This window comes from Quercus suber, unplaced genomic scaffold (assembly GCF_002906115.3).
Source record: "Quercus suber isolate HL8 unplaced genomic scaffold, Cork oak 2.0 scaffold_58, whole genome shotgun sequence".
NCBI classification, from domain to species: Eukaryota; Viridiplantae; Streptophyta; class Magnoliopsida; order Fagales; family Fagaceae; genus Quercus; species Quercus suber.
In genome coordinates this window covers 710,454-781,996 of record NW_027069523.1, presented here as the reverse complement: position 1 = coordinate 781,996, position 71,543 = coordinate 710,454, and the positions used below count along the sequence as shown (strand labels likewise).

Here is a 71,543-nt window from a genome sequence, read left to right as displayed (position 1 = left end):
TTGTACATGTCTAATAGAAGAAATACATAACTTCTATATACTCATTAAAATTTAGAAGATGATAAATTCTCTTAGTAAATTAATTTATATATATATATGTGTGTGTGTGTAAAGATTTGTCTTAACTAATACATTAACATCACAATTTGGCCCCCCCAAACCAAAATTTCTGGCTCCACCCCTGGTAGAGTTCATAGTCCAAACATCAGGTTCACAGTTCTTCTCATGGAGCATTTCCACAAGGGTCGATTCCATCTCTGAAAACCTTTTAGGAAGTAGAAAGAATAAATTACTGCTCTGAGAGTGAAGCATAATATCAAGCTCCATCTGGTTGCAAAGAATATAAGACGGAAACAAAGTGAACTGAAACGAAGCCAACATCTATTCTCAAATTTGGTTTATTGGGCAATTTATAGGAATAGTGGAAGCGATGGCTGCTATCCATCCACCTTTTCTCTGCCCATTTAAAGAAATAAAAAAAACTGAAAAGTGAAGCCTGGAAGAGGTGATTTGTTAGTCAGCCTTATGCCCTTTTTTCTTCTCTTTTTGGGAGAGGCGATTCCCAGACGGGAACCTGTGACATAGGAAGTTATCCTATCCATGCTGTATTCATNGATTGGGCCTGTACCACAGCTGCTCACGTAGTAGTTCAAACACCTGAAGATAAGAAAAGAAACCATAATCATGAGAGGAAACCCTGGTAAGACTATTAGACTACTTGTCTTCTAATTTGTAGAATTCAGATTGTTGTGCAAAAAGTGGCTTTGAACATGTATGAATACAGCATGGATAGGATAACTTCCTATGTCACAGGTTCCCGTCTGGGAATCCGCCTCTCCCAAAAAGAGAAGAAAAAAGGGCATAAGGCTGACTAACAAATCACCTCTTCCAGGCCCTGCAAAAGGGAGAGTTTTGTGCACAACCCTTTTAGATTGTTGTGCAAAATACCATCCAAAATAAGAAACCACTCAACACATGGCAAACCTGAAAATAGTTTCTTCTAGCTTTTTAAGCTTATTTTAATGGGTCCCCTTATTTGTAAAGTAATTTCAGCAATATTAAAATGCATCCAAACATACTTAGAATTCAAATATTTTCTACAGGCGCACTTGTATTTTTCATTTTCCAGTAACATTCATTCTTCAATTTCCCCTATTCTGTTAATGGAAAATATTGTAAACAAAAACAGAACCGAGTTACCGAAATCCAAAGTGGAGACGTACTTAGAATTCATTTTCTTAGCAAACAAACAGAACCCAGTTGCCCAAATCGAAAAAAAAAAAGTTAGCTAAATATTTTGAATAGAATCAAATCAAATTGAACTCCAAAGTCCAAAAGTAAAGAAACCTATTTTCCAACATATATATATAGAGTTTGAAAGTGAAATAGAGGACCTTGAGAGCAGAGTCAGGACGCAAAGCCTTGATTCGCTCGTGAAGGGCTTCAAGAACAGTCCTGGGAAGAAGCTTTTTAGAATTGGTGGGACCCCTCTTCTTCTCAATGAGTGCTTTGGTAGCCTCTCTCCTGAGTATAATTGAGATTGCTTTCCTCGAAGCTATCTTACTGTTCACTTCCTCTTTTCTCTCCTTGGCTTCTCGCTTCTTTAGCTTCTCAATGTCTATCATCACTTTTCTTTGGGTTTGGCTTCTCTCTGGGACTGTTAAAGCATTTGGCTTATCATCTGGGATAGCAGCAGCATTAGAAGAAGAGGGTGGTGGTTTTGTGGTGAGTCGGCGACTGAAAGAAGGTGGGAATGGGTGGGTGGGGGTGGAGGACAGAGAGAGTGAGAGTGAGAGTGAGGCCATGGTCGTCTCGTTTGTAGCCTTGCACTACAATCACAGTTAAATGGAGAGAGACAACATATGTAGGGAACGGCTCTGGAGACAGTGGTGAGGAGAAGTAGAGAGCTGAGAAAATAAGAGAAATTTTTGGCTTTTTTTCTAACCGTTGGATAACATTCAGGGTTAATTGTACAAATCCGCCAAAGCTATTGGGGTGCATCCACTTTGTAACCAAGCTATAATAATTTGCAATTAACACCCAAATTTGCAGGTAAACTGTGATTAAACTTGTAAAATAATTTTCATTAACCATAAAATCATTTATAAAAAGTTGTGATGATGTGCTGAAATCATCAGTGAGTTGTAGGCTCCAAAGTGCTCCAATGGATACCTGTGGAATAGGAACAAATGAACCAAACAGAAGGTACTGGCCAAAAACGATCCGAATGTCAAGTTAGTGAATGAGAAATCTCCAAAAACTTTATAGTGAGAGAGCTAGGGAGTTCTTGTGCACCTGAGAAAAGTAGAGGTCGGGTGCTTATATAGCAGTTGGTGGTGAATCAAGATCCCTTGAGAGTGTGGATTTTTTCCTTATGGGGAAAATATGGTATTAGGGTTTTTGAGATTGTAGAGTGTTTTTCCATAGGAAGGAGATATGATTCCGCAGCAGGTTCACCTTGCATGGTTCGCAAGATGTTTCTTTATATAGATTTTTGTGAGGACCAAGTAAAGCCACGCTGGACTCGTCGGCTTTCTATTCACCCTATCGGTCTTCCATATGCCCATCAGATACTTTTACCCGTCGAGTTTAAGTGCATCCCCATTGCTTCTTATACCGGTGTCCTAGACCACCCATCTACTCCTGGGGGACTAATGAGCTCGTAGGCGTCATTAGTTTAGTTTGTAAGACATGCCTAAGCTTTTATAATTAAAAAAAAAAAAAAAACTATCAAGTTGTAAAAAGTTTTATTTTTAAAATTTTGGTAAAACATTTTACAAAACACACATCATGGTTTCCCTCACCCCATGTGGTGGCTAGGCCATAAGTCCAGTGGGCTAGGTAGTCGAAGCCTCCATTTCGACGATTGATGTTAGAGGTTTAGTGCAATTTGTTCAGGGGGCAAAGTAGCCGCTTTGAGGACCAGTGTAGGCAGTCCAATCACCAAAGACATTGTTCTAATGACCAAAGCTGCTGTTTCGGCCACCAATGCTAGTAGTCTGGTCATTGAAGACACCACTTCGATGGCGGCAACTGGTAGTCTAGTCGCCAAAGCCACCATTCCAACATTCTGGTCATCGGATCTTCATCACTAGGGGTTTTAAATTTTAATGGCTGAGCCTCCGATTTTAGTGATTTACTTGAAAATTTTTACTTGATCCCAAACACCTAATAATATTTTAGATTTGAAAATATTTTACTTCAAAACAAACGAAGCCAAAATCAAACGAAGCCAAAATTAGCACTTTACACCCCATTCTTAAATTAGGTGTTAACTTTGACACGTGTATAGCACGTGACGTTTAGAGAAGATTAGTATGAAACTATCCTTCATAAGTTTCATTCTTTAAATTGAAAACATGGGTTAAATTGACCCGAACCTCAAATTCAAATTGAAAACACAGGTTAAATTGTCCAAATTCAAAAGTTTTAAGACTTTGACACGGGTTAAGAGATGTTTTAATGTTTGTGGGTGGAGTTTGGACTATTTCCATATAGTGTGCATTGGATGTTGAAGGTTCTTTTCATTGGGTTTTTGAAAATCTAGTAAAATATTTTTAGACAAGTGATGGTAATGACTTCGAGAGAAGGAGTGCTTCTATTTGATGGATAAGAGGCTTCTATTTGATGGATAAGAGGTTGGTAAAATTTGTAGTAAAAGGACATAAATTGTAATGTTGTGGTTTCATTTATTATTTATTTGTAACGTAGTTATTTGGGTGAAGACCGTATGGGAAATTTTGTAGAAGGCATGCAAATATGAAATATTATATGGAAGGGTGATGATCTGATGAACTTAAATGTGGATACAAATACAATGTATTGTCATTCAAAATGGAAGGAAGTGGGAGTGGTGGAATTGACAAAAGGAGGAAACTTATGTGTTGTTGTGTTCGCAAAATGGAATGGATAATGGGCAAACCCCTTTAGTGACCAAACAAAAATGTTTTAATGAATGCAGAATGTTCTATTTATGTTTGTAAACACCAATTTTGCAATCGGGTACTCACTTAGGGGTAAACATAAACATCTTCTTTTCCTCTTCCGACTTTGGGTCCGACTTTGGGATTGTTCAGTAGACAACAACAAGTGAGTTGCGAATGGTGATTGTAATTTCAAGTTCTATAGGAGAAAGAACATCATTTGGACCATTTAATAAACACAAACTTAATTTCAATATACAATTAAATTCATAAAGATTAAAACAACATGTCAAGTGCTACATTGAACCATCTAATCAAAAGATCAAGCTGTTGACATGCATTCTTACACATAATGGCATGCATCAACTATGTGATTATGATTAATTATACCTGATTAGTTCTTAATTGGATTAATTATAATAAATTGCATGTCAAAATCTCATTAGTTTAATTTTAAGAAATACACCAAGTACAGAAACATGATTCCCTCTCCTCGCATCCCTCCTTCAAGACCCCTACAACCTTCCACCCCCTCTTCTTGTCTCTACTAATATGAGTTGTCCTATGATAACATAAAGATTTCCAAGATGGCCTTCCGCAATTCATGTTGCAATTTGTAAATCTTGCGTTAAAGCTCCTCTCAGTTTAGCCCAATGATTCCTACTTTGACTCTCTTAATGACTCAATGTCTCTTCCTGATTTAATTTTGCGTTTCGGGCCCGAAAAGAGCTCCACTCAATTTAGCCTTGTGACTCTTACTTTACTCTTCTAAGCATTTGCATCCGCACTGGCATATGGTATATTTTACAGTCAAACCCCAAAATGCCCCCATTACCCGGACTTGTAAACCCAAAAAAATTTACAATTGTGCTACAGTACCATCCCAAATATATGATGGTACTGTAGCACCATCCCAAATCATATATAATATTTGTTATTCCAAAATATATGATCTTTTCTCTCTCTTAGTGTCTCACACAGTCACTCTCATCTCCTCTCCCTCTCTCTAGAGAGAAAGTATCCTATGGGACACTCTCTCCATGTCAGCAACTTGTTTGGTGAGACTACCTAAAAATTGGAAATGTGTAGCAAAATAAAAATACCATAATATCCTTAAAATTTTCAATAACCCGCCCATTTTTCCCACTTTCTTGTCATTGAAACAGACCAAATGCTTTTATTTTTTTCAATATTCAGAAACACAACTCTCTCAAAAACAAGAAATACACTCTTTATCACTTCTAGCCGACGGAAAATCACATCTGCCGTTGCCGGCAATCTCGCTCCACCCAGAAAAGTTTTGACAACTGCTCTAGCCTGACAGCAACACTGCGAAACACCGGAGTGGAGGTTTTTACGATTGAACGGCAGTGGACCGACTGTTTCAACCACCCACCTCACCTCTATTTCAAAATCCACCAAAAAAAAAATGTGATTAGATATGGTGAGGATATTTTGAAGTCACATTTTTTGGTTTTTTTGTTATTGCATTGTATCATTTTTTTTTTTGCCAAAGTTCATCCATTTCTTTTGTTCGTAGCACTATTTTTTTTTTTTTTTGTTTTTTTTTTTGTTTTCAGTTTGTCAAATGACCTCCTAAAAGGAACCCAATTCCTTCATTTCTATTTAGGGCCTTATTGAACCAATAGTAAGTTTGTTAAGTGGCTATTCCACTTTATATTCATTTGGAAAATTTCATTGGTTGTTTTTTAATTTTTATATTGTTGCTATGAAGGACCTTTGTTTTTAATTGGAGGATTTGATTCTTGATCAACATGTATGAATTACTAATTTTTAACAATTCATTCTCATTTGTAATATAAGTTTTGATGAAATATTACATATATAAATTTAAAAAAAAAGGTATTTGGGGAAATACAATAAATACTCTGTTGGTATTTGATTTAGGTGGAAATTATAATATTTTGATTATGGGTATGGTGCCCAGTTGAGTGTGTTGTGTGTTTATGGCTGAGATACAAGAGCATTACACCCTCTTTTTGAGTGTATCCTTTTGCCACTAATCGAGCTTATACCTTTCTATTGACCTATTTGCCTTGCGTTTGATTTTAAGAACCCATTTATTCCCAATTGCTTTGCACTGACGGTAGGTCTACAAGATCCCAGACTTGATTAGTCCTCATAGACTCCATTTCATCATTCATTGCTTTCATCCACTCATCACTAACAGAAGATAAGAGAGCCTTTTGCACAATTTTTGGCTCATCATCATCCTGTGAATCAATTATGAAAGTTTCCCCCTTAATCTCAAAAAGACGACAAGGAACATTACCATAGTTGCTTCTACGTGGCTAAGGTTGTTGTGGATCAACTTCTAGTGGTGTGCTCCCACTAGGTTGTGAGTCGCTCCCATTGTCTCTAGGAGTTACAAGAATTTCTGCCTTATCCTCTACTAGTCTACTTGGGGCGCCTACCTCTTGATCCATCATTTCATAAAGAGTTGGTTTAGGGTTTAGGGTTTCAAGAAGTTCTTTTCAACCTCACCTATGTTAGGGAATTCATTTTCAATGAAATCAACATCACGTGACTATGGCTATGTTTGGTTCCTGTAAAATATTTTTCGGAAAATAAATATTTCGCGGAAATGCTATTTTCCAGAAAAGGAAAATATTTTCAAGTGTTTGGTTGCATTATGAAAATTGTTGTAGAAAATATTTTCATGTATTTGGTTCTATTCTGAAAATGCTATTTTCCTACAAAATTTTCACATTTTCTTAGCTATTTTCTTAGCATCCAAACAAATTTTATTATAGAAAATTTCAAAATCATAGCCAAATCCCAACACCACACACCACCGAAACTCCAATTCAACCCACGCCAGCAAACTCCGGCAATCAAAAGCCACAACCACCAAAACAACACCACCACAACACCAACACAACAACAACAAAAATCAAAATCACAGAGAGAGAGAGAGAGATCGGTTTGTGGGTTTCCGGCGAAGTTGAAGGCTCTGGGTTGCCGGCGAAGTCGAAGGCTCGTGGGTCGAAGGCTCTGGGTCGAAGATCGGTGGGTCGAAGGCTCTAGGTTGAAGGCGAGATCGCGCGGCGGAGGCGAGATTGAAGGTGAGATCAAGTGGCGAGATTAAAGGTGAGATCGAAGGCGAGATCGAGCGACGCGATGCGATCGGCGTGGTGCTGCGATCAATGAGACTGGTGCGATCTGGTGCGTGCGATAGTCAGACTAGAGCTCGGGGTTCGTCGGCGACGTCGAAGGTGTGATCTGGGCTCCCTATTCTTCCTCTCTCTCTCTCTCTCTCTTTTTCTAGAAATCATTTGAAGTGAAAATAGGAACGGAAATGAATTTTAGTGGTTAAAGCTTCTTTTTTACGGTCAAATGAAAATGAATTTCGAAAAATTCTATTTTCAAAACCAACTAAATAGCCTATTTTACGGAAAATGATTTCCTGAAACCATTTACACCCAAAACAAACGGACCCTACAATCCAGTCACACTTCCATCAGGTTGTTCACCTATCAACACATAGCCTTTGGAATGCTCAGAATATCTTATAAAGATACACTTCTTTCCTTTAGGCCCTAACTTCTCATATATATGAGAAGAATTGTGAACATAACCTATTGAACCCTGTGACCACAAGTTATTCAAGTCAGGTTTCTTACTAGTCCATAGTTCATAAGGTGTGGAAGATACTGATTTAGAGGGTACTCGGTTAAGTATATCCTGAAACCATTTACACCCAAAACAAACGGACCCTACAATCCAGTCACACTTCCATCAGGTTGTTCACCTATCAACACATAGCCTTTGGAATGCTCAGAATATCTTATAAAGATACACTTCTTTCCTTTAGGCCCTAACTTCTCATATATATGAGAAGAATTGTGAACATAACCTATTGAACCCTGTGACCACAAGTTATTCAAGTCAGGTTTCTTACTAGTCCATAGTTCATAAGGTGTGGAAGATACTGATTTAGAGGGTACTCGGTTAAGTATATAGGCTACAGTCAAAAGTGCATCCCCCCAATATGAAATCGGTAAGTTTGCTTGCGCCATCATTAACCTAATCATCTCTAGCAGTGTTCGATTTCACCTTTCCGCCACACCATTTTGTAGCGGTGTATATGACATCGTTAACTGCCTTGCAATTCCCTTTTCATCACAGAGCTCCTTAAATTGCTTAGATAGATACTCCCGCCCATGATTAGTTCTGAGAGCCTTAATGCTCGTCTAATTGATTCTCAACCAATCTCATGTATCGTCTAAAACAATCTAAAGCCTTAGACTTATCAGAAATCAAATAGATATGACCGTAACATGTATAGTCATCTATAAATGTGATGAAGTAGAAACCTCCATGCTTTGTCCTCACATTCATTGGACCACATATACCAGAGTGGATTAGTTGTAATGGAAAAGATGCCCTTATGGCTTTTCCAAACGGTTTTCTTTTTTACTTTCCCACAAGACAATGTTCACATGTGGACAAAGTGATCTTAGCGAGATTGCCCATAAGGCCTTCTTTAGCTAACCTAGTCATCCTTTCTTGCCCTATATGGCCAAGTCTAGCATGCCATATAATTGAATTATCAGAAGCAATATCAGATGAAGTCAAAAAAACTGAACTATCATTATTATAAAATTCAATATCCAAAATTAAAAAACCATTTTAAATAAAACCACGGCCATAATAAATTGTTCCCAAATGCAATAAAACATAATTATTTTAAAAAATAAATCGGAAACCAAGTCTTAACAAAGAAACTACGGAAAGTAAGTTCCTCCGGATCTCCGGAGCATACAATACGTCATGGAGTAACAGAGTGCGACCACCTTGCAACTCTATCTTGTAGGTACCAATTTCAGGTACCTCCACGCTAGCTCTATTTCTCGCCTTGATGTCTCTACTCCTAACAGAAATCCGGCTGTACTCCACAAATCCCACTCTATCTCTCGCTACATGTTCTGTTGCTGCCAAGTCTATAGTCCACATAGGAGTAGAATTAGCAACAAGGACATGACTAGTTACAAAAACATGGTGAGATGTAGGATTAGGTGTTACCTTTTTTGGCTCAGTGCAATCATGAGCAAAATGTCATTTCTTTCCGCAATTATAACAAGTCAACTTAAACTTGTCCTTCTTTGCGCGCTTTCCTCTAGTATTGTGCTCGACAAACTTAGCCTTCTTAGGCAGTAGTCCATTAGGTCTCTCTTGTCCAAGAGCATAATCAGGTTGCTTGCATTTAGGCCTAGATGCCTTACGTGAGCTGGTCTCAACCATGTGTAAAGAACTAATCGGCTTGGTTGCTTCAAGGCGCTCAGCTTCAAGTTCCAAGTGACGAGCCATATCATCAAATGTTTTGATGTTCTCATTATGTGTCAAGTTTTGACACATCGTCTCCCATGAACTTGGTAGTGAACGAATCACTACGTGGATTTGTTGTTTGTCAGTAAGATTGTTTCTAGTTGATTTGCACTCTTAAATCATGGAGGACATCGCCCTAAGATGCTACTTTATCGTATGTTCAGAGCTCATCTTATATGAATCAAATTTCATTAATAAGCCATGCAATCTAGTGGCTAATGTCCCTCTGTATCTTAGCTTAGAGCTCTCCACGTCTTGCGCAGTTGTATTATGCTCAAATTCACCAATCAAGTCATTATGCATGCTGCTTAACATTGTAAAGCACACACACAAATCTTTTTGCGCCAACTTTCATAGGTAGCAAGATCACGTTGGTGTTGCTCAGTGCTTCCCTCATCAGGTTTACTTAACGAATAAGTCAAAGTCTCTAGGACTTCTTGCTCATTTAGCACATATTGGATTTTGCGGTGCCAAATATTGTAATTTTCACAGTCCAGTTTCTCTCCTTTATTGAGATCAGCAACTATACCTTTGGAAGCCATTTCACTACAAAATTTCACAAATGGGACATTACACACACATTTCAAAAATTTTGACGTTTAATCTAAAATAAACTTAAATAATCAACACACATCGCAAGATCGAAAATTCGCTAAGCTTTTTAATCATCTCTTGCGCCACTAGTGTTTATCACTAAGCTTAATTTTAATCTATTCAAGCAAAATTATGTATGGGAGATAATTCAACTCAACCATACTCCCACTATTCCATATTTCAATTCTAAACATTTACAAAATATATGTATTGAAAATAATTCATCAATATTATCAATTAACTATTAAGCAAAACATGCTATCACAATGTAAACTCATGAGAACAATTCATATAGGCATCTCATTATTTCACTAAGAAATAATTATTGCTTTGTCACGTTAAATATTTATCTTTTATACCATATTTCACTAAGAAATAATAATGGAATTTAAACAATTTACAAAATTAAATCAATTCCATATCATTGAAGCATATACCTTTTACGTTTCATGAGAAATAAATGCTAGGCTTGTATATTATACATTTCAATGAAATAATTGGATGGATTTAATAGAGTTTTAATCCAGATAAATTATCGCAAATATATCATTGACCATTATATAGAGTTGGTCATATATATATATGGGTCCGTTTGGATAGCACTTATTGTTGCTGAAAGTTGATAAAAACTGATTGTTGCTGAAAACACTGTAGCAAAATAATTTTTAAATGTGTGAATAGTATTGTGGGACCCACTTTTAATATTAAATATTGCGTGAACAGTGCGTGAACAGTACGTGAACAGTACATGAACAGTACCCGCACAGTAAATTTTGTCCCCAAAGTTGCGGTAAAAAAAAAAAAAGAGAAAACGTGAAGTCAGAAACGCACCGCAGCTTAACGCGGTATCCAAACCCAGGCTATATGTGTGTGTGTAAGTATTTAAAAAAAATGTGAAATAGTTACAACAGGCTTAATATACCAAAAAAAAAAAAACTCTCAAAGATCAAAGACCCCAAACGGAGCACATGTGCACATTGAATAGTGTACACTAATAGAGCAAAAAAGAAAAAAAAAAAAATACAAATAGGTGTTTAAGAAGTAAGCAATTGTGGGACCTCCTTTTTGTATTTCATTAGCTGTCACTCTAGCCTAGGCTTGTCCAAACCCATCCGAGACCCGATCCACCCGGAGGACTCGACCGGAACTGATCCGAAACTGGCCGACTCGACTATTTCGGCGGTCGACGGTGGGTCTTCTCCCCTCAGAAACCGACTCCGGCGGGTCGGTTTTGGTTTCTATCCCCCAAAACCCGAAAAACCCAAACCGACCTAAGAAAAACCCAGATTCCAACGAGAAACCCAGATCTCGGCGAGAAAAATTCCAGAATCCGGTGAAAAAAAACCCAAATCTTGGCCAAAAAACCTAGAGATTCCGATGAGATTTTTGTCGGATCTCGAGTTTTCTCACCCGTTTTCTCGAGTTTTCTTAGAACCCAGACGCCGACCGACCCGCCCACCACCCGTAGAAGTCTAATCCGTTTGACCCGTTTACTCCGGCGGTCGGCAATGGGTGAGGTTTTTCATAACCCGATTTCGTCGGGTCGGTTCAGGTTAGGCACAAACCCGACCCGTGGACAGCCCTACTCTAGCCCTTTTGGCGAGTGGTGGACACGTGATATGCTAAACGCCTAAAACAGGTTGTCTTCTACCTTCATCTTCCCAATTTCTTTCAGCCAAAAAAAGAAAAAAAAAAAAGAAGAGTTTTAGACATGAACTTCAAAGTTTTATATCTTCTTCATTTCAAGTCCATTTTTAACGTACCATATACCGATTTAAAGCTTATAAAATATAGATTCATAATATGAAATCATATTTTGCAAATAGTAATCATATAAGAGCAGTTTTGTCCTTAAAGTTTCGGTGTTCTAAGTTTTGTTAAACTATATCTCATGGCACACTTAGAGATTCGCTACGAAACTTAAGGAAGATATTAATACATGTAATATAAATAACATATATTAATTTTAAGGCATGGAATGCTTAGAATCAAAACTTGTCATTGAAGGCCACGTGAGGTGCATAGAAATTCATAACATATCTCAAAAGCATAAAACGCATTTAGAACTAATCATATATGCCTATGACATCGAGAACAACCTATAAAAACTCTGATACCAATCTAAGAAATAGAGACTTGCAATGGAATATAAACAATTGGTTTTTCGCTATACCTCTCTTGGCCTAAACTGACGATCACACAAGAGCTTTGAGATTGTTTTACGTTGTATGCCTATGACATCGAGAACAACCTATAAAAACTCTGATACCAATCTAAGAAATAGAGACTTGCAATGGAATATAAACAATTGGTTTTTCGCTATACCTCTCTTGGCCTAAACTGACGATCACACAAGAGCTTTGAGATTGTTTTACGTTGTCTAGAGCCAGCATCCACACAGACCAGCTATTCAAACATGTTCTGAATTCTAGTTTGTATAACTCACAATCAAAAAACATTTCTCGACAGTGTTACACACTACTAGAGTGATGTAAACATAACCCACAACCTAAGAGCCTTACAACACTCTGCAAACACTACGAGAAATGCATAATTTGTTCACTGTTCAATGGATACCACTCTTGGTGTTTATATACACACTACTCCATTAATATAGAGTGGGATAGTGGACTTAGTGGGGTAGAGTAACAGTCCAAACCATTACTCCATAACTCTTGGATGTTACAATTATCCTGAAGTATACAAAAGGACATGCCCACTTTGAGTGTCCATCCATATTCTTTTCAGTTTCTAATAGGTATAAAAGTAACAAAATCATACTCCTTTTTAGCAAAGGAAGTTGGTGGTGCAAATAATCTTGGATTCTTAAGGTGAGATTGTCATAATTTATTGCGGACTATAAAAAAACAAATTATTGAAGCTGGAGATGGGAAAAATATCATTAATCATTTCAAAAAAAGGCAAAGTGAAGATCCACTGTTCTTCTATTCAATGCAAGTAGATCAAGATAATAGAATGACAAATTTCTTTTGGAGAGATGGTAGGTCAAAATTAGATTATGACTTTTGGAGATGTTATTTTTATACTATTTATCGAACCAATAAGTACAACTTAATTTGTGCACCATTTGTGGAGATTAACCATCATTAGAACAATATTTTATTTGGTTGTGCATTTCTAGTAAATGAGACTATTGAGTAATTTATTTGGTTGTTTAAGAATTTTTTGATTGCAATGGGAGGTAAACAATCAATATCCATTTTTTAAAATCAAGACCAAGCAATGGCAAACGTAATTAAGGAGGTTTTCTCTAAGTCCTGACATTGACTTTGTCTGTGGCATATTAGTCAAAGTGCAAAAAAAAAAAAAAAAATTGTTGGACTTTAAAGCAATCATAATTTCCAAGAAAGTTTCAATAAATGCTTATATGGAAATATGAATGTAACGGAGCTTGAAGCTACTTGGAGTGAGATGATTGGGAAGCATAAGCAACAAAATAATGATTGGCTTAATAGGTTATACCATGTTTGAGAAAAGTGGTGTCCATGTTTTAATGTAGACTTCTTTTCAGCAAAGATAAAGTCCACCCAACAAAATGAGAGCACAAATAGTTTTTTCCCATAAAATCATGAAAACTTTCTTGCCATTTATTCAAGTTATTAAATTTTATGAGGAAAAAGTGGCACAAATGCATCAAGAAGAAACAAATGAAGATTTCCGTTGCAAGAATGGTATACCTGCAAAAGTTAATAGGTATGGAGGTGGGTTGAAGCATGCTGCTAATGTTTATACTCTTGTTTTTTTTAAAATGTTTGAAGATGAGTTCTCTTTGGGTATAGAATTGAGTTGTGTTGAAACTAAACATCATGATGATGAATTTACTTTTTCACTAGTTGGTGGTGATGGTAATAGGATGCATATTGTGCATTTTAATTGATTTAATTTGACTATTTGTTGTGATTGCAAGTTATTTGAGACTTTGGGCTTGTTATGTTGCCAAGTTTTAAGGGTGTTTCTTGTGAATAATGTGAACATGATACTGGAAAAATATATATCAAGTAGATGGAGAAGAGATGCAAAGAAGAGGTTGATTTATGCTAATTCATGTCAATTAAATGAGAAATCTACTCATGCATTGCGAATGAGCGAGTTAAGTCATATGGGGTATAGTCTTTTTGATAAAGTTGCTTCCTATAATGAGGTGACCAAATTTGTCAAAAAGAAGTTGAGTGAAGTGACATGGGAGGCTTAGCAAATGATTATGACCATGAATAAGGTAAAAAATGTTGGTAAAGAAAGTCATCAAGAAGATCTTACAAATGATGATAATTTACAAATTTGCTTAGTTGGTGATAAACCAATTCTTGATCCACAACATGTGAGAACGAAGGGGGTTAACTAACAAAAGAATAAAAGGTCTGTTGGAAAAGGGAAAGAATAAAAATGTTAAAAGTGCAACAATTTCTCAAGTTCTACAAGCTGGTTCTATGATGCATGGTAATTTCAGTTTTATTAATTCAAATATTGTTTTCCTTAGTTTTATCAATTAATTTTAATTTTGTTTCTATTCTTCTTAGTCTAGAAGAATCTGTAGCCTTATTTTTTCCACCTGAGATGTATTGTGATTATCCTATGGTCAGCTCTACAAGAATGTTTCAAGAAAGCTTCTTTTTGCTACAATTGAATCAAGTAGTTTTTATAACTGAAGTTCATCGTATTTTTTTATTTATTATTTTTTTAATTATGATGTTTTTTATGTAGAGCACTAACACATCAAAGGATGAAACAAGACTTTGAAGAATCTTGGATAGCTTTTATGACAACTTTTTGGACAGTTTTTTGTGAAGCATGTTGGATAGTTTTTTTAAGACAAACAACTTTTTGGATGGCTTTGTGTACAGCTTGTAGCCGCTTTTTGGATAGCTTTATACACAGTTTCTAGCTGCTTTATTTATATAGCATTATGCACAATTTGTAATAGCTTTTTGGACAATATTTGTAGCTGACTTATGAAACTATTCCAACTTATAGTTGCTAACTATACACTTATCATATATGTAAGAATGAATATTTCTTTCACTACAGTCTTTATGGTTTTATTTGCCACTTTCTTTTCTTTCATGTGTAATTTGATTGTAACAGTTTTTCAAATAGTATTTGACTATTTGTAACGAACTTGTGAACTATTCAAACAGCTTTAAAGGTTTAGCAATCAAAGTTCTCAAGTTCTGGTTATAACAAATCATTCTCAAAAATTTATTTAACATTCCCTTGAATACTAATACTTATTGGTTGCCAAAACAGGATATATGAACAAAATTTTTTTAGTTATAACTACATTCTAGCTTTAATATCATTTTTCAATTCATGTTTTTATTTTCACTGTTTTTCAACGTTTTAATATGGTCAAATTTACATCCTTACACAAATATATTAGTGTCAATTGTATTCATATGCATCTTTAAAATATAAAGCGGTTAAAATTGCTATAGATAAAGGCCACAATTCATTGGACATTATAGAAATCTAGTATAAGAAATTAGAACATTTGAAATATAGACATCTCAAGTGATATTGCCCAAAAGCTGTTAAATTTATTCATTACAAAATCCGTTCGGCAGAGTGTATTACATATGAGAAGCCATTTCACAAGTCTATACATGAATAACCATTCTCCTCTCCAGAACGTTCCAAGCCCCTCTCTTTCACATCCCTTTCTAGCTTCTCAGCAATGCACAATATTGGATCCTATCACCACCACTCCCACATGGCAACCTTAAAAATGCTTTGAGCGAGTTCACGTACCGGATCTCTGGCTTCTGCGATGGTACCATTGCGCTTGTTCACTCATTTATGGAGAAGCTTGAGGGGAGGATTGTTGAACTGCTTTATATGCAGTGGGGTTTAATAATTCTATAAGGGAGGATCTGACCCAGTTTTGTTCACTTATCTGGATTACTGAAGGTGTACCCGGTAATAAACTGGTGTTATTGGGTGGGTTTTACCAGTATATTGTGGGGCTATAGCATCAAATCAAGTACTGGATTTGCTGGGTATTTTAATGGGTTTGCTAGTGAATTTAATGGGTTTGTTGGGTATGTTTAATGGATTTGCTGATTTTTTTTTTTTTTTTTTTTTGGGTTTTTGGTTTCGGTGGGATTTTGGTAGGCAGTGGTGGTGTGGTGGGCATGGTGGCGGTGATTGGGTTGTGTGGTTGTTGAGAGAGTGACAAAGAGGCAGGACAAAAATGTGAGAGAGGGAGAGAGAGAGAGAGGAGATATAGATAATTTTTTTTATTATTTTATTGTATAATTTATATTATTTTAATGTGTTATATTGTAAAATAAAAGTTGGGATGTTAGGTGTGTTGTAAAATTGTATAGTATAATAGATAAAGTAACTTTTTTGATGGTAAAATAGAATAATTTGAAGATATGAGATGTGAATGCTCTAACAACACAACGTTTCCTTATACTTCAATTATGAGTATCATACCTCAAATCTCAAGTCATAGCTACAAAGTGGAAAAGTGTTAAGCATCCACTTTACCTAGTAAAATCAGTTTTTCAGACTATGGTGACCAATTACACATCTCATAAACCATGTCATAAAGCATAAATAAAACATACAATTATATTGCATCACATTATAATTGACAATTGAATTGAATTTGAACATGGAAATTCGAAATGGAAAGTATACTTTGAGTTTTGCATCATATATTGTCCTTGACTTAATTTACAACTGATGATACACAGTAAAATCAGTAGACTGAATGCTTCGGATTTTTGTAGCGAGAGAATCACTTGGGAAACCTGAAAGGATGGGTGACTGGGGAGGACTGGCCAAGAACCCTCCGATGATAAAGTCATTTATCTCTCTCAAATTCTAGAATTCCAATCTCTTTGGAAGTGTTTGCAAAACTTACTTTATTTTGACGTAGAGGAGTACTTATATAGTACACAAGGCGGTTACTTGTCTAATAACTTCCCCTATCATTGAGGAGGTCGAAAGATTTGGAGTTAACTTCCATAACTATTATGGAAGTTACATCATTTGACCTTATTTTCTATAACTGCCATTGGTAGTGGTTCGTAATAATGAATTTTGATTTTTACTTGTGCTCCAAAATAGGAACGTGGAGCTCGTCCAAAACCTGTGTAGAGAAATAGGTTCGAAATCTATAGAGGTCGTCCAAGTATCTTTTTGGATGGACTACCCTGTCATGGACAAGCGTTCTATATAAAATTCATTTTCCTATCCTTGCCCTGGACGACCATCATGGATGATGTTGGAGTTGGCGTATTTGTCATGCCATCAACAACATCATGAATATTTACAAAATCAATATTGATTTTTTTTTGAATTTTAGAATTTATGTTACCAAATTAAAAAGATCTAAAATTATTTTTTGAGATTAAGTGTAATTATTAGATCTGAAATCAAATTTAACCTTTTACAAATAACTTTGGATTTTAGAAAAGAGCCTTCATTTTGTTCTTGAAAACAAATTTTGATTCTTGAAAAAGATTTGAAATTTGTTAAGTCAAAATATTATATTTGAAACCTAGATTTATTTTGATGGAACATGTGTAGAAAGCAAAAGGTTTAAAAATAGAGCAGTAATTTTCTTTCTTCAAAAGTGTAGGAAACTTATTTTAAGAAAAACAATGAGGGAATTTTATTTTTAAACAATGCAGAAACTATATTTTAAAACAGTGCAAAACTGTGTTTTTTGAAACAGTGCAAGAAATCAAGAACTTTGGCTTGATGCAAAAGACTATTTCTATCTTGAACATAAAACAAGAAATGGATTTTAAAACACCGAATTGTTTTTGAAAATTGATTTATTTGAAAACATATCTAAGAATCAATCTTAATCAACAAATTTATATTTTCATGAAAAACAAAAGCAGATTTTTCTACAATTTTAGCCATTCTTATGGATCTAGCATACCCAAAAGGTCTAAAACCTATTATAGACATGCATAAAATTCTAAGAACAACCAAAATAGAAGTGATATAATCTAAGAACTAAGATCTAGCATAGGATTTTCATTGAAGTATCCATTCTTTCCTACTTAAAATCTAAATTATCATAATAAGATTGTAACTAGACTAGTTTGCACAAGCATGGTATTAGTCATAAAATTTCATATCTACAAGAGCATTATCAACAAGCAAGGATGACATATATATACAAACTAAAACGAAATAAGAATAATTATCAGCATATAGTACCACAAACAATGGTAAAATTTCTTTAAAGATGTAGACGAATGATGCAAGAAGGTATGTTCAGGACTATGTGAATTTGAACACCTTGGCAAATGATTAGAAGTTTTTTGACCTTGTTACTTCCTGTAAAACCTTATAGAAACTGATTTTAATATCTTAGAGATAAACTAGAATGATTGCTTCATTGCACTAAGCATTTTGGTAGAACGAAGTACAAAAGCAACTTCTAGTTTTTCTAAGAGATTGGAGGGCATGAACCCCAAGGGGTGTGGCGTATTGGTCAAGCGAACTCTAGGGCGAGCAGTAAAACTCTCACATCTTGGATTGGGAGAATTTAAGAGAATTAAAACTTCTTGCTGAGTGCTTGTGCATCCGAGGATTAGTCAGGACAAGAATTAAAACTTCTTGCTGAGTGCTTGTGCATCCTAGGATTAGTCAGGACAAAGTTCTAGACACCTAGTGGCCACAAAAAAAGAAGATAGGAGGGGATGGGGTGCTTTGAAATGGGGGTGTTCCCTCTTATTTATTATAGAGGTTTTGGAAAGTCTAAAAACCCTTTCGAACTGCGCTAGCACGAAGATAATATATGGGCTTGATCTGCTGATTTGGCAGAACAAAATTGGGCTTAATCTGCCGATTAGGCAGATCGACCCAGTTTCATCCAATGGCATGTTGGATGAAAAATCCAATTGCAAATTTTCAAGAGTTGGCATCCAGCTGGAAATCATTATCTTACCTACCTTCTTTTTTATTTTTTTATTTTTATTTAAAATTTGCTCAATACAACTCATTTGCGAAACGTAATCTACACCACTTTTTTGAAGTTTCAGGATCAGTGGGCTTTTTTTTTTTTTTTTCTTGATCGAAATATTTCAAATCTCAATAATAATATAATGACTCATATCCTTCCCTAGATCTGCCTTTCCCCCCTACGGTTTGTTGTTTCTATCCTCCTGTTTGGCTTCCGAGAAAATCAGTATCAAAACAATTAATTCAAAAAACTAATTTAAAATTTTTTTTTGATTGTTAGACGTTTCCTCGGAAACCAAACGGTTATAATTTATGCACGTGGAATTTGGGTTAAAAAAAAAAAAAAAAGAGGAACGGTTTGTTTTGTGTTTTTTCGTTTTGTGATATTATTGCTTTGGTTGTTTGTTGTTGGCCTTAACTGAAGCGAACGCGGCAACCAAAGAGAGCGAGACCGTGAACGGGCTCAGGCTCGCGCGCGGCGGCAAATCCAAGCAGCCAAAAGGCGATGGCCTCACCCCTGAACAACGCCGTGAAAGGTACCTCTCTCTCTCTAACTTTGATCATTCTTATTCTCTGTGTGTTTCGATGAATTTTTGCACAAAGCTTTTTTTTTTTTTCTTTATTTCCTGAAAATTGCTTAAAAGAACAATTTTTTTTTTTGGTTTTTTTAAAAAAAAAAAAAAACATTTTATTAAGAAGAATTTGTTGAAAAAAATAAAATAAAATTATAGAATACTTTGGGAGAGTGGTGCAGATCAGATCTGCGAGTTCTCTCCTCTATCTGAGGAGATCTCAGCCGATCCAGCGAGATACGGTAACCTGGAATAATGGTTAAATTACTCTTTTATCCTGTTTGTGTTTTTTTTAAAATTATTTTAACTAAATGATAGAGATATTTTAGAGAGTTTAAGAACTTGTGTGGGTATTTTAGTACATAAAAAGTTGAAAACTAAATCGGGAATCCTGCTTTAATGTTATAAAATAGATTATTACTTTTTAAGTGAAAGGTAAATGACAAGCTAGATTTGTCATATTGGCACTAAATGGTGTTAATGAAGTTACCAATAAAATTAAAAAACATAGCTGCAATTGGGCTTTATTGGTTAATGCTATCATGTTTTGAATGAATGTAAAGTATCTAAAGAATTGCATTCAAGTTCTGACTCAAATTGTTAGATACTTTACATTCATGGTGGAAATTAAAATTTTATCAACTCCATGGTGGAAATTTTAGAAAAATTTTGATTTTTGAAATTTGCCCCCCTTGGTATAGAAAATGTAAATGAATATCATTGTGTCCATGTGTCTGGATCTATATTCATTTATAGGGGTACACTATTATCAAAAAAAAAAAANTTGTTAGATACTTTACATTCATGGTGGAAATTAAAATTTTATCAACTCCATGGTGGAAATTTTAGAAAAATTTTGATTTTTGAAATTTGCCCCCCTTGGTATAGAAAATGTAAATGCAATATCATTGTGTCCATGTGTCTGGATCTATATTCATTTATAGGGTACACTATTATCAAAAAAAAAAAATCAACAGTTTTTAATCTATGTGTTTTACTTATATTAATGAATGAATGGAAAAGATTAGAACAATTGCGTAAGTCTCTTATCCTTGTGTCTAATAAGGGATTTGAGTTTGAATCACGTCTACGCAAAAAAAAAAAAAAAAAGGATTGGTGTCTTAGTTGAGAAAGGGTTTTATTTTTAATAATAATTAATTTATTTCTTTTAGGGATGCTAAGGCACTACAAGAAAAGGCGGCAAGGAAGGCGGCGCAATCTGCAGGAGGGAACAATGCAGGTGGTGGTGGATTAAAAAGATGAGAGATGTTAATTGTAGGGCCAGTAGATATGGGGATGTGAGTACTGGATTAGATGTGGATTTACGGTTGTTGGAGTCATCGTCATGTGTTTTATGTCGTTTGAAAACAAACTAATTTGAATGTTTGCTTGGAGGGCATATTCATAATCTTGACTTCTAAACCTTTTATTTGTCTCTGATTTGGAAATGAGAATCTAATTCCCATTATGTAGCTTTGTGCAATTGGTTTATGTTTTTCAAGTTTTTTTTTTCCTGCATTTTTTCTCCACTGGCAATTAGATTTTAATAATGGGAAAAATTATTGAAGGTCCAAGGGTATTGGTTTTAAGATATATTTTTTATAACTTTTTTATGCAAAAATAAAAAAAAAAAATTAATTTTTTTTTACCCTTTTTTTACATTTCCCAATTGGCATGGTAACTTGAACAAGATTTGTCGTGGAGGAGATTTATTGTAATTTCATGTTGTGCATTTTGATACCATGAATAGCTGCCAGATTTAATTAATGAAAGGCAAAGTTGAAAATTTATGAATTGCTTGTATTTGTGCATTGCTGCATGTAACGGGAATAGTTGGATGATGAATGTGTGTAGAAATACATAATCATGGTATGACAGTTGAAATTGCTAGTACTCACGTTCATGAGCAGATTGCAAGGGATTAGTAGTTGTGCAGCATATCTGGCACAAATCTGAGTCTGCTTGTTAGTTTATAATGTTATGGCTTATTTGGATGGAGGGGGAGAGGAGGAGAGTAGAGTAGAATTGGTTAAAAATAAGCTAATTTTGTGCTAAATTTCACTCTTCCTATGTCCAAACAAACCATTATTCATTTCCTTTTCTTTCTTCTTGAGTTGGCCACATTTCCAACAACTTTGTGTGAATGTGCTCGGAAGTAGTCACAAAATACCATGTAGAAATCACCTTCTTTGAGCCTGCTTCTTTGCGGTGCTTTGTACGAGCATGAATCATAGATAATTTACTTTATTAGATAATGTTCATGCTTTGTGATGATGAGTTCCCATGCCGCACTACATTTTATATTGAAGTTATTGCAGAGCAGATTCTCCTGGGTGTAGTTGATCATCACATTTCCTTAATTATTCAAATATCACCCCTACATTTTGTTGCAACTATAGTGTAGTTAAATCCGTGGAGATGTTTGTCTTTATAAGTATATAACTGTTGAATTGGAAACTCTGTTTTTGTCTTTCAAGGGGGAGGTGGGTGGGGTTGATCGTATCATATAAGCATGTTGAGTGAGATTTGTATTGATTAGAATTCATGTTCTCAAAAGCCTGTTACCATTTAGTGGCTAAGGTTAGCTACGTTCTTTCCTTAAAAGAAAGCTACCTTTATTTTGTTTGCTGATTAACCGGTATTGATACGCAGTTAGCTCTTGAACTGGGTTTATTTATTTATTTTTTATATTATATTATATTTTATTTTTATTAAATAACATTAATTTTCAAACAATTTCATTAGGTAGTATGTTTTCAAAACTATTTAGAAATTTAACATCTCAAGTGTAATGAACTTGATTTTGGAATGCTAAACTCAAGTCCATTAAACTTGTTTTCTGTCAAATTGAAATCACACCTTACAGACTCGATTTTGATACTCACTCAACAAAAGCAAGAACAATGAAGAACATCGAAATCAACAAACCCACAGCAAAATCAAAAAAACCAAGCACGAGTGTTATGATTGCAGCTCGGAAGCTAACTTGGAACTCAGAAATCAAGCTACCTTCTTCTTCTTCTTTCTTTTTCTTCTTCTTCACTTAGTCAGATTCTTCTAGGTAATTTTTTTTTTCTTTTGGTTGTGGGGTTCTTTGGTTAGACCCTCCATCTTCTCTGTCAAATTCTTCCTCTTCTTCTTCACTTAGTCAGATTCTTCTTTTTGCAATACTGAACTCGAGCTCTATAGGCTTGATTTTGAGGTCGTTGAAAACTTGAAATTGATTTTATTATACTCGATTTAGCACACCAAAATCGAGTCTTACACTATTGAGATGTTAGTTTCATAAATAGTTTGAAAACGATGCTAACTAACGAAATTGCTTGAGGATTGGTATTACTTTGCAATTTTTTCCCTTGAACTGCAATTCCATGAGTTGAATTTGTCAATTTGGTTGACCACCAAAAATCTTCTATGTTAAAAACTTAAAACCTCATTGGCTTTAAGTAATTATACCATGCTTATACATAAGGTAATTGTTTTCCTGCTTGCATTTGTTTTTTAAAATCTCCAAATGAGAAAACTTTGCTGGTCCCTGCACTATATAGAGTGAGGAGTCTTTAATAGCGTTCTATGGCCTATAGGAGCCACAAGGTGGTCCTAGTCATTGAGTTGTACCCAAACTTTATGGAAATTATTTTTGCGTAGTGTTTAGTCGTGAGATATTATAAAAGTACGAAGGACTTAGTTTGGATTCAAATTTATGATCATAACACTGGTTAAGATCAATTAGATTTATTGTCATATCACTTTGTAAGTTATTTATAATATAATTTTAGCATTTTCTTGGGTTTTTTTTTTAAAGAGTCGTGGTATGTAGGCCAAGTACTAACAACTACATGTATCTAAATCCCACAAAGAATTGATCAACCTAAACTTAAGGGCTAAATTTTGGTTCACAGACCACCAAGTTTTATCATAAAATCATCAAAATTTTCAAATTAGAGGATATCTGTAAATTCCAAAGCAAGATATAAAATGCATCAAATCCGATGTTGTATGGGATGCATCCCATGAGAAATTAAGAGGTATCGTCTACATTTTCCTCTCTTCCAAAACAGTCAACTTGCACTTTCGCTAATAATCATTTCTTACTGATACCATGAGTACTGTCTCATGAGAAATGCAGAAACTTTCCAAATATGACAGGTGAACTATTATTCAATATTGAAAAACAGCCAAATCATTTATCCAAATAATCGAAAGAGGGGAATGATGAGAGTAAAGGAATAACCTTGTATATTTTGTAACCTAAAAAATGGATTTCAAGGAAACCATCTAGGTATCTCAAGCAGTATGTCTTGTCCCAACCTTGAGGGAAAACCTGTTAATAGAATAATGCACCAAATTAAATTCAACGGTGCCTCCATTTTCCTTTTAATTTACTAAATATAAGAAAGTAAGAATCATGGCAACATAATGAAGTTTGAGCACAACCATCAAGTACTACTCACATCAAAACTTATTTGGCCTCCTATTGAAAATGTCAAGTTAAGATGAGCAAACTTCTCACAAAACATAGAAACCATTTTTGGGCGAATATTGTGAACCTGAAACCTCAATTGTATGTTTCTTCCATATTAAATACCAAATATCATAAAAGCTATAATATGATCAAAAGGAAAACTTAACATTAGTATTTCTGGGGAAAAAGAGATAAGAAAAGAAAAGGAACCCATGCTGTTGTTAGTTGCCACCTTGTCATACTTTTCAAACTCATCCCTTTCTTCTTGGCTGCAGTTTCGCCCAATTAGTGATACATTCAGTGTGCCACTTCGGAATTCCATAAATGTTCCCCTAGAGATTTTAAAAAACAAGTCCTGCTTCGATTAAAATACACAAATACAAACATATTAAGGCTTTGTTTTCCACTAACCTTTTTATATATCCAAGTCAGCAATATAATGATGTGTAAAATTGATAAATTCCTGCACATTTGCAGTCCATCAAGACAACAGATTGATTATCTAGAATGCTTGCAAAAGAACACTTCTGTAAATTAATGAAATTCTTCTAGTCATTATTGATGCGATGTTGGCATCCAGGCATATACATGGGGGGAATTAATTGTTCTAGCCCCTGAAATAAGCACATGCTGCAAGGGGACATTTAATAACAAAGGGACTTACCTTGAGTTTCTCTTCTCCAAGAAATGACTTTAAGCTCTGGAAAAAGGAAGAAACATAACCCATCAAGGACATATTATATCAAATTAAAGAAACAAGGAATATGCAAAAAGATACATAGTTTTGTCATGGATCCTAAGGATACAAATTATAATTGGTAAGCACTTATAAGGCTGTAAACAACCCAGGGGCACTCTCTCTCTCTCTCTCTCTCTCTCTCTCTCTCTATATATATATATATGTTTTAACTGGCAAGTTAGACGTGCTCATAATGAACACACGACCTCAACCTCCATCCCTTTCTTATGGGGGAGGAAGTGCATTTTAGCTGGAGCTCAATGGCATCCAAAGGCATTTTTCAAACTTAGCTAATGTACCAGGAGCAATTTTGAGATTGCTTTCTTGTATTTTGGGTTTATGTGGTAATTAATACCTGGGTGCCAATAAGCTTCCCATCTTTATGAGCCACAAGGCCAGTCTCAGAAAATACATAATCATACAAAAAAAGAGATTCTTAATACAAAAATCATGTAAATATTAAATGCAGTGAAGTAGAATACAGCATTGGCCTCAATATTGAGAACAATTGAGAACCATCAGATATAGAATATAGGCCATCTGAATAGGCATAGAAAATATACCAAACACTTCAAACATCACATGGAAGAAATTCACAAGCTTACAAAGGCTAGACTTGAAACCAATTTATAATTTTATGAAAAAGATATTGCTTGATTATCAAGGTTCATAACAAATGTTGCCTCCAATCCATGACAATTATAGTTGAAACTTGAAAGCTAAGCACCAAGTTATTTTCAATCACATTGAAACAAATGGAAATCAAACAGATTTCTGGTTCCTTGCTTATTTTCAATACTTTCTCTTATGAGTTATGAGCTAAAAGCTAAGAGCTAGATAGAGCAAACCTGTCTTCCCAAGCTGCTCTGATATTTTACCAAGGTCAGATCCACCCACAACACCAGCTGTCACAAACTGCGGTCAGGGGGAAAAAAAGTTACCCAATGCATTATGGGGAGGTCGGTAGAAGTAAACACAAAGAAAACAAGTCCCCACAAAAACTCAAAATGCCAATCAATCATGTACCTTTCGGAGTTCCCGCATGAATTCTAAGATTTCTGGAGTGACCAACTAGTAGTTAAATAACATTGCATCAAACACAATATATAACGTGTACGCAATATTTATATTATGTAAACAATTTTTACAAAACAACCATGCTCTAGATAGGTACTCTACTAAACAATCTAATGGAACAAAATAAAAATAAAAAACAGAGAAGAAAATCAATACCTTTCTTGGAGCAGTAAGTGTCCCATCAACATTGAATAAAGCAATTAAGCCAGGCTTCCTCATGGCCATTACACTCGATATATTTTCTGCTACAACAAATTCAATACATCACAATGCTTCCAACCAAAATAAATAAATAAAATGAAAAATGAAATTCAGAAGTAGTTTAAAATCAAAATGAAACCCATTTGAATTCCAAATCTTTAAAGCTGTCCATACATGTATATAGATATAAGCACTTCAAAGTTTGGAATGAAATTAGACTATGTAGGCTGCAATTACAAATTTAAGGTTTGGTCATTGAGCTTAATTACTCAAGTGGTTCTACTCATTAGACCTAGAAAAACAATTCCAGAGAAGAATCCACGCATTAAGTCGACTCTTTAAACTCCTCATATATCTTTATGTTGACTGTAAATTTTGAAAATATAACCGTTGAATTGCATATTCTTATTATATCCTACATGCTTGCAAAATTTCAAGAAGATCAAAGATTAATTACTATGTCATCAAACAAATGTAAATTTATTGATTGAATAGTAAATAACATCTAATTTGAATAAAATTTGATGCGCATATTAAGAATATAAAGAACATAAAATTCAATAGTTAAACTTTTAAAATTCACACCCAAAAAAAGATATACGAGAAGTTTGAAGAGCTTGAAGAAAAACTTTGCTCAAGTTTAGGTGGGTACTGTTCAAATAAAGTTTATTATATAGGCAAAATATATATATATATATATATATAGCAACATTGGGGTTTTACTATTTTAGCTGATTTTAAATAGACTTCCTTTTTTTGCCTTCTCAAGAAAAGGGAAAACTTGTTTAGTTCGTTGAAGTTTAGGGCTTTGCTTGTAGTGTATTTTATCGAAAAAAAATATCTTATGAGATAGTCCCATAAAATTTATTTTGAGAAAGCGGTTTCAAAATAGTAAAGTGTTGTAAAACAAGGTGAGAGATTTATAAAATGGGCCCAACTTAAGTTGAGTTCCTTATTTATATTATCTATAAGAGGATTCCCTGTTTGGTTTTCAACATTTTCCGTGCTAAAATACCATACAAATTCTTAAACTTTCTAAAATATCCCAATCTTTTAGTTGAATCATTTTAAATAAAAAAACACGAATTGGTTAAAAGAGTAATTACTCTTTCTAAGTTTTAGGTCTTAAAACTTAGAACACTATCTCTATCTCATTTTTAAACATTATTCCACGTTACCTTACTTCTTTCTTAAAAAAAAAAAAAAATTACACACAATTATTTATATATCACTTTTAGACATTATAACACTAAATAAAAATAAATAAATAAACAAGCATTATTGCACGTGCAAAGCGTATGTGATGAGTTTAGTGCAATAATATTAAGTTAAATTATGGTAGGAACCCCAAATTATACCATTTGCCTTGTAATCTCCTTATAATTGTTGCATTCCCTTTAGTTAGTTAATTAGTTGAGATAATGATAAGTTAGTTAGGAATTAAGCATGTCCATTTAACACATGGCCTAATTCATAGAGCACATGTTGAATTAACTAGCTAATTATCTTGAGCCATGTAAACCAATGAGATTAGAGCTAGTCTTCTATAAATACATAATTGTAATTTAACATTAGATATCATTGAAGAATAAACCAATTGATTGCTTAGTGCATTCCTCTCTCTCTCTCTCTCTCTCTCTCTCTAATATATCTCTATGGAAGGTGACTACATCGAATTAAGTTAATTTTTCTACAATTCCCATCCATCCCTATTAGAACGACTAGGTTCCTAACAAGTTGAAACACATAATTATATTGACTAATGTAACATAAATAATATCATCTTTCCTAATTACAAATTTAATGTAGTTATTATATGTTTGTATATAATTGAGGTCCTAACATGGTGCAAGTTTCTTTGAAGAATAGTTTGAGTGTTTGTTTACTTTTGTGTAAGAGAGTTATTGAGTGTATAGGGGTTTTGGATTGTGAGTTTGTGTGTTAGATTTGTGAGTTAGTTTTCGTTTGTAAGAGATTTTGTTTATATTTGTGAGGTTCGTGAATATTTTTTGTGTGAGTTTGATTTGTAAGGTTTGATTAAGAGCGGTAGTAATTCATATTATTTGATGATGTAGCAATGATCACACTATTTGACTAGCTTAGAAGATCTTTAATATGGAGAATACATAGTCAAAGGAAGAAATCAGATGACCTAGATGACACTAGTCTAATGTCTAAGTTTCTTTAATGTTGAAGTCAATCACTTTTTTTTGTATAAGTACATAGTTTTTACATTATCACTCATACCTATGATTATATATATATATATATATATATAATGCTTAATGACATCAATCTCTCTGACCTTCTATCTAGCAATATTTTACTAGATTGGCTTTGGTGCAGAGATTGCAGTTATATACTACAATTTCTGGAGTTATCGCATGTTAGTATCATATGGCTACAATCTTTGTGCCAAAGCCAATCTAGTAGATACTGTTGGATTAGGCCTAGAAGGTCAGAGAGATTGATGGCATTTAGCATTAAAGAAATAAATTTTTAATAAATTTCACAATTTGCTAAAATGGCAAGTTGTTGTATTTGAAGTAATATTATTTTATTTACTTATCAATTAGCATCACTTTTGTTTTGTAGTATTATTTGCATCAATCTCAATAGTCTACAACCATATATAAATGTTGTATTTTTCTCAAAAAAAAAAAAAATATATATATATATATATATGAATGTTGTATCGCTAAACCCCTTTTCATTCTTTTATCATTTTATTTTATATTTTTATTATTATTGGGATAGACATTGCTAAACCCCACTGATAATTGACAATGATAACAACAGCAATGACCAAAAAGAATTCGCAATGGGTTATGGTGGTCCACTAGGGAGGACTTAAAGTTAATAATGGTGATGCATGTGATGTGAGTGAGACCATGAAATAAGATGAAAAGGACAGAAATATAGTAATTATTATGCGTGATACTTTTTCAACTTCTCCTACAATAAAACCAACCCAAACCCAAAGCAATAATTAGATTATTGGATCCCATCCCATCGGCAACGTCCAAAAATCTATCATCCCAGCAATAAATTTTATATTCATGGCATATACTATTATATATTAGGGAAAAATTAATGTTCAGAGACTGAGTAGTCATAGCAGGTTTAGTTAACTGGTGGGCAGTAGGAAGGAACAAGGAACCAATACTAAAGCTCTTTTTCAACTTCTCCTACAATAAAACCAACCCAAACCCAAAGCAATAATTAGATTATTGGATCCCATCCCATCGGCAACGTCCAAAAATCTATCATCCCAGCAATAAATTTTATATTCATGGCATATACTATTATATATTAGGGAAAAATTAATGTTCAGAGACTGAGTAGTCATAGCAGGTTTAGTTAACTGGTGGGCAGTAGGAAGGAACAAGGAACCAATACTAAAGCCCCCTAACTATCTTTTTAACAAGTTCTTTTCTCTTCATGTTCAACCACCCAACAACTGGTGATTGGATATTAATCTCTAACAATCTCTTCTATTCTCTTCGTAAGTTCAGTTCAACCACTAATTTACATATTCTCTAACATTCTCTTCTAAACATAACTTTTCTGAGTTTAGGTGTGTATCCTATTTTCTACGACCGGTTTTATGTAGCTCAACACATTTTGTGTGATGATACTTTTTAATCTTTTATTATATATATATATATATATATATTTTGAGAATGATATATATATTCAAGTGGTTGATGATCATGTTTCGACTTAGACATTTATTTATATATCATAGTTAATTAATTTAGATGTTTATTAATTTATGACTTGCAGTCTTACTTAATATATAGTGAGAAGGATTTTTACGTGGTGGACCATATATGCCATCTCTTCAGTTCAGTCCTGACTTCTATAATTGTCTTTCTTGCTCCAACATATAATTGTATTGTACTTTTTCAGTTGTTTGTCATGACCTGCTGAAATGGAATAATCTATTCTATAACTTAACAAACAAATTAACATTTGTATATTGTTTTTACTGTAATTTTGATTTAACTAAATTTCATAATCTTAATGTGAAGTTTTTAGTACTCTATATATTTTAATAACCAATAACGAGGAATATCTCATAAATAGTAACGGTATTTGTTATTCTTAGCCATTCTTTGATGATAATGATATTTCATAATTCCACATGGGCCTCAGTAACTGATTTTGCATTTCATGAAATGAAATAAAAATCCCATGTTAACTTGTGCAAGTCTTTTAGTCCTTTAATCTTCGAGAGTGACTACATATGGTGGCACCTTACACTCATATTATATAAACTCATGGACATTAAAAGGAGGTATGCCAATATTTTTTTTCCTATTGATTTTTGACTCCCTTCTGGCTCTGGGAAAGGGGTCCTTCACAAGGGATGGGACTCTCAGATACAGAGAGTGATCGTGTACTACTGAGGTGCTTCCTGTCTCGTTGTGTTAATGATTGCACTAGTGGGGCTATATTTATTGACATCATTTTGGTAGCCGTGTTATTGTGATTGATAAACCAATGGTCTTGACCTACCAGGTTATAGCTGTTTGTAGTGTGGACATCTTTAGGGGTGAGCCATGACAGCCTTATCACAAGGTTTGGCTGGTGACAACACCAAAAAATTTATCTTGGGTGGCTATATGATGATTAAAATTCTTTTACACATTTTCGTTAATTTGGAATAATTTATTTAATTTTTTTGCTGAAAGTAAACTAAAATATATTTATACTTAAAAAAAAAAAGGTAAGAAAAAGTGGAAAAAAAAAAGTTCTAAATAATTATACATAAAAACTAAAAGTTAAAAGTTAAGCAAGTTCTAACTAAACAAACATGTATATTTATGTTTATCTATAAAAATATTTTAAAAAATAATAATTTATAAACATGGTTCAACATGCAGATTTTATAAACCAATAGATATAACAAAAAGTGTTATGGACTATGGTTTAACTGATAAAGTTTTATATTAAAAAAAAAAAAAACAAATATCTATGAAACTTCATAAAAAAAAAACAAGTATCATTAGACCAAAGCGCCAAAAACTAATTGGCGTCTTGGTCTAATAATAAAGAACTATCATTAAGGGGTGGATGGCATAAATTGAAACCTTCTCTCAAAAAATAAATATGTAGAAAGATTAAGAATAATACTAGACACTTTTTTCTTCCTATCTTTTTTGATTAATTATCTTGTTGTCGGTTAATAAGTAGTGATTATGACAAAAGAAACCACATTATTTTCCTAAAAAGATTTGGACCATTTTGCATATGAGTGGTCGAGACAATAAAACAAATAGATGATAGATGATAGATGAAAATGATAGAAGCTTTAGAAAGAAAGAAGTAAAAACCAAAAAGAACAAAAGAAGACAAATGTGAGGCCAGCTAGGGTCAATTGAACTTCTTTTCTGTTCTTTCATTTGATGGGTAATTGCACACTTTATAAATTTTTGTCTTTTTTTTTTTTTTTTAAAGTTAGATTAAGTGGGTTTGAGGTAGTTCAATTAGTAAAGTCTATATTGAATAATTGTACTCATAGCACATTATATCACTTTTATATTGACCTATCTTTTTTTCTCTACCATTCATAACCAATCCCATTAGAGTTATGGCCTATCACTTTATTTCCACCGCTCATCACCAATCGCATTAGATTTGTATAAAAATGGTGGCATAAAAGGGACGGTTGTGGATTTTTTAAAATATCAAATATAGCCACAAATAAAGGGAAGAAGTAGAGGCACAAATATATTCCCATACATAAGACTCGTTCTATTTTCCAAACTCTAAACCCTGATTTCCTATAATTATTTCTCAACTTATATCCTTTTTCTTTCATTCCTTTAAGAAAAGAGAAAGTCACACATAGACATAAAGATTTTGATAGAAAACAAAAACAAAAAGCATACAGATGCAGATCACACAAACAACAAAAGGGAGAAAGTTCTTATTTACAGAATACAGATCTGCACTGCATCAATTTTTTTACTTTAGGTATCTTTCTTTTCTTTCTCTCTCTTTTTGACTCTCATTTATTTATTGCACCTTTGTCTCTCTCATTGTGATACCAACCATTCTTTTACAGTTATACCAAATTTAAAGCAATTGAAGTCTGCACCGAATATCAGATCTGACCCTCACTTTCATCAAAACTTAAAAAATATAAAAATAAAAACAAAATTATCCATCCATCACACCATCACATTCACATTCACATTCACACCCACACAACGTAACGTAAGCAATGGTATCCTATGTTTATATTGCTATTTGCTATGCTCTCTCTCTCTTTGATAAAAATTTGAGATCCATTTTCCATGTGTTTCTCTCTCTCTCTCTCTCTGATATATTTGTTTGTGGTGGTGGTGTAATATGGAAGGAGGTGAAAGAAACAGTGATAGGAGGGGGAGGAGAGTTACATTGTGGGATCAGATGTCTGCTGTAGAAGGCGCCGTGAACCGAGAGTCCAGTACCGGATTGACTCTCAGCGACGTTCTGTGCACCACGGATAAGCAACCTTCTTCGGCGGCGACGGTGACGGAGACGGCGGCGGCGGAGCCTCAGCCTCAGGTTCGGCACAGTAGTCGGACCCTACTGGATGTGATCCGAGAGCAGGATCCGAATGCTGCGAGGTCGGCATACAAGGGGCTCAATATCAATACGAATAATTGCAGAGATAAGAAATCGTGGAAAACCTTCAAAGACAAGCTCCGTTTGAAGCGTGCTGGGGCTGCTTGGACCTCCTCTGTTCCTATCCCTGCCTCTGATATCCCTATCCAACAGCAGGGTTCGCTTTCTCGCCGTAACTCGGTCCGATTCCGTAGCTCGGCCGAGTTGACTCAGTCCGAAGATTTGTCCAGACAGCCGCCGCAGATCTCGCGCCGGAACTCCACTCGGTACAGTCCCGGAGACCTGATTCCCGCCGAGTCAACTCAGTTCCCCGACTCCGAGTCTACGAGTTTCGTACCGCAAAACACGCGCCACAACTCTACGCGGTTCGTCGGCACACCGCACTACAGGAACACCGAAATCTCCTCCTCCTCGTCCTCTTCCGACGACGACGACGACGACGAGGAAGAAGGAGACTACGAAATCGCGCCTCACACTCCGACGCGGCGGCTGTCGGTGGTGCTAGCGGAGGAGAGAGCCTTATCGGCGAGAGAAGCGGTGGCGGCGCAAGAAGCGGCGGAGAGGGAGAGGCAAGAGCAGCTTAACACTTCGTCGACGACGGCGGAGACGCCGGTGAGAATGTCGTTGATGGATTTGATGGACTACAACATGGACGATGAGGAGGAAGAGGAGGAGGAGGAGGAGGAGGAGAGAAACGAAGGAAAAGGAAAGGAAGAAGAAGCGGAAGAAGAGAACGGAAGCGGAAGCAAAAGAGGAGAGTACAAGTGCTGCGTGTGCATGGTAAGGCACAAAGGCTCGGCTTTTATACCGTGCGGACACACGTTTTGCAGGCTGTGTTCAAGGGAGCTTATGGTGGGTAGGGGAAATTGCCCTCTCTGCAACCGTTTCATCTTGGAAATCCTTGACATTTTTTAATTCCCGTATAATTTGGGTTTCTCACAATTGTATCATAATCTGATTTGATCATCATTGAAGATAAAATTGCTTTGTTTTCATTTTTATTTTTTATTTTTAGAATTGAGTCATTAAATTTCAATGACAAAAAAAGAGTGAGGTTTGGTTTTCATGTGATAAATGATCTCTGGTTCCAATTCAATGTTAGTGATTATCATCTCTTTGTAAATGCATTTTGTTCTTGGATATAGATTATAGAACTTCCCTCTTCCATTATTATTATTTTTTTTTTTGGTGAAATGAGACCAAAGTTTGCATTTTGAAGCAATTGCAGCGAGGAATTGATCTGAAACAAAGCACTTCGTTTATGGGCATTGTAGCAAGGATAAAAGCTTATTCTGATCATGAATTTTTTGAATATCTTTTTAGATAATTTCATTTTAAAAATAAAATATGAGTCTCAGAATGCATTGTTACATAGTATTTGTAAGTGGCCTCTTGTTTGGAAAGTTATGGTTTTGTATTACGATCACAATTCAATTGTAAGCTAAACCTATAAAGCTTATTTCTGTTTTCCTGACGAGTACATGGGTGGCTTTTGTGCTACAAACTTTACATCTGGCCCAGCAGCTGGCAAGTTCTGTTGGGATCAGCAACCTGAATACAGTGCCTTAAGAGAAAGTAGCTTTGGCCATGGGATCCTAGAGGTACTCTCTCTCTCTCTCTCCTGCACACACACACACTAAGCTTCCCAGTAATTTTTGTATTTTACAAAAAAAAATATTAACAATTTATATTATATTACAGGATATACAATCAAATAACCCATGATATCTATGTTCAGAATTTTAGAAGGGGCACTTATTCACATGTTAAGTTTGATCTAAGATGTTAAATTGTTAGTTTTACATTTTATTGCTGGTAGTTCTTTGTAGGCTGTAGCGCATATGGACCTCTAATTTTTAGATAAAGATCAGTTCTAGTATATGTATGGTGATTTAATATTTTTGCCTTGGGGATATAAAACCATTTTGAATTTGGAAAACAAATAAAGTAAATGTAACTACTAACTAAAGTGATGTAAATATATTTGCATTCAAAATAGAAATTTAATACTGCTTTATTTTTTGCTGGGGTGCGTGTTTTAAAATTATTTGTCTATTCTCAACACTTCTTTAGATTTTATTTTGGGTAAAAGACACTTCTTTAGACTGATTTGGAGAATGTGCGAGCTCCTCCTCTCCTCATCACATATGTAGAGTCACCTGCAGTCTGCAGAAGTACATCTCAAAAGAGTTTTCAATATGTGTTTTGCAGGTGAAGAATGAAACATGGGCCTTGTGGACATGGTACCGAAATCAGGACTCTTACAGAAAAGTTGGGGATCAAATCTATATAGTGAGGCAGCCTACTAAGTGCCCTGTTCATCGACAGAGAACTGCACGTTGGTTTGCAGCCTCTTAAACAAACGTGGTAAAACCAGCTTCTGATGCTCTAACCCTTTATGCAGGTAATGGAATTGCCAAGAAGTAATGGGAATAGACAGATAAACAAGTATACGATGGGGTGGCAAGGCCTTCCCCTTATACAATTTACTTGAAAAAATGCTTACTGCATTTCTTTATTGTAAATAGTAAACAAATTACAAGGTGTTGTTTTAAACTGTAACTATATGTTAGTCTCCAAATGGTTATTGTTTGAGTAGATAATGCAAGAATCAAGAAGTAATGGAAATTGATGAATAAAAAAGTATAGGATGGGGTGGTATCTTGTCTGTGGCCGGGTTGCCCCCTTTTACAAGTAACTTTATTTATTTATTTATAATTTTATAGTTAAAATAATGGTGAATGAATGATTCAAATCCTAGTTCTCATAATAAAAGTGAACATGCCATGTCACTAAGCTACAAGACTCTTGGCCTTTTACAAGCCTTTTGTTTTTTAGAATCTTTGTCAAGTCAATTGAAAGATGTAGTTTACTACATTGCTTTAACTATATGTCAATGTCCAAATGGTCACCATATTGTAGGGCTAGAGGAGGAAAGAAAGGGGAATAAGAATGTTGATTGAAGACTTCATTTGATCCCAATTGGTTGGGATTAAGGTCCTTAGTTTTTCTAGTGGGTAACCTGTGCAATTCACTAGAAGTTTGATAATTAAGATAGTTACTATTAGACATTTACTATGATTGTGTTTATGTATGTAACTATATATTCTGCCATTAAAAACAATCATGTGATGAGATTCTAATTAAGGGTTTCAATATAGAATGAAATTTAAAATCAATTTAAAAAATATTATAGATTTTTTAGATATTGATATGACAAAGCTATTAAAATAATGACGAATAAAATTATGAGGTCTTAAAAACTTATGTGGCAAAATATTACGAGGTCAAGTATATATTATAAACTGGACAAAGTTTAACTATAAAATTAGTTGTAGTCTTATGCTACAATCTTACCCATATCTTTTTATGGGTGGTGAATTTTGACAAATTCACCATTGGATGAAATCTTCTTCTTATATTCTCTATATTTGCAATTAGAAAATTAAATATTAATAGTTATATCATCAATAAATTGTTTAATTTTTTATGTTTTCAGTGAGTCTTCGTTCTCTGATTAGGACCAATGCCTATAATGGGTCTTAGGCGCGGTTTAAGACTAAAATGCCTATAAACCTTATATATAAGAAAAGCTACCTACATCCCTTGAGCTATTATACCAAATACCAAATGTGCCTTTGTCACTAAGCAACCTCTCGTACAAATTGTCTCAAAAATCAAGATACTTATTTAAGACAAGATTTAGGGTTAATGCCTATAATTTTTTTTCCTTCTTCAACATGTATAATAGCAACCTTCTGTTCTGTAGATTATCATACCAAATTGGAAATTGGAAAAAGGGGTAATAGCAAGAAATGTTTATTGGTCACTAAGCTATCTTGCTTTCGGAGTTCAAGCGATAATTATCAGTAATGACAATTTTTGTAGTATCCCATATTTGTGATTTAAACATTACCTCTTTCTTTTCTATTATTGTTGCGGGAACATGTGGAAACTGGTGAATCCATCCATTTGCATATCTCAAAATCAAAATTTTCATCTATATTCTTAGGGATGAAGCTATTTATGGAAACATGTTGAAACTTGTTAATCCATTCATTTTTTTTTTCCTTTGCTGAATTGTTCATCCATTCATTTGCACATCAAAATTAGAGCTGACAAACTTGGGAAAGACAAAAATGTGACTGGTCCTACTCTACCTGAATCTCCCTTTCATCTTTTTTTTTTTTTTTTTTATATATATACATATTCTATTTGTAATTTATTTTTTTTTTACATATTTTACTACCATTCCTCTCTCTTTTAAGCACTCTTAACAACTGTACATTTGAAACCAAATTAATCATGACAAAATACCTTCACCTGACCTCAATCTCTGCCCTGAAGAGGGAACCGGGCAAACATGGACTCCCCTGATTTATAATAAAATAAAATAATCATCCATCCTTCTTATTTTTTCTGTTAATGACAAAATTTTCCAGAATTGTTCCTGGTTGAACAAACCCAGCAAATTAATACTAAAAAAAAAAAAAAAAAAGGCCAAATTCAAGGACATATCATCATTAATCAACAAGAAGAAGCATCATAAATAAATAAATAAATTAAATAAATAAATAAATANTTTATTGACTTTTGTGAGAAAAAAAATACTGTGCGTGTACTGTTCATGCACTGTTCATACATTAAAAATATTAAAAGTGGGTCCCACGGTACTATTCATATATTTAAAAATTATTTTGTTACAGTGTTTTAGTAACAATCAGTTTTTAACAACTTTCAGCAACAATAAGTGCTATCCAAACAAACCCTAGGTAGGTGATGAAATAGACTAATGTTTAAACTAGACCAGGAAAAACAGTTGGGTTGGCTTCATATCTTTTTGGTATCCTAATGTCTTTTAAGTAATTTTGGACCTTGCATTTCCATTTTTTCATTGGGTCATGATCCTCTACATATGTCTCAAAAACTCGGCAACAAGTGTTAAATTACCGATTCTCCCAAAAACTTAAGTTAGTAGGAGATCGTAAATTTAATCATTTAACAATATAATTCTAACACTCCTGACGAGTACATGGCAAATTCTTTCAAGTATTAGAGAGTTTATGATTTCAACTTAAGTCCAAAGTTCAAGGAGGTTTGGTGGCACTTTTGAAAAGATGGAGATAAACTATAATAGGTTTAACCATAGGGAGGTAATCTGTAACTTACCCTTATTATATTGGGATAATCACACCTCTATCTAAAGAGATTTTTTCTAGTGCACTGAATGTTATTTGCTTAAAGATCTCCAGGTCCATGCTTATGAAAGGTCAAATCGAGTTTATAATTACACATTAGATCCCTGTGGTCCAGTATATATCACAGTTGGAGATGGGGGTAATCGAGAAAAGATGGCAATTAATTATGCTGATGATCCCGGCCAATGCCCAGAGCCATCAACTACTCCTGACGAGTACATGGGTGGCTTTTGTGCTACAAACTTTACATCTGGCCCAGCAGCTGGCAAGTTCTGTTGGGATCAGCAACCTGAATACAGTGCCTTAAGAGAAAGTAGCTTTGGCCATGGGATCCTAGAGGTACTCTCTCTCTCTCTCTCCTGCACACACACACACTAAGCTTCCCAGTAATTTTTGTATTTTACAAAAAAAAAATATTAACAATTTATATTATATTACAGGATATACAATCAAATAACCCATGATATCTATGTTCAGAATTTTAGAAGGGGCACTTATTCACATGTTAAGTTTGATCTAAGATGTTAAATTGTTAGTTTTACATTTTATTGCTGGTAGTTCTTTGTAGGCTGTAGCGCATATGGACCTCTAATTTTTAGATAAAGATCAGTTCTAGTATATGTATGGTGATTTAATATTTTTGCCTTGGGGATATAAAACCATTTTGAATTTGGAAAAAAATAAAGTAAATGTAACTACTAACTAAAGTGATGTAAATATATTTGCATTCAAAATAGAAATTTAATACTGCTTTATTTTTTGCTGGGGTGCGTGTTTTAAAATTATTTGTCTATTCTCAACACTTCTTTAGATTTTATTTTGGGTAAAAGACACTTCTTTAGACTGATTTGGAGAATGTGCGAGCTCCTCCTCTCCTCATCACATATGTAGAGTCACCTGCAGTCTGCAGAAGTACATCTCAAAAGAGTTTTCAATATGTGTTTTGCAGGTGAAGAATGAAACATGGGCCTTGTGGACATGGTACCGAAATCAGGACTCTTACAGAAAAGTTGGGGATCAAATCTATATAGTGAGGCAGCCTACTAAGTGCCCTGTTCATCGACAGAGAACTGCACGTTGGTTTGCAGCCTCTTAAACAAACGTGGTAAAACCAGCTTCTGATGCTCTAACCCTTTATGCAGGTAATGGAATTGCCAAGAAGTAATGGGAATAGACAGATAAACAAGTATACGATGGGGTGGCAAGGCCTTCCCCTTATACAATTTACTTGAAAAAATGCTTACTGCATTTCTTTATTGTAAATAGTAAACAAATTACAAGGTGTTGTTTTAAACTGTAACTATATGTTAGTCTCCAAATGGTTATTGTTTGAGTAGATAATGCAAGAATCAAGAAGTAATGGAAATTGATGAATAAAAAAGTATAGGATGGGGTGGTATCTTGTCTGTGGCCGGGTTGCCCCCTTTTACAAGTAACTTTATTTATTTATTTATAATTTTATAGTTAAAATAATGGTGAATGAATGATTCAAATCCTAGTTCTCATAATAAAAGTGAACATGCCATGTCACTAAGCTACAAGACTCTTGGCCTTTTACAAGCCTTTTGTTTTTTAGAATCTTTGTCAAGTCAATTGAAAGATGTAGTTTACTACATTGCTTTAACTATATGTCAATGTCCAAATGGTCACCATATTGTAGGGCTAGAGGAGGAAAGAAAGGGGAATAAGAATGTTGATTGAAGACTTCATTTGATCCCAATTGGTTGGGATTAAGGTCCTTAGTTTTTCTAGTGGGTAACCTGTGCAATTCACTAGAAGTTTGATAATTAAGATAGTTACTATTAGACATTTACTATGATTGTGTTTATGTATGTAACTATATATTCTGCCATTAAAAACAATCATGTGATGAGATTCTAATTAAGGGTTTCAATATAGAATGAAATTTAAAATCAATTTAAAAAATATTATAGATTTTTTAGATATTGATATGACAAAGCTATTAAAATAATGACGAATAAAATTATGAGGTCTTAAAAACTTATGTGGCAAAATATTACGAGGTCAAGTATATATTATAAACTGGACAAAGTTTAACTATAAAATTAGTTGTAGTCTTATGCTACAATCTTACCCATATCTTTTATGGGTGGTGAATTTTGACAAATTCACCATTGGATGAAATCTTCTTCTTATATTCTCTATATTTGCAATTAGAAAATTAAATATTAATAGTTATATCATTTTTTCTCACAAAAGTCAATAAATCCGGCTGCTAAAAAAAAAAAAACAGAAAACGCAACGCGACTTTGAGTGATTTAAAGTGCTATCCAAACTGGGTCCTAGTAACACTAACATTACAAACTAAGACATTTTTGGTTACCTCTAATCATTTATGGAAAAGATCCATTCTAAAGGACATTGCTGTTATCCTTAGAAATCCTATTAATAATAATACTATATGATCCACATGCATGACTAAACATAATTTTTTTGTTTTAACCATAAAATAAAAGTATAGCCATCATCACTTACATGTCCATTAAAGACTATGTCAACACCATAAGAGTAAAGCAGCTCTTCCATTGCCACCCTCATACACTCCACTTCTTTATAATGAGCTTTATAGGAACTGTACCAAGGTGGGTGCCAAGTGGCTACCAGCCATGGAGTTTTTGATCTGTCAACATTAGCCAAGTCTCTCTCTAGCCACTTGTATTGATCCTCTATCAACAAACACCAAACTATAGTGAGAAGCTGCTCAAACTGAAAAGAAAAAGGTAGTAATGCAAAATGATTGCATGCTTCATATTGGAACAACAAATGTGAAAGTAAATAAAAAACATGTAATTACAGTTGCATCCTATAGCAGGAATAATTAAACAAATAGAAGAAGATTGCATCACGAATAAAAATACTGATTTTACAGTTCCTTTTTGCTTTAGGTTCTCCATTCTGTTTTACATAGCATTTAGATATAAGTTCACTTCTTTCTTTTTTCTCCCCCTTTTTCTTATTTGCCAATTACAGTGATGATATCTGCCATATGAGTTTCATGTCTTCAGTCTCAAAATATATTTGTTATATATCTGTAGATGAAGATGAATTCAACATCATTATTTCATTTTATAACACCTAGATTTTCAAGTATAAACGTACACCGATTGCCACTAATAAAAAATTTCTACTTTATAATACACCCACTCAATGACAAAAGCCATATTAATGGCTGCCTGAGATTACACTATTTTGACAAGTCCCACAATGTTTAGCTTTTAAAAAGCTCTCCATCCTTTTATATGTTCTTCATTGTTTTTTAGTTTTCTCAAGATCCATCTTTACCTTGACAATAGGGATGGATATACAAATACATCCAAGATCTTAAGGCAACAACATCCTAGTACCTGATTTATTGTATGCAATATAGGCCCCAAGCATGATAAAGTGTATCCCCCCTGCATCGAAGGAATAATAGAATGTGGATGAAGATCCACTTTCTTCAGATGGGAATGCAAAGCGAGAACTATAAGCTGCAAATGTCTGGCCTCTAGCTTGTTCTTCTATTTCATGGTTCCCTTCTACCACCATTATTGGAACTTTAGACACTAAATTCTGCATAAACCTGTGAAGAAATGTTCAGTGACAGTGACATAAGTTTTTTTTCTGTTTTTTTTGGTAAGTGTGATAGTGACATAAGTAATACTAGAATTTATCAGAAAAGAGTTAACAGTATCCAATTCACATAATTAAAGGAGGGAAAAGAAAAAAAGGAAAGGAAAAAAAGTTTGGAGTTTACACCTTCCCCAGTAATCCCAACGAGGCTGATACGTCTCATGTATGGGACTTTGTGGAAATGAGCAAGAATAACAGTCAGAGCCGGTTCCATTTGTCAGGTATAAATTAGCATAGGTAACATCACCGACCAACAGAACAAGATTGGGCTTATTACTAATCAAATGACTAATGGTGGTAGTTGTATTGTAAGTAAGACCAAGATCTCCAACAATTGCTATTCTGTCTGGATAGTTTCTTGGGCCAGAAACTGGCATAGTCTTGAAGGAGTCAACTTTACTCCAGGCTTGTCTAGAGGGATCTCCGCATCGATAATAGTATAGAGTGTTTGGGTTCAACCCTACAAGGACAGAATGAGAAAGCAAATTAAACACACATGAAGAGTTCAAGAAGGTCAAAAAATTTGAGGTATAACATTCTAATAATCTGCTTCACCAAAACTATCAGATCTAGTTCAATGTCCCTGCAGCAAAAGCCAGGAATACCATTAAAGTCATTTTTCTGATCACTTACTGAAGAATGTAGAGTGATTGATTTTTTTAATGATTTTATAATGTTCAAATTATCCAGTCTTGGAACACCCCCCCCACCCCACCACACAAAAAAAAAAAAAAAAAGAAAAAAGAAAAAGAAAAAGAAAGACAGGTTACATAATTTCTCTATGAACCCAACCCTAATTTAATAAGGATTAAGGCTTGGTTGAGTTGAGTCTGTGTCGTATAGGCGTTAACTGAACAGGCAAGCAGATACTGAAACTCCAGAATTGGTCAACAGAAAAGTCATGCTTGGTTTATTTCTGAAAAATTTTGTGAAGCATCAATTTATTAAAAGATATGAACAATAAAGATTAAGACATTTTTGTCAATGGTCACATTTTGTAATATGTTCATAATAATTATGGTACCGAATTTCAGTATTATATTTACAACATTATTTTATCTATTCTCCGAGAACAATGTCAATTTATCCTCTTTATTTTGATCTAATAAGTTTCTATTCATATTTGTGCACACCCTAACAAATTTCATGGTTGACAAGAGAGCTACTCGAGTAAAACAATAATTCAATCAAAGATAAACACAAAAGTAACAAATATTAAAACATAATCTCCTGGTATGTGTCCAGTTGAACATACCCAAAAAAAAAAAAAAAAACCTTCCATCTCAATTAAGCAGCATTAATATGCTTTCAAATGAGTAATATTTCAAAATAAAAAACCAAGTTAGTTAGTAATACTAAAGAGTATATATACCTGTGAGGCGAACATGATGAATAATTCCAGAAGTATAATTTTGGAGACCTTCAAAGGGATAGAGTTGATTGTAAACAAGAGAATAGCCTGTGGCTTCATGTGTTAATGGTTGTCTTATCATCCCGTAACGAACGACACTCGCAACAGTTTTAGGGTCTAATGGCTTTATATTGTAACCAATTTGGGATTCGCCTACAAACTCCAACAATCAATTACCATAATTAAGCAGCAACAAAACAAGATTAAAATTAAGATAGCCACAGTTTCCTAAGAGTCAAATTGAAAAAATAAACTTCCACACTAAAAGATACCTTCTTCTATTTACGTGCAGATGGAAAAATAAATAAATTTGTTTATTCAGTTTTACTAATCAAAAAGTAAATAAATTTATATAAAACCATTTCCATAGTTGACGACACTTACAGCCATTAGCCAATTATACACCCCTAAGCCTTTATTCATCAAAGAGAAATTGATAATAAAAATAAATAAATAAATAAAACAAAAGGAAAAAGAAAAAGAGAGAGGGTTTTCTAGTTAGTCACACTTGAAGCTTATAGGTTACAACCATATGAGCCAATAAAGACTTTTATAAAATTCCATTCCTTTATTTCTTTTTCCTTTCATTTTTCTCCTCTGTTCTCCTAGCAACCAAAAGAAGAAGAAAAAAAGATTCAACAGTGAAACTTCTAGGGAATTGCCATCATAACACATCAAATCCAAGACAAGCAGTCTTATATTGAATTTTACCATTCCTTATCAACTTAAAATTTTAGAATAAATAACAGTTTATTATAATTTTAGAGCAAGTAATCTTGAGTTTGAACACCGTCGTTTCTTTTGAAAATGGGAGATTAGACCTTGCATGACTTGAGGAGAGTGTTAGAATAAATTAAATAAATTTCTGAAAAAATAATAATTTATTATGGTATTAGAGGAGATAATCTTGAACTCAAAACACCATATCCCGTCTTATGAAAAGTAGATTGGACCTCACATGATGGAGGAAGTGTTAAGATGATAACTTATCATTACCAATAAGCTCTAGCTTAACTGGCTCCTCCTTCAATTATAAAATTTAGGCGGAGGGTTTAAGATTCATTGGTTGCATGCTAACTTGTCATTTACCAACAAAAATAAAATTATCATTATATATAGGCTAAAATCTAAACTACACACTTTAAGTTTGGGTGAATTGTTTTTCCATCCCTAAAGTTAAATTTTTGTCATTTTAGTCTTGAAACTTCAACAATTCTTTCATTTTAGCTTATAAAACAAACACTATTCTCATACGTGATACGATGTGATTTTACAGTAAAGACAATGGATGGAAGCACCAATATGACAGAAATGTTAAAGCTAACCATAAAAATGACCAAAAAAAAAAAAAAAAAAATCAAACTTTAAGAACACCCAATAAAAATAAATAAATAAATAAGAACACCCATTAAAAAAGTAAATAAAATTTTAAGGACAAAAATGACGATTCATAATATGGCTTTTGGCTATATATGTATATTAACAGAATCAGTAAAATCAGAAAGAAAAATAGCCAAAGCTAAAAAAAACAAAGGTAAAGTGAGTAATGAATTGGAGGAGATTCGTTTGGCATTGGTTTGGATGAAAAACTATCGAAACGAGAGAAATAGATAGAGATACCAGTGATCCATGAGATCCAGACGGAGTGGTAGTGTGCGGAGAGCGAGATTGAAATCTGTTCAGGCTCGAAGCCTTTGACTCGGCGCTTAACCCTGGGATCGGAGTCCGGCAAATCCACGGCGTTGCCACGTAAACTTTCGTCGAACGGCACCGTCACCGGCTCGAACGGACCGTCCAGAGTGGACGGGATATTCACTCCGCCGCCGTCCACGAAAATGAACCCCGCAATCGCAACCGCACAAAAAAGCCTCAGAGGGAAAACCATTTCAGTGTCTCAGTCAGTCAGTATCAGGGAATTCGAATTCCCAACACACACACACACACACAGTCACTGAGAAAGAAAGAAAGGAAAAAGAGAGTTTTGTGTGAAAGTTGGGTTTGGTTCTGTGGTCAGTTTATTAGCCGTTGGAATTGAGACGTGGAAACTGAAAACCATAGAGAGTTTCGGATTTGATGGAAATGGAATTAAATTACCGAATTTAATGTCTGTGTCCTTTTGTTCATTGTTTCAGAATTTGGGCCCACAGGCTCTAACATTTTCTCAAAGAAGGAAAAGGGGCCCACATTGCACGCAGATTAAAAAATATATATGGGGCCTCTCGGTTTTGGCAGAAATATCGACAGATCACATCCTATGCAATTTCCTTCCCCTTATTTTTTTCCGTCTTTTACCATTAAGTTTGGTGCCAAATCTTATCTTAGCTTCCAAACCAATGCAAGTAAGTTTTACAAAAGGTCGCTTTCTCTCTCTCCCACGTAGGAGTGCTTTCTCTCTTGAGTGTTCTTTTCTTTTCTCGAGTGTTCTATTCCTTCCCTTGATAGGAACGATCTCTAAGGCCCTTTTTCGGAGCTTTTGTTCTGAATTAGGTGGCCTCAACGTTTTTGAAAGGCTTAAAGTCTCACGGTGAGGGTCAGAATTATGGAGCAAGAGCTGATAGATGTGTTGAAGAACATGCAGCCAACGGAAGAAGAAGAGCTGCAGATCTCAGTTTCAGAAGATGGCAGAGCACAGGTAATAGAGGAGTGTTCTCAAAGTCTGATGGGAAAGCTTTTGTCGGACAGAAAGCAAAATCTGAGGGCCCTAAAGAACACATTAAGAACTGCTTGGAAAATTGGCCAGGACTTGAAGATTGTGGAAGTTGGGAATGATATCCTTCAATTCAAGTTTGCTAATGAATACCAGCTAAGGTGGGTTGAAACAAATGGGCCATGGAACTTTGAAAATAATCTTTTGTTGCTCAAAAGATGGGAGAGGGGAATGACGGCAGGTAATATTTCTTTTACTCATTCTCCCTTTTGGGTACAAATCTGGGGTTTGCCTTTTGATATGATGACAGAGAAGATAGGTAAGGAGATAGGCAGCAATTTGAGAATTTTTATGACAGTGAATACAAGATCATGGATGTCAGAGCAAGCAAAATTCATGAGAATAAAGGTGAATCTTCCACTGGAGAAACCTTTAAGAAGGTGTGGTAAGGTTGCTAGCCCAGAGGGGAAGAGTTTTTGCATCCAATTTCGGTATGAAAGGTTGCCAGTTTTCTGCTTCAGATGTGGAGTAATGGGGCATGATGAGAAACATTGTAAGAAAAGTGGCCAACCAAACCAAGCTCTGCAATATGGTGAATGGTTAAGGGCTCAAGGTGGAAGCAAAGCTCGCTGGACAAAAGAAGAACAAAGAAGGAGTCCTTTTAACCAGCAAGCTGATGATATGGCAATGAAAGAAAAGGTGCAGATTGAGGCGGAAGACGGTGGCTACTCCACTTCCCTTGGAGGTGCACAACCCGAGGAAAAGATTGGAAATGCAAAAAGTGGAAGTCTTGTCTCAGAGATGTCAGTGGAAGGTGAGCAAGCCACGCAAGAGGTACGTCAAATTCATTTTCAAATTCAAAATATTAGACCTGATGGGATAGAAGTAAGGAAAAAAGGGGAGAATGTCCACGGTGAAAAGGGGAAAGGAGAAATCCAAAATATAGGGTCGGCCCATAACTCTATATTAACAGTAGAATGTGAGAGTGAGGTGAGTGAAATAGCTCATATGGGCTGCAAAGAAGTAAAAAATATGGAGTTTCAGGAAGTTACTAGCCCAGTTAAAATGGATATTGGGCTCAGTGTAGAGAAGAAAAATAATGATGAGGAAAATAAAGCCCAGAAAAAGAAAGGTAAATTATAGAAGCTAGCCCGGAGTCAAAATAAAGAAAGTGAAATGGGAGGGGATGTTGCTAGCAGTATGGTGGGTGTAAAGAGAACTCTCTGGGCAGACGAGGAAGAGGATGATGCAAGAAGGAGAAAAAAGTTGTGTGGTAGTAACCCAATTCCTTTTGAACTATCGGCGGTGTCTGCAGAGCAGCACCGCCGGGAGCCATGAATACCTTAAGCTGGAACTGCCGGGGGTTGGGGCACCCCTGGTCAGTTCGAGCGTTGCGCGAGTTAGTGCAACGATGGTGTCCCAAATTGGTATTTTTTATGGAGACAAAAGTTGGTATAAGTAGAATGAGGAGAATAATGGTGAAGGTAGGCTTATTAAATGGAGTTATAATTCCTAGTAAGGGAAGAAGTGGCGGAATAGCAATGTTATGGGAAAGGGATCTAAATGTGGAGCTTAAAAGTTATACTAAGTATCATATAGATGCAGTTGTGACTGATCCTATGTCTGGTTTTAAATGGAGAATTACGGGCTTCTACGGTAACCTGGATACAAATAGGAGGAAGGAGTCTTGGGAGCTACTACAATTTCTAAATGCTCAATTTCAGATGCCATGGGTCTGTATGGGGGATTTTAACGAAATCTTATCAAGCTCTGAGAAATGGGGAGGCCCAGAGAGACCACAACAGTAGATGGAGGGTTTTAGAAGAGTAGTTAATGCTTGTGGTTTTCTAAACCTTGGATATGAGGGTCCTGAGTTCACTTGGTGTAACCAAAGGTCAGCTGGGGAAAGAATTCAATTAAGACTTGATAGGGTGCTGACTACAACGGATTGGAAAGATCAATACAGAGATGCTAAGGTTATCCATGTTGTGGATTCAACTTCAGATCACTGTGCTTTGGTGTTAACACATCAAAGAAATGTCCAAGGAAGGGAAAAGAGGAGATTCCATTTTGAGGCAGCATGGGTTAGACACGATAAATGCAAGGAGATAATCCAAGATGCTTGGAAAGATCATTCGGGGTTTCATACAGCTAGTGAATTTGCCGAGGGTTTGAAAGTTTGTGCGGAGGGATTAACAAGATGGAATAATTCGGATCTTAAGCATGATGCTCGAATGATAAAGGAGAAGAGAAAGCAGTTGCAAGTTCTAGTCCAAGCTGACAGAGATGGAAGTAGGGGAGAAGAAATTAGTGCACTAAGGAAGGAAATTAATGAAATGTTAGATGATGAAGAAATCAAGTGGAATCAAAGATCTAGAATACAATGGCTGACCCTTGGTGATAGAAACACAAAATATTTTCACTACAAAGCATCTCAGAGAAGGAAGACGAATGAAATTCGAGGGTTGCTGGATGGAGAAGGGAACTGGTGTAAAGAGAAAAAAGATATAGCAAACATTGCTGTGAATTATTTCAAAGAGTTGTACTCTACCTCTTCTCCAACCAGAGTGATGGAAGTAGCAGATTTAATACCGAGAAGGATCACTAGGGAAATGAATGAAGACTTAACAAAAGAGTTCCAGAAGGACGAGGTTATTCAAGCTATCCGACAAATGCATCCAACAAAAGCACCGGGCCCTGACGGTATGTCTGCTATCTTTTATCAAAAGTTTTGGGATATCATTGGGGATGATGTGGTAAAAACTGTCCTAAATATTCTAAATTTCAATGCCCCCATAGCTGAGCTAAACTAGACAAATATAGCTCTCATTCCTAAAATAAAAAATCCAACAAAGATAAGTGAATTCTGACCAATAAGCCTTTGTAATGTTTCATACAAAATTGTGTCAAAGGTTCTTGCAAATAGATTGAAACCCCTTCTCCCTTCCATCATTTTTGAAAGCCAAAGTGCTTTTGTCCCGGGTAGGCTCATAACTGACAATGTCCTGGTTGCTTTTGAAATCATGCATTATCTAAAGAAAAAAAAAGGAGGGCAAAGAGGGGTACATGGCAATTAAATTAGACATGAGTAAAGCCTATGACAGAGTAGAATGGGTTTTTCTTGAAAAAATCATGTCAAAAATGGGCTTTGATAATAAATGGATTAAGTTGATTATGAGCTGTATAAACACTGTATCCTATTCTATTCTCATAAATGGGGAGGCCCATGGCTGTATAACTCCTACGAGGGGGGCTTCGCCAGGGTGATCCCTTATCTCCTTACATGTTTCTTTTATGTACAGAAGGGCTAACAGCTTTGATTGTAGAGGCAGAAAGGAGTAGGCTGATTTCTGGCATTTCTATCTGTAGGGGCAGCCCAACAATAACCCATCTCTTATTTGCTGACGATAGTGTGATCTATTGCAAGGCAACGGAGCAAGAAAGCAGAGAAATCTGTGAAATTCTACATAAATATGAGGAGGCAGTAGGCCAAAAAATAAATATGGAAAAATCATCGGTTTTTTTTAGTAAGAACACTAATGAAGAGACAAGAGAAAGGGTGAAGGCTGTGTTGGGCTCTATGCAGAATGTTCAACCAGGAAAATACTTGGGCCTACCTTCGATGATTGGAAGGCCAAAGAAACAAGTATTTAATGAAGTCCGGGAGAGAGTGGGGAAAAAGATGGCTGGTTGGAAAGAGAAGTTGTTATCGATTGGTGGAAGAGAAATCCTTATAAAAGCTGTTGTGCAGGCTGTTCCCACTTACACAATGGGGTGTTTCTTACTTCCCAAAGGTTTGTGTGATGATATTGAGGGGATGATGCAGAATTTTTGGTGGGGGCAGAAGAATCAAGAATAAAAAATGGCTTGGGTTAGCTGGTCAAGAATGTGCAAATCAAAGTTAGAGGGCAGAATGGGGTTCCGTGATCTTTATGCTTTTAATTTGGCTATGTTGGCCAAGCAGGGATGGAGGATGTTGGAAAACCCCACATCGCTTATGGCGCGCATGTACAAAGCAAGGTATTTTCCCAATGGGGATATTTTAAATGCAAGCATAGGCAACAACCCATCTTATGCTTGGAGAAGCATTCACAAGAGCATAGAGGTTCTTCAGCAAGGAACAAGATGGAGAGTAGGAGATGGGAAGATAATCCATATTTGGGATGACAGATGGTTACCAACCCCAACAACTTATAAAGTCATTTCTCCAAGGAAAGATATTGGAGACTTCCCTATGGTATCAGCTTTAATTGACCAAGAAGCTAGAAGATGGAGAAAGGACATTCTTGATAGAGTCTTCCTTGGCTTTGAAGTGGAGAAAATTCTAAGCATCCCAATTCCTCACTATCCACAGGAGGACCGATTAATATGGGTGGGAAATAAAAAAGAAATCTTCACGGTGAAAAGTGCATATTTTCTGGCTAAGGAAATTATAAAGAAGCAGGAAAGAGGTGAATCCTCAGTAGGAGACGTATGTGCCCTACTGTGGAAAAAGATGTGGCAGTTAAAAATCCCAGCCAAAGTAAGAGTGTTTGCCTGGAGACTATGCATGAAAGCTATCCCATCTATGCTGAACATAAGCAATAGGGGAATTCAAGTGGATCCTACTTGCCCCATTTGTGGTGGAGAACCTGAGTCAACTGAGCATGCAATCATCTATTGTGCAGCTGCTAAAAAAGTGTGGAGAAAATGGGATGAATGCCAAATCTGTTTGAATGAAAGCAATAAGGAGATAGTGGACTTAGCCTTACTTTTGTTAGAAAAGGGAACTCAGAGGGACTTGGAGATTTTTTTTGGTGTTGCCTGGATGATTTGTATAATAGAAACCAAATTGTGCATGAAGGAATGGGTGTTTCTGAGGATCATATTTGGGAGACAGCAATACAAATGATAAAGGACTTCAAGGAGACTAAAAGCTGGGATATAAACAGTCCTCAGAGAAACGAGAAAGCTTGGACACCTCCACCTGTAAATTTTTTCAAAATAAATGTGGATGGGGCCATTCCCTCTGTTGAAGGCCATTCTGGAGTGGGTGTTATAATTAGAGATTGGGAAAGGAAGGTGGTAACAGTAAAATGTCTCCCTCTATCTGGTCGAATGGCTGTGGAGGAAATGGAAGCCATAGCTATGGAACAAGGAATGATCCTAGCAAAGAATCTGGGCTTGGAGAGGACCATTTTTGAGGGGGATTCGTTGCAGACAATTCAAGCTATTGAGGCTAAGGAAGTGAGAAGTGTGATTGGCCATATTGTGGGGTGTTGTCTGCAAATTATCCCTAGTTTCCAGGAGGCAAAAGTCAGACATATCAGTAGGGAGGGCAACAAAATAGCCCACGAACTTGCACAGCTTGCTAAACAAACTGATGAGGAGCAGGTTTGGACGTCATCTTTTCCTGATTGGATTGAAGACATGGCTAGAGCTGAAGGAACAAGCTAAAGACTGCTAAAGTCGTGGTCTAAGTTGTTGCTGTTTTCCTTTTTGTTATGCCCTGTTTTGTCTGTAGTTGGTTTCTCTAGTTCGTTCTTTGTATTTGCTTAGCTGCTTTGAATGAAAAATTCAGTTTGCTTTTCAAAAAAAAAAAAAAAAGAAGTAAGTTTTACAAAGAATTGCTTATTTTATTAAAATTTAAAATATTTTGTTAAAAGTATGGTAGATTGAAGGAAAAAGTTAGTTAAAATAGTATAGTGAGATTTATAAATAGTACTGTAGGGACCGTTTTTGTAGCCCAAAAGATATGAGTTCCCCCAGACCCCAACGAACCCAGAACAATGAATTTGTAGAGAGTGGATTGAAGGTTTAGGCACTCGTCGGCCTTCATGAGGCATGAACTACTTTCCTTTTATTGAAAAATACTAAGAACAATTTACAACTGGGGGATGCTCCTCGGCCAGATTTTTTCTCCCCCCACACACTCGAACCCCCATTTACACTTTGCTCCTCTTTCTTATATATCCCTCTCTTCCTCCTCCTGTTGATCATCTATTGGTCTCCCTCCTGACTGTATGTCCCATCAGAGGTCATATCCATGCTCCAGTAGTTCACCCTGATCGATGTTGCTTTGTCAGGGGGTTACATCCCCATTAATGCGGCCAGAAGGGTTAGGTGAGCGTATTCAATGCCGATGTGACAGTTCGCCCAGGACTTGCCCCTTCTTCGTACTTCTGTTGCCAACGCGTGGCACTGGGCCCTTCTCCTCCTCGGATATTCAAGGAGTCCTGTGGTGGGGCGGCCTTCGTGTTTTTCCGAGGTCTCAGACGACCGAGGATAGGGTCATTCTCAGACCCATCAGGCGTCCTCGGCGTGGGCCATTTGGGCCTGGCTTGGAGTGGGCCAAGGCTACTCGATTTTCTGGCCCCACAATAGCCCCTCAAAATCTTGCTGCACGCATCCTCGGGCGGGGAGAAGGATTTTGACATCCTCGGCCTTATCCCCCCCCTAGTCAGTACTAGGGTCCATTCATCTGCCCAAGGCACGTCGCTGACGTTTCGGAGCACGTAACGTGCCCATTATTAAATTCAGGCGGCTCTGTGCTCCCCACGTCTAATGAGGCGTTACCCATCCAACGGTGGAGGTTCGTCTCGCATTTATGGGCGAAAAAACCTGCATGGTTCCTCGGTTTGGGGTATACATACCCGTACGAACCGCTTCTTCCTGTTTGCCATTTATAATCAAGGATTCTCATGCGCCCCTCCTGAGTCCAACCACACTCTCACTAGCACCTCCAGCACAAAAAACCTGTCCGAGGAGCTCCTCCTCTTTTCAGTAAGTTGCTCTATCCCTCTCTGAGCTCTTTCTCCACTCTTTCTTCTACTTCGCTTGTTCTTCCTTAGTTCTTTTAGGTGTCAACCGGGATGGGTAGGTTTAAGAAATACGTCGATACTGAGGAGGCGATAGAGAAATTCATCACCGACTATCGAATTCCCGGCAATGTAGGTCTGAGATATTGTGAGGACGGGGATTGACGCATATACAAACAGGAGGGTGAGGTGGTAATTCCCATTGTCGCCTTCCTTGAAGGGGGGATGACGATCCCCATGGGGCCGGTGATAAGGGACTACCTCACGCACTTCCAGTTAGCCCCCACCTAGTGTGGGATAAACGTCTTTAGGATTCTGAGCTGTGTGGACGCCCTGAACGAGAAGATGGGGCTGAGATTGACCCACCACGACGTGAACTGGTGTTACAACTTTCAACTTCTTAAGGGCAAGTCGTATTACCTGAAGACGAGAGACGACAGGGTGCGGCTCATTCAGTGCCTCCCGGAGTCTAGCAAGGGGTTCAACGAGGATTTCCTCATCATGTCAGGGGAGTGGCACGATGGACTTCACTGCCCAACAACAGAGGGAATACCAGGTGGGGCAGTGGGAAATATGAGGGGTTTCAAGTTCTTTTTTTTTTTTTTACTAACGCGGTGATGCTTTCCGTTTGCAGACCTGCACGCTTTTGAGCGTCACTTTCATTTGGTCAACCAGGAAGATTTGCAGAAGGTGCTGAGGGCGTCGGTGTATATAAACGAGGACGACAATCAGGTTAGGGCCGCCCACATAATTTTGGGGTATAAACCTACCCAGAAATCGTTCCCGGTTTCGAAGCACGTCATCCGAGCCAACGATCCTCGGCTTCAGAGGATTACTATGACCGAGGACGGATTTTCGTTCCCCAAGGAACCCTCCGACCAGGAAGCTGTCACACTAGCCGTCCCCTCCTCTTCCCAACCGTTCGCCGAGGAAGCTCCAGAGGGGGAAGGGGACGCGTTTGACGTTTTCGCTCAGCTTGATCAGTATGAGGACCCTCCCGGGGACTTGGGTGATCCCAATTTGACCGAAACAGACTTCCTTGCTTCAAAAGCCCCTCCTCGGCCAACAATGGGTTACAAGAGGAAGCCCACCACCAACTTGCTAGACCTGATTGAGGGCCAGCCGGGGAAGTCCCAACAGAAACTTCCCATTCCACCTCCGAAGACTAGGTCGACTTCCGCTCGGCAGAAGCTCCCTCCTTCTCCTTCTCAGACGCGCTCACCTTCTAGGTCCATGCCTGTCGGCCCCAAGAAGAAGAAGGATAAGGGTAAAAGGCTTGTGGAAGATAAGACGGTGTCCTTGCAGGAGAAGGAAACTACTCTGCGGCCGTCCTAGTAGCTCAAAATAGGCGACAAGGGCCAGGAGAGGCAGGTAGTCGACACCACCTCTTTCGAGGCCCAGGCCTGGCTCCCAGCCCCGATGCTCTGTAAGGAGCTCTTGAAGGATAACGCCTCCTTCAAGGACTTCAATGAGGGCGAAGGTGCGCACGTGGCCGACATGCTGGAGAGGAGCATGCTGCTCCCGGCAGACATGGCCGAGCTTAACTCTTTGACGAGCGAACAGGTCTTCCTCAGCCTTAAGCGATATGTGGGGATGGTAAGGGCTACAACTTCGACTCTTCTCGCACTCGTTTTCTTTTATTAGGCTTATAGCACATTGGTTATTCTGGCAGGCTGTCCAAGCTATCTTTATGTTGGAAGGGGCGGCAAACGACTAGAGGGAGGCCTTTAAACGGGAGAGTGATTGGCGCTTTCAGGCTACCCGGGCTCTGAAGAATTCTGAGGCTGACCTGGCTAGGGCCCGAGAGGATTTGAAGGCGGTGACCAGGGAGCGGGACAGTGCCTTGTCCGGTCTTGAGGGTGCCCAGAACTAGGCAAATGAGCAGACGAGGCGCCTGGGCGAGGCGAAGGAGCAACTGCAGATCGCGAGGGATCTGATCGCTGTTCTGCAGGCTAAGGTGACAAAGGCCGAGGGGGCCCAGAGGGAGGCAGAATGGGTCAGAGACCAGGCTCGGCGGGCTAAGGACGAGGCTGACCATGGCAGGGAGATGGCCGAGAGTGCCAAGGACGAGGCTGAGACCGCAGCCTACGCTGATGGGGTGGCCGCGGTAGAGGCCCTCTACAAAGTTCAAGTCCCTAGGGTGTGTAGGCGATACTGTTCCCAAGTCTGGGTTGAGGCCCTCAAACAAGCTAGGGTGGAGGCCACGTCCGACCTATGGAAGGTAGAGAGTGTGTATTAACCCCATGCTATCCGCGAGGCCGCCCCTGATGGCGCTAAGGCTGGGGAAATTGTTGAAGAGGTGGGGGCTGCTGAACTGGGGGAGCATTTGAGCGAGGAGGTGCCCCAAGAGATAGTGGAGATCCCTTCCGATGATCCAACCCCCACCACCGAGGAAGCAGCTGTTCTCGCCGTACCCTTGCAGGCCGTCCCCTCAGGCCAGGGCTCGAAGGGGTCAGGGGTTGCCCCTGTCCAGCCTGAGCAAAAGGAGTAGACTCCCCGGCGTCTCGGCTCGTCCCACTTTCACGTCGTTTCGTTTTATTTTGTTGTACTTCTCCTCCATGTACTGTGGCTCTTGCCATGAAACTTTCACAGACTCATTATAGTAATGCAAATTTAATTTCCCTTTCTATTTATTTCGATTGCTTATTTGCGTACACGCTGCCTGCTTTTCCTCTTTTCCTTTGATCGGCACGATTTTAGCTTGAATTGTATGTCAGCCAATTGCGCCAGTAATGATGATAAGGAGAGAGAACGTATGCATGGGCAGCCCTCTTACGTCTCAAGGGCTAGGCGGGGCTTGATCCTTCCCTAACTTGGGATATTTTGTAGTTAAGTCTCCCTATAGGCCTGAGTCCGAGGACCATGCAATGCCCCTGTTCTGTCTAGCGTCCAGGTATAGCTGAGCAATTAGTTTCCCCATAGGCCTGAGTCCGAGGACCATGCAATGCCTTGGTTCTATCTAACGCTTCCATTTCTCTGTAAGTATCTAGTTTCCCTATAGGTTTGAGTCCGAGGACCATGCAATACCTTGGTTCTGTCTAGTACCCAGGTATAGCTGAGTGGTTAGTTTCCCCATAGGCCTGAGTCCAAGGACCATGCAGTGCCCTGGTTCTGTCTAACGCTTCCATTTCTCTGTAAGTATCTAGTTTCCCCATAGGTTTGAGTCCGAGGACCATGCAATACCTTGGTTCCGTCTAGTACCCAGGTGTAGCTGAGCGGTTAGTTTCCCCATAGGCCTGAGTCCAAGGACCATGCAGTGCCCTAGTTCTGTCTAACGCTTCCATTTCTTTGTAAGTATCTAGTTTCCCCATAGGTTTGAATCCGAGGACCATGCAATACCTTGGTTCTGTCTAGTACCCAGGTATAGCTGAGTGGTTAGTTTCCCTATAGGCCTGAGTCCGAGGACCATGCAGTGCCCTGGTTCTGTCTAATGCTTCCATTTCTCTGTAAGTATCTAGTTTCCCCATAGGTTTGAGTCCGAGGACCATGCAATACCTTGGTTCCGTCTAGTACCCAGGTGTAGCTGAGCGGTTAGTTTCCCCATAATCCTGAGTCCGAGGACCATGCAGTGCCCTGGTTCTATCTAATGCTTCCATTTCTCTGTAAGTATCTAGTTTCCCCATAGGTTTGAGTCTGAGGACCATGCAATACCTTGGTTCTGTCTAGTACCCAGGTATAGCTGAGTGGTTAGTTTCCCCATAGGCCTGAGTCCGAGGACCATGCAGTGCCTTGGTTCTGTCTAACGCTTTCATTCCTCTGTATGAAGGGGTTTGTCCTCGGACCGTCTTATTGGAGACGATTCCTCCTTGGGTCAGACTATGATGTTACACGTGGCGTTGATCTCGCCTCCAGCTCAAGTCTCCATTTTTTTCATTTACGAGGCGTCCCTTGACCGTTCGCGCTCCGCGCTTGACGTTTCGGTGTGCGAGACGCGCCTTCATTAATGTTTCTCCACACTCTATGAACCTCCAACGCAGTTAGAAACACGTCCCTTCAATTCCTCCAAGCCCCTTTAATAACCCCGCCAGAGTTGTGATCGGAGTTGGCAGATATGGGGCGACTTTGGGCGGGTGTGAGGACATCCGTGCTAAGAGCCGTTGTAACCGCAACCCCCACTGGGCTTCCGGCGTGGCAGAGTCTAGGCGTAACACTGACAGTGCCGTACGCGGTGGCCAGGAGGGATGTCGCTAAAGTACCTAATGTCTTTCCCCGGAGCGCACCCCCGATGGAGGAGACACGCGAACTCATGTCATAGCTGGTGCCCGAGTGTTGCCGTCTCCAACGGCCAACGCTCGTGAGGATTGGAGAGAATCAAAGGAACATCACGGGAAAGGGTGTCTCGGTGCCCCTGCATCTGCTCCTCGCTTTGTTCAAGCTCCGCCGCACCGAGAAAGGAGTTGTTGATGGCCTTGAAGCAAGCCAGCCTCAGCCCCCTTCCCCCATTCTATTGTCAAGTTCTTGGTGTTGCTTTTAAAGTTTACAGACTCATAGACTAATCAATAAAAATAATCAGATCATTCAAACCCTCAACAACTACACCAAATCAACATTTTTACATTCAAATAGATATTCCTAGAAGTCCTTCAATGTCAAGGTTTTATAAAGAGATAGAGTAAAGTTAATTATGTTAGAAAGCATGCAAATATATATATATATATATATATGTTCTCCATTACATCTAATTGTGACAAATAGTTGCAGAACTCTTCCACCACTATAAAATGCACAGATGACCATTCTAATTCACATTATGTGCCAAATTGCGAATACCAAATTTTCTAAACAATTGAAAATGAAAATAATTAAAGACCCAATTGAATTTAGTAGCTAAAATGATGCCCACGACATTATCAACCATAACGTAAAAGTCAAAAGCAATGACCATAAGTTATCACAACTGATTCCTGCGAATGTAATCCAAGAAGCTGAATTCCAATTCTCTTTGGCACTGAATGTGCCCTCAAGACTTGTAGGCACTTCCAACAAAACCAGTAAAGCAATAGCGTACCTAAAGCCTAGTTTATCATCATACACGTATATAAGACCATCTGCACTTTCACCAAATTCACTAAGTTTATATTCAAAGTACCACTGAACAAATACAGTCCCTAAAGCATTCAGAGTAAATTTCACAAATTAGAGAGATGTCACTTAATCATTGAAAGGCTAGTATTTTCATTGATACAGTCGTAAAGAAACTATTTCTTGTGGAAAGCTGTAGAACATTCTTTTTTTTTTTTTGGCAAAGACAATAGAGCTGTAGAACATTCTTACATGTTGAACTCTAATTCTGTAGAACATTCTTTTTTTTTTTTTGGCAAAGACAATAGAGCTGTAGAACATTCTTACATGTTGAACTCTAATTATAATTTCATTCGTTATTTTGTTTGTTTGCCTTTTTGTTCTTTGATTTAGGTAGATTTTGTCCTTTTTAACAATCTTTTCATAAATAGGTTTTGAGTTTAAGATGTTACCCTCCAATTATATGTTTTGTGGAAAGTAATTTTTGTTATCATTATGTTTTAGGGCGGAGGCTGTGTCTACACTTGTAGGCCATACACAATGCGTATCTTCTGTGGTATGGCCACAGTAAGAAACAATATTCTGCATCACGGGATCATTTTGTAATGGGATGCCGAGACTTGCAAAAATTTGTCGGACATAGTAAGTGCAAATATCCTTCAGTTGTCTCTGTCTATCTGTTTCTGTTTGTTTAATTGTTTTAGGCAATTACATCACAAAAGTTAAAAACAAAGTCGCTAGTTTATCTGTGGTGGGAATGAGAGGGCGTGTGTTTGGTTATCAAAATTTCTTGAAGTGGGCTTATATTGAACACCTTATTTCCATGCCGATTGAAATCACTGACTGGTGGAAGGGTGATAGCGTAATTAGCGGTTGTGTTGTTATTCATACCGCGATAATTGAATTATGGACTTACAACTGTAAAAGCCATTCTTTTCCAAGCCTGTGTATTCTGATATTGTCTGCTCTCTCCACTCTTCATACCATCCTCTTCCGGTGTCAGTCTCATCTCAACTGTAGCGATAATCTGATGTGGTCCAGTCAGTGCAAAGTTCAGTACTTGCATTAAAACGAAAAAAAAATAAAAAAAAAATAAAAATAAGAGAGGAATTTAATCAATCACCAAGAGTATGAAGCACATGGATAAACCGGAGAACATAGGGTTTCCCAGGGTTAAAGAGGCAAGGGTTTATATGTACCATAGAAATTTAGACTGAATTTTGAATTTCCGCTAAGGTGGATATGATTTTTTAGACTTACCCACATTTTTGTTGACCACTGACCAGAGTGGTATGTAAGGTTTAGTACTGGAAAAATGGGATTCAGTTGCCTTTTGTTTAAATGGTTCGTTCCATTGGGTAGTTTCAATTGCTACCTTCCTTTGGGTACTGCATTTTAGGTACTACTGCTGACTATGGATGCAAATTGTTGTTGTTGCCTTCAGGTTTACATCCTGTGCCTTTTAGGAGCAAATTATCGAAACGTTCAAATTGACAGTAGTCGAGGATTTACTAATGTTGCTTTAATGTTGGGGCTTAATAATTTTTGAACTATTTGTTTACGTTTGTTGCTTGAGCTGTTAGTATAACAAGAGTCTGGGAAGTTTTTCCTCCAATCAAATGGTTAAACGTTGACGAATCAGAAGTTCACATGAAACTTCAAATAGAAAATAAAATTATAAGATCATGGTAAATAGAAAGCTGGAACTTTACTAGGTTGACTGTTTCCTTAGAGCAAGTGAGCAACCATCAACGAGAATAACTCTTTAAAGAGAATTTTTGCTGCTTAAAATGAGTACTATCTAGAACAAGAGTCGATCATCTGTCTCCTCCCTCATTGAACAAAACTCTCCATTAAAATTATTATTATTATTATTTTATGTAATTGGGCTTATTATTATTATTTATGTAATAGGGACATGAGAGTAAGTTTATACAAGTTACATATTTTATCATCTTATTTTTTATTCTCAATCAAACAAAAGAGTTTTATATCCCTTTATTTTTTCATTCTTTCAACTAAATACACATAAGTGAAACCAAAGGTCTTGTCTAATAACCATTTTTGTTTTTTGCTTTTTTGTTTTCAGAAACTTGTTTTTAGTAATAGAAATAAAAAATAGTTTTCTTCTATTTTCAAAGTCAAAAATTTAATGTAAAGATTTTGGTTTAATTTTTTGTTCCCACCAAGATTTGAAGCTTGGGCTTCACTTAAGTGCATAATTACACTTGTTTTCTCTGTGTTTTCAAGCTCCCTCGGAATCTGAAATAAAAACACACCTATTTGCTTGTTTTTAGTTTCCTTTGTAAATTTAAATGTGGAAACAATTTTTTTTTCCTATTTGTTTTCAATTACCAAACAAGTTGTCAAGTCTAGAAAATAGAAAACAGTTTTTGAAAATAAAAAACTGGGAAAAAAAAACAGTTACCAAATTGTGGGGATCAAAAATACAAAGCTACAATAACTAGCTTTGAATTCAAATCAACACAACTAATTTCTTGAGGATGGGAGATGAAAATCCACAAGGGGAAGATCACAAAGATAATTGGCAACAAATATAACTGAATTAAGGCTTTATATGCATAGAAACCGTATTCTCAAGGTACAAATAGAGGTTTTAAGGATAAATACAAGTGAAGACTCTTCTCACATTCTCTCTCCTGTTGTTCCTTTGATTTTTTTCTGGTCCTGTTGCTCTCCTCCGTCTTTTATAGCTATCCTCCTCTTCTTCTAGTTGTCCTGCTCTTAGTTGGATTTAGAGGGATATTTGTCACATCAACACATTTTTCTGCTATTTTTTGATCATGAAGATGGACTTTTGTGGGTGTTTCCATTGTTTAGGCTAGTCATTCAACATTTAATGTGGCTAACATTAGGTGAGGAAAGCCTTTAATGCAGAGGTGACTGTTACATTGGGTTTTGCGCTTTCTTCGACGTGTTTTTCGGGAAAGTAGGTGAATAAAGGGTGTCTTTAGCTTAGAGAATGATCGTTTCTCAGCTGGGCCATGTTTCCTCGAGAAGATGGGTTTCACAGATTACCTTTGTTGTGGGCCCAAATGGTCTCTTCTCAACGGGAGGCCTTTTGTCCCTCATCGACTGTTACGCTGGGCCTATTCTGCGGATGGGGTTTCTTGGGACTTCCTTTTGGACTAAGGTTTTCAGGTGGCAAATTTAGGTCCACTCCCCATACACAAACATACCCTAAATCTTTTTTTATCCCCTCACTATTTTATATCACACACACACTTTTCCATCCCAACCAAACAAAGCCTAAAGTGTCAGTCAATTAAGATGGCTAGACAATTTTCTCCATTACAATTAAAATTTGAAAACTATTAATACTTTAAGGATTTAATGTTTGAAAAAAAATATCAAAATTTCAATAACTATTTATGTAACTAGTCGCTAACATGTGCGATGCACAGGAAAGTTTTTAGTAACTATAATATTTTAGCAAATCAAATGCTTTAAAATTTGAAAATCTTATAGAACTTACATTAGCACTCATCAATTTGTTTACAAAGCCAATGCTAAATAGATCTACAAATTGTATTCTCATATCCTCTGTCAGTTGCAAGCTGACAGGACTCTTTTCATTATGGTTTGCATCCTTCTATCCTTCAAAAGTATTAAGAAGTGTCATGTGGTCACTGCATAAGAATGTGTATAAGGTTATACAAAATTCTGTCATTATAATCAACATCCTAAAGCTAATATGCAATCCAAAAATGTGTAACCAATGTTACATATTAGAGTGTTGTAGAGGGCAGAGAGTAGAGTAAACATTTTCTTACAACCACAACCATATGGCTTAAACCAAACTTCTCCTCAAGAGGGTCGAAGTCGCCATTTCTCGAGGGCCTTTCCTACAGTGGCATAGTGCCCTGCTTCTTGGGCCCATGTTTTCGCATTGCTGAGGGCAGCTTATTAGCATAGAGTTCTAACCATTATTCTAAGGAACCCAACAATGTCAATAACCCAAAAAGTATTGTTGTGATACATTTACTTTAGGACAAATAAATTTGAGCAATCAAAATCAAACAAATCTATCTTAAAATTACAATTTTAGACAAAAACCGACTATGAAATTCTATTTAGCCTGCGTTTGGATTCAGATGTTTAGGCTTGCATTTGCCATTTTTGCTTTTTTTTTTTTTTTTTTTAGCGCTTATGAACGATAACCCGCACTGTTCATGCACGTGGATTACACTGTTCACACATTTAAAAAAATTTTGCTACAGTATTTTTAATTTTCAATTTTTAGCAAAATAAGCTTATCCAAACGGACCCTTAAATTGTCTATCGCTTTCATCGAACTATTTAATTAATAGGCATACAAACAACACTTAGTGTAAGTAAAGCCAATAAAAGTCACCAAAAAAGGAAAACCATCTTGTTGGAAACATCACAAAGACCAATAAATTAGACAGAAATATAAAATTAAACAAACTCATGTACAAACACGTATCTATGAAATACTAAAAATATATAACAAATTTTCTTCTATCTTCATTTAATAAAGAAAAATGATAAAAAACTGTTATTCTAACTTTCATAAATTGCACTTATATCCTTTTTTATAGCCAAGCAAAAAATGCATAGCTCAAGTTGTAATAACAAAATTGGAAAATTCTTAATGGAAGAAGGTAAGCTATCTATGCATTCAGCCGTTAGGCATATGAAAGCAACAATAACACCAATTAATCAATTATCCAACCTAGCACACACTATCCTTAAGTTGATCGTAGGCACCTATTTTGGAACCCATGTTATTACAACAACAAAAGCACAGAAAAACCTCTCTATCTAACAGATCAAAAAACTCTACAGAAAAGTACCAAATTTAATATGATTTTTTTTTTTTACTTAACCAAATTTAATATGATATTACCTACTTTGGTTTAAAGAAGATCACAAAGACATCACAATAAAGAATGAGATGGAATATACTCCTTTAGTACTACCATGCTTCCAATCAGCTAGTCTTCTTTTCCACTCTTCCAGCTACGAAATCCATTGCTACCTTTGCATTGAGAGGAACTTAATAATCTATATATTACTAAAAGCTGAAGCATAGAATTTAATGTTGCTACGCTCACGTTGAGCCACGTCAACAGCCATGTCATTTCTATTTTCTTTTTTGTATTTATCCAATAATTGTAAAATAGTTTTTATCAATTATAAAATCCTAATAAACATAAAATAAATCTCAACCTTCTTTCCACCATAAAGCCCACTACTTATAAATTTAATTCCATCTTAAAGCCCAAACTCAAAACCTTTTCAACCTAAGGTCCTAAAGTGAAACTCTTTTTGTTTTCACGATTTCAAGCTTTCTAATTTTCCTTACCCTTTTTCCCACATTTAAATTCCTTCCCCTTCCCCACGTTTTTTTTTTTCTCATCAAAACCTTTGTCTCTCCTCAGTTTCACGGTTTCAAAAAAATGGTCTTTAATTTTTAACGTAGACCCTTTCTCTCCCCACTTTCACGGTTTCAGAAAAATTAGCGGTTCAGCTTGCTAACGCCAGGCTCTCTCTCTTCCAAAGACAACTTCAAATCTTCAGACTTCTGCTACCTAACGCAAACCTCTCTCTCTTCCCACCTTCATCTCTTCCTCTCCTCACAGTATATTAATACTGACAAAAGCCGAATGATTCAGTTCAGGTATTGCTCTTGACCTCTATTCTTCTGACTGCCCCGCATAATAATTCAATGTGATTAGATTAATAGTATTGTTTCTTTTGATTGCTGTTTTTTTTTTTTTTTTTAAATTTTATTACTACCTCTTTTGTGTTGTGGGTCATATACGGGTCTGTTTGTTTTTTAGTATTTGGGGTGGGTCTTATCCTGTGTGATTTCAACGACTATCTCTGACTCTGATTTCTTCGTGTAGTGATGTGGTGTGGATGATTGTTATGTTGCTTTTTCTTCCTACTTGATTTTTTTTAGGATGTTCACAACTAGATTGTGAAACGAATTTATTACCCGTGCTGCGTATGAGTAGATGGAATACACCACCTGTTATATAGCTTAAAGTATATTGGGCTGTTCATTTTCTTCAAAATACTGATGTTATTGGTTTCAGAATATTTATAAAGGGTAGCTTTGTGCAAATAATTGCAGGTTCTTCTAAAAAATATTAGAACTGTTAGTTGTGTCCTGATTTGCTCTTAATGTTGGCATTTTTCTGTTATTTTCGAAACCGATGTTCAACAGGTGATCTTTGCTATGCAATCTTCTAACTCCAAAATTTTAAGCTATGGACTTTTAGTTGCTGCTATTTTAATATTTTATGCTCTTTCTAACTCCAAATTTTAAAGCTATGGACTTTTAGTTGCTCCTATTTTAATATTTTATGCTCTGTTGGCAAGATTGCATTAGTGGAAATTCAATTTCATTCCAGCCAAGCTAAATAGGGTTGCTGTAATGTTAGCTAATTGTGCAAGATGAGGTTATCTTCATTTTCATGATTTCTCTTTTTTGTTTGTTACAACATTATGTTCAAAATCCTAAATTTCTTGATGTGAAACTAGCAACTTTACAACATTCCATCTCTCTCTTTGTGTCATTGCTTTGGTTTTTTTAAATTTTTTTTATAATAATAATGATTTTTGTTTGGTTATTGAGAAATTGTAGGAACCAAATTATGAATAATTTTGGGGTTTTATTTAGTGTGTTTGGGATTCAAGAATCTTTATATAGCTATTTTATTTGTTTTATTAGTTGGTTGGTGTCAATTTTTATTCATGGTTATTTTGTTCTTGACTTTCTATCTTCTGGGTATTAAATTTTCAGGATTGGTATGAAGAATTTGGATCCTTTTCTGATGTTGGACGATTTTTCATGTATGAAAAATTCCAATCTGATCTTTTTCAACTTTGAATTTTCTTTGATTGATATGGATTGTAGTGACTCCTCCCGGTGGATTTCCAAATCATCCACAAAGTGCTTCTGCACTCATTGTTGCTTTTGATGTTATTATGTGCATTCATTAATCGTGACTCATTGTATATAATTAATTCAGTATATTCTGATGTGATTTTTGTTTTACAAGTTTTGAGACTGTCATGCACATGTTACAGGTATACTTTGTCTCAAAGCTATATTACTTGATTATTATTGGGTTTAATTGTAATAAACTGAAGTTGAGTTTTTTGGATTTTAGGGAGGCATTACTCATCAAGATTGTGCAAGTCATAAGTGTACAGTTGGACCCGGTGATGTCCAGGTAAGACATATGAGTTGCTGATTTTCTGTTGATCAATAGGAATTAGAAAATTTATGTCAGAGCTTTATTATATGAAACTTATTCCTCTTTGTTTCATATATTTTTTTGTGCAGTGGATGATAGCAGGTAGAGGAATTATCCATCCTGAAATGCTTACATGAAGAGAAACTCAGAGAATATAGCTTTGGGTCAATTTATCCTCCAAAGACAATATGTCAGAACTCTTCTTTCTGTTGAAGGGGTTCTTAAAAGTAGAAGTTCTCAAATCAATGATTCCATCAAAAGTTTATTCTCTTGGGGTAAGTATCTGTGTCTAAACCTTTTTAAAGTGATAGTGTTCTATCCCCATTAACATCCATGACTTAGATTTGCTACCAAAAGAAAAAAAAAAGTTTAAGCCTGTGAAATATGTTAGTACGCTATAAGTTAAAGCCTGTGAATTTATTTATATAATCGTTTCTATGTGAATTTGTGATTAAAATGACTAATATTTTGGTAATTGATAATTCTCAAAGCTAAGTTGATTATATATTCTTTATAGGTCTTTACTGATTTCTTTAAGTTATAATTTTGTTTATATAGAAATGTTAGCATTTAGATGTATTTGTGTAAGGTTGTCTTTAGAATAAATAGTCTATGGCATTGAGAATTTACTTTTTGACCTAAGTAACTTATAGATGATGAAGCTTATTCCATTATAGTTTTCCACAACTCCATTATATATGACCTATCATCTATGACTTTAAAAGAAAATATTTGTGAAAGGGTTTTTCTTGGGGTGTTTGATGCTTTGTCAATGGGTATCATGACAATAATTTAAAATCTAATTGGCATGTACAAGTCAGAAAATTAATAGATGATGAAATTAGACCAAAAACATCCCAAAGAAGCCATGGATGAAGATTAATGTGAGCTTGACAGTTAATAAACCCAGTAGCACAATCACTTATTTTTATTGATTCCTTTGAAGGGATGGACAAAAAACAATGGTGTTCTTAAGGTAGTATCTGATAAGATGACTGATATTTTGGTAATTAAAAATTAACAAACCCAGCTACACAATCACATTTATTGATGGAATCATTTATATTATTTTGTGAAATCTTTGTAGTGGATTTTCTTTATAGCTATGTACTAACTATAACAAGTAGATATGTTATCTTTTTTGACTGAAGTAGATATGTTATCTAATAATAAAAAATCTTATCTCTAATTTGAATCCCATAGAAACTCACAAAGACAAACTTCTCATTTTGAGGTAGAGTTGGCTTCTTGATATGTACAATTTATATACAGTTGATCATGAATTTATAAATATATAATGAGTGCTTTATCAAATTGATGGTTCTTTTTAGGTGTGTGTTTCCAACTTCTTTCAATTTCTTTTTGGTTTTTTTTCCTCCAGTTTTACAGTATCTTCTAATATACTTTGCAAATTCTAGAATGGTAGTGCACATTTAGCTAGAAAGAGAAAAAAAAGAAAAAGAAAAGTTGTACACATCACTTTTAAGGATTCTAAAATCACATGCTACTAAATGCAAATTAAACTTGAAATGTCATATTTACATTTTTGCATGTACCAAATTAAAATTTTCATATTAAGTTTCCACATAATAACTTCATTACTCATATGCATATTAAATTTTTTATTAGATGAATGAATACTCATGCATATTGGTAGTATTTGAGAAGAGTTGATAAGAGTACTAAAGATTCGTAATAATATCACTTAACTGTTTAATATTGTTATTGTTGATGTGGTGCTACTTTAAAGTAGTGAGAATGAGAATTTGAATTGTGCATGATGATCTATAGAACAGATGGGGTTTGATGGAAGTGAGACCACTTCATAAACATTTTCATGCATGATAGCTTAGTGATTGACTTTGTGTGGATTGTAGAAAGGATTCATGTCTAAGATAGATATGAAAGCATATTTTTTAACTCTTTGCTTTCTCTGTGCCCATTAAACAATAAGTTTAGGGATATAAAACTTTTTTAAAGTATTAAATTCCTATTTTGCAGATTTTAATTTTAAAGTTAGATCAAGAGCTGTACTTATCAAGTTAAAAAAAAGGATCAAAGAGCTTCATATTGGAAAACTAATTCAATTCCAGGTTTTTACATTTCATGTTAAGTGTGTGCTCAGTACTTGATATATTCAGTTTCTTATTTGACTTGGCAATGCTTTAGATGATGATTTACAAACCACATGCTCATATCTTTTGTTTTTCATGATGGGAATGAAGGACAGTATGTGGATTATTGAAACTAAAGAATATGATTTTTATTCTATTAATTGGACATATTTATGTGGAGGTCTTTGTTATTGTCAAGGAAGTTAATAAGCTATTTTCTTTTTCAAGGCATATAAGCTGCATTTTTGGGAGATCTAGGGTACCATGGAAAATAAAGAACACTGCCAGGGGCTGAAAACAACTTTATGTTGCTCTTTGGGACTATGATTTAACTTTGCCTTGAGGTTAAAAATGAGATTACATCATACAAAAATACAATTGTATACAGTAATGAAGATTTTCAACCATGAGAAGTGGAAGCATACAAGCGTAAACAAATTATTTTTGTATTTATTTGTATGTGAGTTTTTGATGTTATATTATTGCAATTTTAATGTGGAAATTGTTATATGAACCTATGGTATAACCCTCAGGTGACTATAAACATTGATTTATTTGATCAAATATACTTTGGAGATTACATATATAATTTTATATCATGATTAATATGAAATTAATTAAAATTTTATTTGTTAGTGCTTAATAAAGAAAACAAATACGTATAATATATTAAAATAAAATTGCTAAACTTTCCTGTGCATAGCACGGGTTAGTGACTAGTAATAATAATAAAGCAAACAATAAAAATGAAACTATTCGTCCTTTTCATCTAATATGTAACTTAATAGATGGTCTCAGGCACTTTTTGCACATAGATTCTTTAAATTGTATATCAAATTAGAAGGAAGAAATTACATGTAAAAGCCAATTCAATAGAGAGATCTATCACACATAGTGATCAATAGTTTAAAAACAAAAGCCTTGTAATGTATCTGCCGTATAGTGTAATCATAGAAATATGTGCTTATTTAAGAATATTTCCATAACATACTTACCCTTATTTTAATTTCAAGAGGAGTGTGATCTTTTTGCCACTCAATTATTCAACTACATAAAAAACGATAATCATAATAACAAAACTAGTCACTATATTAAAATCCTATTTTCAGCTTCAAACCACCTTGCATCCCTAGTCCATCTCTCATTTTTGACCAATTGTTTTAGCATAGTCCAATTCAAAATGTTTTTCTTCTTCTATTCTTTTCATTTTATAAGAACTCTATTTTTCACTACAGTCCAATTAAACTATAATTAACTCAGAGATCATATGTTGACTATAAAATTGGTTCTAAAAATACAAAATTTGTATTGAAAGCAACACAAAAGACAATTCAAGTCTAATGAAACAGTCAAGACTAACATAGTAAGAGTCCAAAGCTATTAAAGATGCAATTTAAAAGCTATAAATACAGTACCTGATAATAATAAGGAAGTTAAAGCATGAAGCTGGTGGTTTAAAATCTATACAAAATTATAATAAACCAAGTGGGCCTTGGCAAATCTCTCACATATTAGAATAACATACCTTAGATCTTTAGAACTCAAGCATTACACAATACATTATACACACACACACACACACATATATAAACAGTAAAGGGATTCATACTTTGATCTCAATCAATTATTATTTAATACTGCATCAATTCAAGGGGATCCTAAAGTAGGAAGCAATTTGACACCCATTGATTTTAAAACTCCAAAAGCTGTTTAGGTAGCTTCCCCAGTGAATTAGGCTGCAATGAACAGCACAAACTGGCCTTGATACCAATTGTGCTTTCAATGTTAGATGCTCAGGTCTTTCTGAGAAATTACACTACCTCTTTTAGGTTTTTAACTTTGATGTAAATCTTTTTTTTTTTTATATATAAATAATTATGATAGGATTTTTTTTATTTAAAATTATGACGTTAGTTTCATGATTATAACCATTATCATTAGGCCTAGATATCAATTAATTTTTTGTATATGCAGGATTTGAATTCAAGTTCCTTGTCTAAGGACAAAAAAATTATGAGTTGAATTAAAGGGAGCCCACATCTTTGATCTAAAAGTTATTTTAGAACAACAAAAACTAAAAGACGGAAGAAATAAAGAAGCTTTCTTCTCCATTTTCTGATAGAATTAGGCCCATGTAAAGGTTCCTTTGCCTTCTTCAGCTTGGAACAGTTTGGTAATCTACCATTAAGGCCGGGTAGCTTACAATTTAGAGACATCCTAACCAAAACCCACCTATGTATCTTCACAAAGAGGCTTGAAAGCTTGAGAAAAACCCAGCTCCAGCAACCTCAACACCTAAATTTTCTCCCTCAGTCCCTCTTCACCAGCAAAAGATAAACATAATAAAAAAAATTTGTTTTCAATTAAGTCTTTCTAGGCCCCATACCAGCTCCCACCCCAAAATTTTCAAATTCATAAATAATAATAAAAATTTCCAACCAAATTCAAATTTATAAAATTGTTGAGGTTCAAAATTAAATGGCCACAAACTAAGGCCCAAAGAAGTAAAAAAAAAGTTGGGCCCATTTCACACAAAAAATAAATGAATAATAAAATTGGAAAGGCTGGGCTCTCACAAATAAGAAAAGAGAGAAGAAAGAAAGGAAAGAAGAAAGAAAGGAATGGGAAAAAGCCTAGAGGAATGGAACCAGCGAACCAAAGAAAGCCCAGAAAGAAGAACTGGGTTAGGATCCCAAAAGCCCCCAGAGTCAGGAGATCCCTGGACTCGCGAAGTGAGATTAAAGCAAATTCAAAGAGAGATAAAAGACAAAGGGCATGCGGGTCTCATGCTCCAGACATGCAGTAGAGCTAGGAGGTACGCGTAGGAGCCTGGTCCCAACCATTTGGAGAAAGTGACAAGGAAGAGTACAACTGAAAAAGGGTTGGAGCGCTGAGAAGAAAAAGGCAAAAACTTCAGACTAGCCAACAGAGAAATCTGGAAATAGAAAACTAACTAAGGGACTTTCACTTGGTCGGATCAAAAAGCAAGAAACTATGAAGAAAAAGGGAAAAGACATGACCCTAAGCAACCTGGCACGGCACGAGCTCTAAGGGGCAAAAGAGAAAAATCGTTAGTACCCCCAGAGCCCGAAGTTGTGCTATAAAAGAAGGAAGGGGTCCATGCTACGTGGGAGGATTAAGACGAAGGGATAGAGAATTCATTTACGATTAGATCATTTGAAGCGTTCACAATCCAAAGTCTCATAAAATTATAGAAAGAGGTTCTGTAAACTTAAAAGAAAACAGAGGAACCGTTCCCGGTATCCCAGAGGCAGCCGCTAGAGTACATGCTCAGATTCAACAAATTCAAACTTTGCAAGCCTTTGAAGCTTGAATAGCTATCAAAGTCTGTAACTTTTGAACTCAGTTGAACCTTGCACCACGTCTTAGTGAGCGCTGTAATCACAACTAAGGGAAATTAATAAAATACACCTCATCTTAGGGATCCCTAACTTGTTCTTGCATCATATTTCATTTCTTGTGCATACCTTTATTGTTAAAATGTCATTCAATACAGATATACTTGTTTATTGGCTATTTGTATTGTAGGAGGCTTGTTTTGTGCACCAATCGGTTCTTAAACAGCCCTTTAGCTGTGGTGAATCGAGCTCAGTCCACCAAGAACATTTTATTCAGCTTAAGATTCTTGGGCCATAGTGCTGGGAGAAAAAAGGCACACACACATTTTGGCGACTCCGCTGGGGACTAGGTAAAGAAAAGAAAGAAGCAATCCCTTTGCAAAACATGCCTTCGAGACAAAGAAACAGTAAAGGTGCTAATGTGCCACCCACGGCCTCTGAGCCTATAGGAGAAAATGAAGTGGCCTCCAGGCAAAGAGGTGAGATGCCCCTAGTAGAACAGAAAGCCGTGTCAGAACAAAGAAATGCAAGGCAGGAGCTAGATCTCATGGCTCAAATGATTGCAATGTTGAAAGACTTGCAACAAGAAGTCCGCCTTCTCAAAGAAGGCAAGACACAAGAAGTCAGAGACAATGCCCCCCATGTGGGCAACCAAGATAGAACCCAGCCAGAGGGAGGGTCAGCCCTGGGAGGAGGAGCTAACCCCCAATACCTAACATTGACAGATGTCAGTGCCCTCTTGGACCAAGAAAGGGAAAAACTTTCCGGGATCCCCAAGCAATTTTCTCAGGATCTCCCATTCCCACCAAAACTCCTTGGCAAGCCATACCCCAAGGGATATGAGCCGCCAAAGTTCCATCCTTTTGATGGAAGGAATGGAAGTGCAGTAGAACACGTAAGTTGGTTCGTCCACACTATGGGCCCCTACGCAGGAGACTGAGAGCTATATCTAAAAGAGTTTGCTAAGTCCCTAGTGGACAGAGTATACACTTGGCACACCACACTAAGACCTGGGTCCATTAAGACCTGGGACGAAATGATGGAGAAATTTTGTGCAAAATATTACCTGGTAAGGACAAGGTCACTTTCCAAAGCCTTCAGATGATAAGGCAGAGGCCTGGAAAGGATCCCGTCCAGTTCATCAAAAGATTTGAAGATGTGTCCCTAGACTATTATGGGGACCATGAAGAAAAAGAGCTCGTAAAGACTTGCATCTCTAACATGCTTTTCGATTACAGACTCAACCTCAAAAATTTATGTATCACATAGTTCGCTGACCTGTTACAGAGAACTAGAAGGACGGCACAAACTATGAGGGCAAAGAGGATGCCAGCATCCCAAGTCATGATAGCATCGGTGGGAGAAAAAAGGAAAAGGCCTGATGGAAAAATGTTCGAGTAACCACCGGTGATCCCATGTACCATAGAAGAATTAAACCATGTCCTGGACAAATGGATTGGGGATGGAGTGGTTAGGCCATTCACTGTGTCTAGGCCACCAGCCGAGGAAGAAAGGAAAAATCCTTTGTTTTGCAAGATTCATAATTATGTTAAGCATTCCACCAAGGATTGATGGACCCTCCATAGGCTCTTTCACAGGAAGCTAAGAGAAGGAACCCTAGA

At 36.1% G+C, this 71,543-nt stretch overlaps 5 protein-coding genes, 3 long non-coding RNA genes and 1 pseudogene across 13 annotated transcripts in view; 6 read left to right on the top strand and 3 right to left on the bottom strand.

Moving 5' to 3' along the window:
• Window positions 1–1,919, bottom strand: part of LOC111997255 (pentatricopeptide repeat-containing protein At5g48730, chloroplastic) — a 2,852-nt gene extending 933 nt beyond the window's left edge. Inside the window, 3 exon segments of the mRNA XM_065772424.1 lie at window positions 133–327; window positions 619–657; window positions 1,395–1,919. Coding sequence (XP_065628496.1) covers window positions 133–327; window positions 619–657; window positions 1,395–1,805 — 645 coding nt within the window. The 5' untranslated portion in view covers window positions 1,806–1,919.
• Window positions 1,920–13,515: 11,596 nt separating this feature from the next.
• LOC136067107 (uncharacterized) lies at window positions 13,516–20,859 on the top strand (annotated as a pseudogene).
• Window positions 20,860–22,112: 1,253 nt separating this feature from the next.
• On the bottom strand, window positions 22,113–25,709 carry LOC112009756 (uncharacterized). Of its 3 annotated transcripts, none has more exons than XR_010628623.1 (6): window positions 25,618–25,709; window positions 25,440–25,506; window positions 24,517–24,552; window positions 24,264–24,315; window positions 23,842–24,184; window positions 22,113–23,711 (listed from the first exon to the last, which is right to left on the bottom strand). It is a non-coding gene; the product is annotated as an uncharacterized LOC112009756 (long non-coding RNA). The 3 variants fall into 3 exon arrangements; XR_010628624.1 differs by lacking the exon at window positions 25,618–25,709 and having other exon boundaries at window positions 23,842–23,937; window positions 24,085–24,184; window positions 25,440–25,586; XR_010628622.1 differs by lacking the exon at window positions 25,618–25,709 and having other exon boundaries at window positions 25,440–25,586.
• Window positions 25,710–31,649: 5,940 nt separating this feature from the next.
• LOC112009735 (E3 ubiquitin-protein ligase complex slx8-rfp subunit slx8) lies at window positions 31,650–33,610 on the top strand. 3 transcript variants are annotated; one of them, XM_065772395.1, is made up of 3 exons: window positions 31,650–31,851; window positions 31,943–32,104; window positions 32,237–33,610. In XM_065772395.1, exon 3 carries the CDS (start codon window positions 32,290–32,292, stop codon window positions 33,400–33,402), a length of 1,113 nt encoding a protein of 370 aa, XP_065628467.1. In that variant the 5' UTR covers window positions 31,650–31,851; window positions 31,943–32,104; window positions 32,237–32,289; the 3' UTR covers window positions 33,403–33,610. The 3 variants fall into 3 exon arrangements, with proteins under 3 accessions (XP_065628467.1, XP_065628466.1, XP_023897826.1); XM_065772394.1 differs by having other exon boundaries at window positions 31,943–33,610; XM_024042058.2 differs by lacking the exon at window positions 31,943–32,104 and having other exon boundaries at window positions 31,651–31,851.
• A 352-nt stretch (window positions 33,611–33,962) lies between these two features.
• On the top strand, window positions 33,963–35,181 carry LOC136067097 (uncharacterized). Its single transcript, XR_010628621.1, has 2 exons — window positions 33,963–34,088; window positions 34,699–35,181. It is a non-coding gene; the product is annotated as an uncharacterized LOC136067097 (long non-coding RNA).
• A 4,919-nt stretch (window positions 35,182–40,100) lies between these two features.
• On the bottom strand, window positions 40,101–44,835 carry LOC136061490 (purple acid phosphatase 15-like). The gene is made up of 5 exons (XM_065772393.1): window positions 44,350–44,835; window positions 42,691–42,882; window positions 41,445–41,778; window positions 41,051–41,268; window positions 40,101–40,372 (listed from the first exon to the last, which is right to left on the bottom strand). The coding sequence occupies exons 1-5, from the start codon at window positions 44,612–44,614 to the stop codon at window positions 40,125–40,127; spliced, it is 1,257 nt and encodes a 418-aa protein (XP_065628465.1). The 5' UTR covers window positions 44,615–44,835; the 3' UTR covers window positions 40,101–40,124.
• A 433-nt stretch (window positions 44,836–45,268) lies between these two features.
• Window positions 45,269–46,519, top strand: LOC136067106 (uncharacterized). The gene has a single exon (XM_065772423.1). It carries the CDS (start codon window positions 45,269–45,271, stop codon window positions 46,517–46,519), a length of 1,251 nt encoding a protein of 416 aa, XP_065628495.1.
• Window positions 46,520–50,263: 3,744 nt separating this feature from the next.
• Window positions 50,264–50,812, top strand: LOC112009757 (uncharacterized). The gene has a single exon (XM_024042090.1). The coding sequence runs from the start codon at window positions 50,264–50,266 to the stop codon at window positions 50,810–50,812; it is 549 nt and encodes a 182-aa protein (XP_023897858.1).
• Window positions 50,813–62,621: 11,809 nt separating this feature from the next.
• LOC136067114 (uncharacterized) lies at window positions 62,622–67,100 on the top strand. Of its 2 annotated transcripts, none has more exons than XR_010628630.1 (4): window positions 62,622–62,860; window positions 64,362–64,424; window positions 64,538–64,723; window positions 66,450–66,739. It is a non-coding gene; the product is annotated as an uncharacterized LOC136067114 (long non-coding RNA). The 2 variants fall into 2 exon arrangements; XR_010628629.1 differs by lacking the exon at window positions 66,450–66,739 and adding an exon at window positions 66,791–67,100 and having other exon boundaries at window positions 62,623–62,860.
• The last annotated feature ends 4,443 nt before the right edge of the window (window positions 67,101–71,543 follow it).

Coding starts and splice junctions, on each gene's coding strand:
- LOC112009735 (XM_065772394.1), top strand. CDS start 32,230: ATGGAAGGAGGTGAAAGAAACAGTGATAGGAGGGGGAGGAGAGTTACA.
- LOC136061490 (XM_065772393.1), bottom strand. CDS start 44,614: ATGGTTTTCCCTCTGAGGCTTTTTTGTGCGGTTGCGATTGCGGGGTTC. Junction 41,779..42,690: donor TCATCATGTTCGCCTCACAG/GTATATATACTC, acceptor CTGTCCTTGTAG/GGTTGAACCCAAACACTCTA. Junction 40,373..41,050: donor TATTGCATACAATAAATCAG/GTACTAGGATGT, acceptor GTTTGTTGATAG/AGGATCAATACAAGTGGCTA.
- LOC136067106 (XM_065772423.1), top strand. CDS start 45,269: ATGGAGCAAGAGCTGATAGATGTGTTGAAGAACATGCAGCCAACGGAA.
- LOC112009757 (XM_024042090.1), top strand. CDS start 50,264: ATGATAAAGGACTTCAAGGAGACTAAAAGCTGGGATATAAACAGTCCT.